Here is a 72,089-nt window from a genome sequence, read left to right as displayed (position 1 = left end):
AGGAGCCATATGTCTTTGTGAAATTTTTCATGTTAATTACATCACATCAATATCCAATGGAATACGAAAATGGAGATCAATTGCAATCTCGATTTTCTAGACTGAAATTGTGCTCCGTGACTCCTGTGCTCTCACCCTGGTGCACAGACTCGTCTTCTAACGAAAAGGGACCACATGAGTGCGAACATCAAACCCTGCTGCACCTCTCCCACCCACCGCATCCCAATCATGCTGCTGCAAGCCTTTCTTCTTCTTCTTCTTTAACCAAAATAACATTCTTAAGGAATAAAAGAGAGATGTCAATTTTACAGCTTTCTCTTTGTGGGTTTTCAGATTCCCTACCAAGTGACCCCCCCAAACAAAAGACAGCGGCGATGAAGTGTTTCATGTAGCATCAAGATGGACCCCAAAACAGGATTCGTTTTGGTCCTGAGAAAGCCGGAGCTCTGAGGACACTCTGTTCATGCATGGTAGCACCTGCTCAAGGGGCCTTCCTGTTGGAAAGTGGGATTAGCCGCTTTCAAGCTTCTTGAAGCTAGGATGCTGCAGATATAAGGTGAAACGACCCCAGGGTTCTGTCCCCAGAGGGTACTTGTTCTCTAGGTGACTCCAGGTGGGGGTTGGTGCCTGGGGGCTGCTTTGTCCCTCCAGCCCTGCTCCCCTCTCCTCTTATTCACAGGGGCCCGGTCTTCTCGCTGCCTCAGGGGGCTGGTGTCAGGTGTCGGGGATCAGAATTTTTAAATGCACACTCTTAGGATGACTAAATAGCTTTGGTTCCCCTGTGACTTGTCACCTCATGATTCTCTTAGCTTCCCATGGGGCTGAATTCCCCCAAAAGCTTCTGGGGAGCATCCCGGGCCCACCGTGTCTCCTGGGAGCAGGTCAGAGCATTTTGTTCACCTTCCATCTTGCTTAACCTCATCTCACTGATCTTCCTCAAGCAGTGGTTTTAAAAATAAAGGACCTCCTCTCACTTGGAATTCCCTTCTCCTGAGACATCTCTGCGGTGAACAGAGCCAGCCCCCAGTCCCTGCTGCTAACTGGCAATGCTCACAGGCTGATAGCAGTGAGGTTCCTCCCTCTGCTGGGAGGGAGGTCTCGGGCCCCGCTGCTCCCGAGGTGGGGGTCGGGGGGAAGGTGCTGGACAGGGCCCGGAGGGGTTCAAGCTGCCCCATTTGGACTTGCCTCTTGGATCAATCCACCCTCTGTATCCCTTCAAGAAGGGCACCTGATGGAGGCCAGAAAGGATTCTGCATCTGAGGCTGCGGAAAGCATCACTTAAACATTTCCCCGCGGCAAGGTGAACGCTCCTGCCAGCCAGACACTGCCCTTGGACTGTGTTCAGGCCCGAGCCCAGCTTGTGCTTGGCAGGAGCGCCTGTGGGTTCCTTCACTCAGAGCTCGCCCAGCCTCTGCTTTCATCCCGGCTCTGCTGGGGAGGTGGGAAGAGGCCAGCCGGCTTCCAGGTGGGCTGAGTCCCTGCATGAGGTCGACCCCCCTACTAGAAGAGCCAGGGCATGGGGAGGTGGAGGCAGGTCTTCCAGAGAACGGGGGCCTGGCCCCAGCATCCTGGGGGCCTGGACGGCTGAGTGGAGAGTGGGGGCCAAGTGTCCTCTGGCTCAGAGGGTCACACACGTTTGGGCATAGACGGGGGACTTTTCAACCACAGCCCTGTTCCTGCCAGCCCTTCGTGTTTATCCACTCACAGGATTGATTTTTCTAATGAAATCCTCCTACTGTATGATTTAGGTTCATTTATATAAATTATACAGTGATTTATTTAATGACCTACTTGGAGCACTGTAAAATTCTACAGCATCCGTGCAATTTATTATTTAAACCCCATATAAATCATGCAAGACAAGGAGACAGAATTGTGTCTCAGGATCACGGGCTTGGTTCAAAGTGTCTTATGGAAGCTCAAAGTGGGCTGTGTTTTAAGTACGGAAAACAGACAGAGGACGGACATGCCAGCTGTTTTGGGGGGGGTGGTGAGGGTATCCCAGCAAGCTTTGTTTCTTGGCTCAAACAGCACGGCTCCCTGTGGGGTTCACTGCGGCTCCATCCTCGGGCTGTGGGGTGACACTCCAGCAGGCAGAGCTGATGTTAGAGGGGGCCGTGGGCTCCGCGTGGCCAGGGACGGTGTGCCTGGCACTCTGACATTTCCAAGCTTCGAGAGGTGAACCATACTTCATGCAATAGTGACAGAATGGGCCCTGAGGCTCTTGCCTAAGCCCCAGCGAATTTGCTTAAAAAATATCCTCTCTTGTGTGAATCCGTCACCTCTTCACTTTCCTCAGTTGATCAGTTCCTGCTGCAGGTTTCCCTCCAGGCAGCAGTGGGCAAAGGAAACCTATGGCTGTTTATAAGGAGACCCAATCTTTGCCCCTCCCCAGAGCTGGGAACAGGAGGCACGTGACCTAGAAGTGCAGCGTGCAGGATGCTGTGAACTGGGCAGGTGCGTCACTCAGTCGCTCACTCCTTCATCCATTCAGCAAGCATTTACTGTGCTCTTCCTAAATTCTGAGGAATAGGAAAAAGGAGTCAAGGCCCGTCAGGACTGGAGTGGAACAGTCTTAGAATCAGACAGCGCCCCCTAGGGCAGAGCCAGGCGGCCTTAGGGAAGTTTTAAACCTCCTGCTGGACCCTTAGCTTCCTCAGCTGTAAAATGAGGCTGGTAACAGTACCTATCATCCGAAGTCATTACCAGGTGAAGAGAAATAAGTGAAGTGATGCATAAATCATCGAGAACAGGGCTCGGCAGATAATAAATGCTCCAAAATGTTAGTTATTATTTGACATGAATTCTGCCTTCTCCAACTATAAAATATAGAAGGTTTGCAAGACTCGTACATAAATAATGATGACCTAAGATGGGAAAAATATAGGTACGATTAAGAAAGGTACAGATGGAGTGCTGAGCTAAGCTCTTCTTGATCATTTGAATATTTTGGAATAAGCACATCACACACACAGTGCGAATTCAAAAGGTACAAAAAAGAAATACAATGAAGAGTAATTCTCCCTCCCATAGCTGTCCCCTCCTCCACCCAGATGCAGCCACTGTTTGTCTCTTGTGTCTCCGTCCAGAGAAATCTTTGCACATCGAACACATGTGTACATGTGTTCTTTCTGTTCACACGAATCACAGCACACAACCGCTGTCCCGGGAAGCTTTCTTTTTCCCCTTAGCGATGTGTGCTGGAGTTCCGTCCTGCTGCTCTGCCCTGTACCATTCTGTTCTGTGGGAGGCCATCGCTGAGTTAACCGGCTCTGCACTGCTCCACTGTTACGTGGCTTCCAATATTTTGCTATTACAAAAAAAATTACTGCAATAAATGTCGCTTCTTGTTAAAGGATTTGTTAAGGATAAATAACTGAGTGTGTAATTGCTGGGACAGGGTATGCATCTGCAGTTTTTTTTAGTTGTTGCCAAATTGTGCTTCACGGAGCTTTTACCAACTGCAGTCTTGCTGGCAATGGTTGTACTGATTTGTACACTCAGCCAACAAAATGAGCCACTAAATGCTTGACCTTTGAGACTGAGTATCTTTTTCATCTTTAGGAGTTTTTTGGAGTCTTTTACATGAACCGTCTATTCATATTTGTATTGAGGAATTAATTTTTTTCTCATTGATTTGGAGCAGTTCTTTTTAAAAAAAATATATGTATTTATTGAAGTCTAGTCAGTTTACAATGTTGTGTCAATTTCTAGTGTACAGTGCAATACTTCATTCATTTAGGAACATACATATATTCATTTTAATGTTCTTTTTCTCCATAAGTTACTACAAGATATTGAATATAGTTCCCTGTACTATACAGTATAAATTTATTGTTTATCTATTTTATATATAGTAGTTAGTATCTGCAAATCTTGAACTCCCAATTTATCCCTTCAAACTCCCTTCCCCTTGGTAACCATAAGTTTATTTTCTATGTCTGTGAGTCTGTTTCTGTTTTGTAAATAAGTTTTTTTTCTTTTTTTAGATTCCACATATAAGTGATATCATAGGGCATTTTTCTTTCTCTTTCTGCCTTACTTCACTTAGAATGACAATCTTCAGGTGCATCCATGTTGCCGCAAATGGCATTATTTTATTATTTTTTATGGCTGAGTACTATTCCATTGTATAAATATACTACAACTCCTTTATCCAGTCATCTGTTGATGGACATTTAGGCTGTTTCCATGTCTTCACTATTGTAAATAGTGCAGCTATGAACATTGAGGTGCATGTATCTTTTTGAATTAAGGTTCCCTCTGGATATATGCCCAGGAGGGGGATTGCTGGATCATAGGGTAAGTCTGTTTTTAGTCTTTTGAGGAATCTCCATGCTGTTTTCCATAATGGCCGCACCAAACTGCATTCCCACCAGCAGTGCAGGAGGGTTCCCTTTTCTCCACAGCTTCTCCAGCTTTTCTTGTTTGTGGACTTTTGAATGATGGCCATTCTGACTTGTGTGAGGTGATACCTCATGGTAGTTTCTGTTTGCCTTTCTCTGATAATTAGTGATGCTGAGCATTTTCTCATGTGCCTGTTAGCCATTTGCATGCCTTTTTTGGAGAATTGCCTGTTTAGTGGAGCAGTTCTTTATATATTAAGGAAATCAGCCCATTGTCGGTGCTATGTCATTTGCACCACGGCTACTGCTGCCCTTAGACCCAGCCAAGAGGAGTCCTTGCGCTGGCTCCACCCTGGCCTCCTATGGATGTGCAAGTGCAGGCTGGGTTGCTCACAGCACGAGTGCAAGGCCGCCTGCAGTATGAGGTCCCACCAGGAGAGGGCAGAAAAGCTGGGGGAGCTGAGCTAGCTCCTCCCGCTGCCACGTGTGGTGTGGAACTCTGAGAAGTTCCAGAACTCTTAAGGTCCAGCCTGGCCTTCCAGGTCATTTTGAAGACATATTTGTCAAGGTAGGAGAGCAAAACATATTTTATTTAAATGATTTTTATTACCTTGATTTACAACTTTTAAATATTATGACATATACTGTGTGAGCCCCGTTTATAATCTTGCTCTGGGCCCTGCAAATGCCAGGGCAGGCCTGACCACATCCTCTAGAGTCAGCAGGAACCACAGGGCACCCTGACATTTATTTGCATTTTCATCTGGCAAGAAATCAAGGCCTCCAATTTGTGATGGATTTCAGAGCACCAAGGAAGTACAGGAAAGTCAGCCTCACTTTGGAGAGTTTCTGTCTTACCCCCATTTTATAGGTGGGGGTAACTGAGGCCCGGTGGGGCTCAGCAAGTTACCCCAAGTCAGTCTGCTTCTTTTCTTTTTTTTCCAGGCCCTCTGATACCTTTGCTAAGTGCTTCTGTGAAAACTACTTAAACATCCAGCTTTTCATTTTGTAATCAAATCAGATAAAGTCTCCAGCAAGAGAGAATACACAGAGCTTCAAATGCAAGGATCAGCCCAGATTTCACGCCAGACTGGAACCGTCTGTCTTCAGAGGCGGGCTCTCTCGATAACTGCGTTTCATAACAGAGGAGCCCTCTCTTTGATTTTGTCCTGCGTGATCATCTGGAAGCACACGCACCAGATCGCTGGAACGATGCCATTAAAAATATTTATACTGGTGTGAGGTTGTTTGCGTCTTAGCCCGTGCGCTGCTCTAATCGCACAGTGGCAAACATGACATTTTCCCCAAGTAATTACAGAAGCCAGCAGACATTTCGAGGAAGTTGGCTGTTTATTGACAATGAAAGCGCAGCCTCGCAGATCCAGGCTTCTGGAATCATGGCAGTGTGGCTTTGTAACCTAATTTGTGCTCTTTCCTGGTAATGGGCAGAGGCCTTGCAGAAAGCCGGACAGGACCCTCGGGCCTGAAAAACACCCCCAGGTGAGAGACGCAGCCCCAGTGCCGGAGTCGAGAGCCTTTTGCTGCTCCTCTCCCCCCTGCCCTGCCCCTCCTCCCAGTGCTGAATGGCATCTCCAGGCCCATCCTGGGTTGAGGGGATGGCAGGGGGCAGGGGGCCTCAGCAGGTGTTGCCCTCCACCCCAGAGGGATCAGTCACCTGTCATAGCTATAGACGGGGCCTGTCTGCCCAGAGAGGTCCCTTCTGCCCAGAGAGGCCAAGGGGACAATGTCCATGCGGACACCGGAGGCAGGGATGGGGATAGGGGGGACAGGTTCAGGCCCAGGGCTGACCAGGTGGTTCCACATCTCAGCCTCTGTACCAGTCGCTGTGTTAAGTCTTACACCATCACTTTGAACAGAGACCCAGCTCTGTTAAGGAACTCCCCAGTGGGTTGCTAATGCAGATTTCTCTCCATGCACTCCCAGCCTTGCTCCTAAAGGGACAAACTGTGTCACCCTGGAATCCAGTCTGTTTTCAGCAGGGTGTGGTGGAAAGCAGAGTCTGGAGCCAGACACACCTGGGTTGAGCCTGGCCCCTCCCTCCATTCACCTGTCGGCATCACCAGCCAGTCACTTAACTGCTCTGAGCCTCAGTTTTTAACTCTGATAACAGGAATAATACTTCTCTCCAATGTTAGGAATTTTAAAAGGAGATGGTATAAGGATGTGCTGATCCCAGTTGGCATGGCTGCGTAATTACTGTTTTTAGAACTCTACGTGGTTAAAATGTTTTCAACTTCACAAATACTATCATTTAGCTTCTCATTAGTCAATATAAACTCAGTGAGGGGAGGAACTTTGGCTCTTTTGCTCACTGCATATCCTCAGTGCTCTGAGAGTGTTTGTTAACTGAATGGATGACATGATTCTAATGCAAGGTCATAGCAGACTTACAAAGCCTTCTGGGAATTCTAAAGCGGGGAGAGGAGTTTCGGTCAGGAAATGTCAGGCGTGCTTCAAGGAAGCGGTCGCATCTGGCCTGGGATTTGGAAGGGCAGTTGGATCTTGACAGGCTGAGACCAGAAGACGGGATAGTCCCCAAAACGGGGACAACAGAGGTAAAAGCACCGACGGGCACATGGCAGCCACTTTAAGGAACCACGGGCGATGTGGGTTGCCTGGAGATTAGGGTGTGTGATGCCCAAGTTGAGGTCGATAGTTCGGGCAACCATACACCCAGGTTTGCCAGAAAAAGCCTCAGTGTATGCCTGTTGCGGATCAATGAGCACCTAGTACTTGTTCTCAGTGCTGCTTTTTACTTTCAAAAATGTCCTGATTTGGAAGATGCATCATATGCTCACTGCATCTGCAGTGAGAGTGAAGCTACAAAGAAGGCTTAGGGCGAGAGTAAGGAAAGGAGGTCAAAGAGTTTGGACTCCAGTCTCTTGGCCACGGGGCTGTGGTGCAAGTGGAGCCGGCAGAGCGAGCGGCTGCCAGACCCAGCTCCAGCTGATGGTGTAAATAAAGACCCAGGTTATTCGTCAGGGTTTCCCAGAGGAACAAGCAGTAAGATTGATCTAGCTATCCATAAGAGAAGATTTATTGTAAGAACTGGCTCTTGTGGTTATGGGGACAAGGAAGCCCCCCGAGTTGCCGTCTACAAGCGGAAAACCACGAGAGCTGGAGCTGGTGGTGTAGTTCAGACTGAGTCTGCAGATTTGAGAACCAGGGAGGCGGGGGTAGGGGCCGGGGAGGTCCCATCCCGAGTCCATCGAACCAGGAAAGCTGATGTCCAAGGGCAGAGGAAGACGAGTGTCTCAGCTCAAGCAGAGAGAATGAATTCCCCCTTCCTCCACAGTTTTATCCATTCAGGCCCTCGATGGACTGGATGATGCCCACACACTGGGGGGAAAGATCTTCTCTACTTGGTTCACCAACTAAAATGCTAATGTCTCCTGGAAACACCCTCACAGACACATGGAGAAATAATTTTTTAACTAGCTATCTGGGTATCCCTTAGCCCAGGAAAGTGGACACATAAAATTAAACACCACATTGGGTTTGCCAGATCTCCTGGTGTCGGAGACAAGTCAGCAATTTGAATTTTTATGTGCAACTCCTGATTTTAAAGTATTGGTTCAAAAGACTTGAAAACATTGTGTAGATCAAACAAAACCTGTCTGCATACTGTGTCTGGCCGGAGGCTACCAGTCTGTCCCTCTGCTGGGCAGTGGGGAGATGGAAAGGTTTCAGAGGAGAGGGGCAGCCTGGTCAGAGCTGTGTGGACCACCGGGATCTGGCGTCGAGGAAGAGTCAGGCGAGATGAGGGCGGAGGTGAGACTTGCAGGTGGGAGCTCCTGGCCATAGCCCAGGTGAGTCCCGAGGCAGCTCTGAGTGAGGCTGGGGGTGGAGGGGGTGCAGATGGAGACAACATGCTGGACACATGGCAGAAGCCTGGAGGGTAGAAGCTGGCTGTGCCTGGGCTCAGGAGCTTGTCGGGGAGGGCGCAGTGGGGTGAGGCTGAAGCCCCAGCCGCTTTCTGGGTTTGACATCCTGGAGGTTATGGTCTCCAGGGGAGGCCAGATGGTCCTGTGAAGCTCTGCTTCTTCCTCAGTGCATCCTGCCTGGAATTAAGCATTATCTTTGATGAGAGAGGAAGTCCAGGAGGTCTGGGTGGCCGGCTCTTCCAGGCAGGAAAACCCAGCCCCTTGGGAGTCTAGTCGGTGGCTGAGCCTGTTCCCCAGGTGGAAGGTGTTAATCCCAGGAGATGCGCTGACTTCTCAGACAGGCTCTGGTGGTGCGTGAGAAATCCATTATCAGCTTGGTTAACTCCTTTGGGGGACATATGCTAACTCTGAGTCATCACTGGTAGGTTTTACGGTTTATAAAAGACTTTTTTTTTTCGAGAGCAGGTATTTCAGATAGCTGCAAACATAGCCATTTCCTCACCATGTAGCTTCTGCTCCCGAAGCGTGACTGGGTGCTTCTGGGAGCCAGGTAGAAATCTGAGCAGCTGAAGTCAGAGGGAGACGTTTTATCCCGGGTGCAGGGCAGCAAAGCCAAAGGTAAGACAGATATATAGGTGCCTGCTAATTCTTACAATGGCTGGGTGCGGTGGGTCTGATATGGTCCCATATTAAAAATTAGGACACTGCAGCTCCAAGGGGAGGGGAGAGATAAGGCAGCAAAACAGAGAATCAAGACCAAGTCAAGTAGCAATCACACGGCAGCCTAGGGTGGGCAGGGTGCACGTGACCCCTAGACAATCCTGCCTGAACACACGAAGGATACTGAGTTATGTCTTCACTCAGCCAAACGCTTTCCTGAGAGAGAAAAAAATAATTACGTGCAGCTGCTGTCTCCTTCCTCCCTGTGACAGTGTTGCTTATCACCAAGGTGGGGGTTAAAGACCGGGTATTTTGGGTCCAATCGCAGAGCCACCACGTAAGACTATGTGACATTGAACAAATCACTTAACCTTTCTGTACCTCAGTTTCCCCATCTGTAAAATGGGCATAGTAATGGCACCTACTTTCAAGGTGGTTGTGAAACTTAAATGAGTAAATACATATGGAACAGGATGTTTAAAAGTTTTCCATTATTGTCCCAACATACAGTAGAGGCTGAAATCCAAAGGGGAAGCTGCATCCCGTGCAAAACTACAGAGTAGATAAATGGCAGCTCGTTAAACACTTCTTCTTTTTTTCAATTGAAGTATAGTTGGTTTACAATGTTGTGTTAGTTTCTGGTGTACACATAGTGATATGCATATGAAGGGGCAAAACCCACAAAGGGACCAGCAAGACCTCCCAGGCAGGGCCATTGCCTTCCTGCTTTTGTGCTTCTGTAAAATGGCTTGCTTCTAGGAAAATGAAACTTACCCCTAAAATTCCATTGGTTCCCAAAAGCTCACTCCTGATTGGTCCATTTCTAACACCTCATTTGCATATGGCATGAACTTAATTGAAACCTAAAACCCTATAAAAGCCTGTGTAAACCTACAGGGGCCAGAGCTTGGAATGTTAACTCTTCTGGGCCTGCCGGTGTAATTAACCTGAGCTCTCCAACCATCCAAGTGTCACTTGGTCTCTCAATGGCATTCAGGTTTCTGTAACACATATATATAATCTTTTTCTTATTCTTTTTCATTATAGGTTATTACAAGCTATTGAATATAGTTCCCTGTGCTGTACAGCAGGACCTTGTTTATCTACTCTGTATATAGTAAATTGTATCTGCTAATCCCAAACTCCTAAGTTATCCTTCCCTACCGTTTTTCCCTTTTGGTAACCACAATTTGTTTTCTATGTCTGTGAGTCTGTTTCCATTTTGTAAGTAAGTTCATTTGTGTCTTTTTGTTGTTGTTGTTGTTGTATTCCACATATAAGTGATATCATATGATATTTGTCTTTCTCTGTCTGACTTACTTCACTTAGTGTGATGATCTCTAGGTCCATCCGTGTCGCTGCACATGGCACTATTTCATTCTTTTTTTTTTTTTTATGAGAAAAACTGTCAGCTTTTAAGACCCATCAGGTCCAGAGAGTGAGAAGCCATCTTAAGTTAGAGCCAGTCAAGTAATTACCTTCCTGCCTCCTTACTTACTCCCTCCCCTGCTTCCACTGGGGCTGGGGGTTGGGGGTGGGGGGCAAAGGAGCAGCTAAGGAAGATGGAGGACACGGAAGAGACAGGAGAAGGTGACTACACGTGCTTTCCAGGTTGCCACTGGCCCCTCTGGCTGGGGAGGAGCTGAAACTGCCAGGCAGCAAAGTCGTGTCAGTTCAGGATTCCCGAGAAGCAGGGACTGGCTGGGGAAGCAGCTACGAAGGATAAGAGGGAAGAAAGCAAGACTAGGCAGAGAGTGAGGCTGCAGAAGGGGAAAGGAAGGAGAATTGGGGTAGGAAGAACCCCAGTCCACAGTGCAATGCTGAGCAAGTGTGAGTGGGGCTAGCCAGTCCCCTGCTGGTCCTCAGCTACTTCCCCAGCAAAGGCTGCCATCAGAAAGTCCCCTGGCCGGCAGAAATGCCCTAGCTCGAGCTGTGCTCGGCCTTTAGCTGACAGCAGCCCTGGGAAGTACAGCCTTGGTGCAAGCGTTGTGGTGGGTCCCAGGGTGGCCACTGGGCTGTCAGTCTGCTCTGCCCCCCACAGCAGGCTCTCCTGAGGGAGAACTGAGCTGTCACCCCCATGGCCACCATAGGTCCCATCTCCATTCCCCACACCCTCTTGCTTGTTCCCCAACAGTCATACGCAGAGCCCACATGCAGCCCAACCCGGCTGGACGGAGGAGAACACCTTAACTCCAAGTCAGGTTTCAAGTTTTGGTTATGGCGTGGGACTCCAACCTTTGTCGTGGCTGAAATGGGACTGTTTGTATTTGAAAGCGATGGTAGAAGTGTTGGTGACCCAAGAGTGACCAGAAGGGCTGTGCAGACTATTTGAATGTTCATCTGACAAGGGCCACCCACACTGAGGAGGTAAAAATAAACCGTAGGACTCAAAATAAAAATAAAAAAACCTTTATGACACCATTTCCTGAGTCCTGCTCGTACAAACCTAGTGGTTACAGCTATAAAGTGCTTAGAATAGCGGCCGGCCTCCAGTAACCACTGAATAATAGACATTAGCTTCAGGCCACCTTGAGGTCCTAGAAAGAGGAGAGAGAGGAGACTGGGGACAGGAAATGAAGAGTGGAAGCAGAAACAGTAAATATGTCGGTGTGCATGTCCAGCCCTGTGGCTGGCATGTTGGTCCCCTACACAAGAAAGAGGTCTGCGAGGGGCCTGGGGCACGAGGAGGATGGCTCAACACCCATCTCTGAAATTAATAAGATCTGGAAGCCGCTGTATTCGGAGGAGAAAGAGGCCCATCTGTCCTGCTGGCTGGAGGCCAGCTCTCTGGAGAATGTGTTCAGTTCCCTGGAGGAGTGGGTGTGTCTTTGGCTATTTAGAGAACACCCCTCAACCTGGCTCTGAAACTCTGTCAGTCATCTCCGCTGAACCTTGCCAGCGGCTGTGAAGGGCTTGGTCCAGAGGAAAAATCCGTTCCTCTTCTTAAGATGCTGAAAATATAATGGGAGAGAAAAGCCATGTGAATAGAAAATTGGTAGTAAAGACTTAACGACAGTTCAAAGTAAAAGCTTGAGTGATAGTATGAGCCAGCATCAGGCGTTAGCTAGCAGACTTACTGCCAGGTGAAGGCTTCTGGCCAGAACTGCTGTCGGAGTTCAGGATGGGGAGATCGTTGGACCTGGAATCAGACCGATGGAGTTAGAATCACATTCCTACTCTCACTTGCTGAGTGACCTTGGACGCAGTACTTAACCACTCTGAGCTTCAGTTTCCTAACTTGGGAGGGGGGATAGGAATATGAGAGAACAGCATGACATGGTTGGGGCTGGTGAAAACATACTGTGTTTCATATCTGCTAATTTTCTTTCTTTCTTTCGAATGGCTGGAGTGGCAGGAATAGCCAAGTGCTGGTGGGGCTTGAGCCGAGAGCCTCCCTCTCAGAGGAGGATTTGGAGTGGATATTGTCATAGGTAGGTTACAGCACAGGAAACCCTCAGAGGAGGGGAAGTTCAAGGTGTTTTGGTTAATAGCAACTGCGAGAGTTTGACACGTGGGGTTGGGGACATAAAGATGCCTGGAAAGGTGAGTTGGGGGTTGAGATCGTGAGGCTCCTTGAATTCCAGGATCACAGTAAGAGCTATGATTATTTAGCTAGCATTATGGACTGAAATGTGACCCTCACCCCAAATTCATATGCTGAAATCCTAACCCCCTGTATTTCAGACGTGACCACATTTGGAGATAAGGCTTTACAGAGGTAATTAAGGTACAATTAATCCTTTAGGGTGGGCCCCCATCCAATATGATTAGTGTCCTTATAAGAAGGGGAAATTTGGACACACACAGGGAAGACAAATGTGAAGACACAGGGAGAAGACAGCCATCTGTAAGCCGAGGAGAGAGGCCTAGACAGGACCTTTCCTCGCAGCCCTCAGAAGAAACCAACACTGCCAAAACCTTGACCTCAGACTTCTAGCCTCCAGAACGGTGAGAAGGCAAATTCCTGTCGTTTAAGCCGCCCTGGTATTGTATCTTTTTATGACAGCCCCAGCAAACAAACACAGCTGGGCTCAGCACTTTACATGTTTCATCTGGTCAATAGGCAATGGGGGTGATATTTTCATGGTGGAGTGGTTACAACCTTGGGGTGGCTGCTTGGGGTCAAATCCTGGATCCACCATTTATAGCTTGGACATCAAATGCAGATGAGAATAATAACGCCATGAGAAAGTTGTAGTACATGATGGGGAGACTGATTTAGGACATTAGCAGGGTGAAGCCATACACAGCCCAAAATGCTGTCCCCTGGGCTTAGTCTCAGGAGGACGTCTGTGAGCCCCATAATTGCAGGCAAACTCTTTACCAGTTTTACTTGGATCTTGACCCAGAGGTCTCCTATAATTTGCCACAGGAATGTTTTTGTTTCCAGCTAGACCCTGCCTGTGATGGCTGCACCATAATAGACCCTTGAATTAGCCTGTATTCTCTGCTCTGCTGTTCTTAGCTCCCTTCCCTGGCCGCACTGACCAACTTCCTTGAATATAACAAGGTCTCAGTCATTGTTACGGACTGAATGATTTTGTCCCACCCAAATACATAGTTTGAAATCCTAACTCCCAATATGATGGTATTAGGAGGTGGTCCTTTGGGAGGTGAGGGCTCCACCCTCATGAATGGGATTAGTGCCCTTATAAAAGGGGCCCCAAAGAGCTCTCTTCCCCTCTTTCTGCCGTTTGAGGACACAGTGAGAAGTTGACAGTCTGACACCCAGAAGAGGGCTCTCACCAGAACCTGACCATGGGGGGCACCCTGATCTCAGAATTCTAGCCTCCAGACTGTGAGAAATAGACACTTACTGTTTAAGTCACCAGCCTATGGTAATTTTTTTATAGCAGCCCAAACTGACAAAGACAGTCATCAACTGAGTATTGAGTTGACTACAGTTTTTAAAGCAGAAGGTGCTAGTAATTAGTAAAGAGCTGACTGTAACCAAAATAGGAAGACTGGGTAACTTCACTGGCTTAAAAAAAGGTGTGTATTATATTTTTCTCCACTTTAAAGTAACACATTATAAGAATTTTTTAAAATGTCTCTCATAGAAGTAAAAGGAGCAAGGAAAAATATTACACATTCTGATCACATAAGGATGATGCAGTAATCAGTACACTGAGCAAGCAGTAATCCCTAGAACATACGTAGACAGCTTCCAAGCTGTTGTTGGAACTGTTGTCCACGCCTGTTCAAACCTGCTCTCAGGCTAGTACTTTTTTGTTCCTTTGATAACTAACTTCTAGGGCAGACCTCGTGACTCTCTCTGCCACCTCAAATAATAAAATTCTCTTGTAGCTTTTAACCACAAAACAGACCCTTTTAGTAATGTAAATGTCTATTCTGTATAATAGTGAATTTCAGGGCTTAAAATTTCTCTGTAACAGACACAACTGTCTACCAAAATATATTTATTTGTTTTCCATTTTCCATTATAATAAGAGTTCTGAAAGCCTGGTTGGCTGCCTGGACTACATTTCCCAGTCTCCCTTGCAGTTAGGAGTGATCATATGACTGAATTCTAGCCAATGGAGTGTGAGTAGAAGGGATATGTTTCACTTCTAGGCTTGTCCCTTAAAAACTTTCCAGATGTGCTCCTCCATGCTGTTTCTTCTTTCCAACTGACTGAGATGGAAGTGACCGCAGGGTGCTTTTGGAAGCTGTATGTTAAGGATGCTCAGACTGGATCCCAGAATAACCGTGCCACAGAGCCTCCTGCCGTCCTCTCTACCCCAACCTAGAACTTCCCTGTATTGTTTTATGACCAAGAAATAAACCTCTATTGGATGGAGTCACTAAATGTTTGGGTCTGTTTGTTACAGCAGCCAAGTCTACTCTAATACATTCTTCACTTAGGTCCACAACAGGCCCATCAGTGCTCTCTCTCCCCCTGCTTTGTGCTTCCTTTCCCTGACCTCCAATCTGCTGAGCTTCAATAGTCTCTGCCCCCTCTGGGGTTGGCAGGAGCACAGAGGAGAGGTCAGAGGCAGGGGAGATCTTCTCTGGCTGGAACCATTATGAACTTGCTGTTTTTGTGCCCTTGCTGCTTTGGTACATACTTGAAGTTAACTTTTTCTTTTGGAGCTTTATTGGGGTGTTCTAGATAGCTTCGGCTTGTCACTCCAGATCTCACCTCTCACCCCCTTCAACCTGCTCTCACCCTAGTAAGCTGACCTGTGTCGTTCCAGAGCACTGCACTATTCCCCAAGGTCTCCCTCCACCCTGCCCACACCTTCATAATACTCTCTTTATTAAACTCTCTAAAAATTATCTAATTTGAGTGCAAATGATTCTCCTGCGAGGCTCTGACTAATACTGTGGGCTCCTTGACGATGCCCCCGCCAGAAGCATCCACCAGCGTGCACTTCTGGCGCTTTGGGCCATGCATCTGCTACGTGGATGGCTTAGGATTTGACTCTCAGCTCCTGAGGATCCCATGGTCTGTCCCCTCCACTGGAGGTCACATTGTCTCTCCAGGTGCCCCACTGGGAAATGAAGGCTCAGAGATGTTCTGTGACTTGCCCAGGGCCTGAGAGCTAGTGAGGGGTTGAGCCCAGAGCCAACCCCTGTTAGCCAGCGCTCTTCTCTCTGGTTCTATGAGCGTTACCAGCTGCTTTCCCAGAGCCGTTCTGCAAGCTTATACTCCCACCAGTTAAAAAAATGAAATCACCCTGGAGTTTCAGCCTGACTACAATTCTGCGTGGATTAAAGTGAGTTGCCGGAGCTGGTCTTGGGAGAGCTCATTGTTCCCGCATGAAGATAGACCCGTGAGTGACGAGATGAGTCTATCAGGAAGGTAAAGGGAGGAGATATAAGAAGTAATTTAGGTCTGGATTCTGCTGTGCTTCTGGGAATAAGACAGCCAGTGATCAGTGAAAATCAGGTTGCCAGCCATGGCACCCCCGCCAGCAGATGGATGCGGATCAAGTAGCTGTGTTTGTAAATACTGCATATAGTCTGAGTGGGGGCTTCTGCTCCCTAACCACTCCCCTCCCCAGCCCCCAGCCTGCTCTCAGGCGTGAAAACTCCTTACAACCTCCTGGGCATCTCTTGGCAAAGGCCTTATTGACACAATAGCCCCTCAGCCTGCTCCTGGAAGCAGGGCAGCGATGGTCCGTTTCTTTCTTGCCCACACCCCCTACAGGGTAGCTCTTTGCCTGCCCCTCAGCCCGGGTTTCCCTCCAAAGTGGCAGTGATGCAGCCACAGGCATCAGGAGTTGCTCCCCGGAGATGCTTTCCTCGTCCCCAGGTACCCAGCCCATGGGTACCTCTCCCGGGTGCTTTCACAGCGCCCTGCTCTTACGACCTCTGTCAGTTCAACAAGTGTTTGTTCAGTACCGATTGCGTGCCTAGTCCTGGTCTCGGACCTTGCTCTAAAGTCTAGACTCTATCACAGCTCTTGCCTCACGTTTCTGTGATTGTTTGTCTACTCCGAAAGACACCAGGCGCATCACTGACTTTAAATTGGAAATATTCATATTTTTAGCTTGGCTAGAATTCTGCATGAATTCTGAGAGGCCATGTCTTATTATTATTTTAAAAATATTTTATTAAACATTATTTAAAAAAATATTTGCAGCCTGGCTTATTCTGCATTGCCAACAAATAGTAGACACTCAATATGTATTTAGTGAATGAACAGATAGAGCATTTGGATTGACTACTGGGTAAGCTGGGGCTTGGGGTTTCCTTGATGGTTTTTTTGTTTTTTTGTTTTTTGTTTTTTGTTTTATTTTTGTTTTTTGGCAGAGGAGGAAAGCAAGCCAGTGGGGTGCTGTTGAATGACACGCCCAGGGCTGAGGGCAGAGTCCACACTGGAACGCAGAATCCTGGAGTGCTTACTCCTCTCTCCTTCGCTCTCCTGACTGTTTCTGTATCCTCTTGCCCTGATGTGGCCAGACAACCAGATGAGGTGGTTGGGAAGAGAGAGTTTCTGCTTCTAAATTCCTTGGAGAGGCCCCAGGGAGCTGAGAAAACTGCCCAGATATCACCACTATCTCTGAGTGTTCCATGTTCCAGATGAGGACCCTGAGATCCAGAGGACGGTGGCTCCCAAAGGCCACCCAGGGGGACAGCTGGAGCGAGAGATTAGGTCAGTTACCTTTCAGCCACACAGCACCGTGGAAGCAGTGTTGTGGTTTAAGGCGGGGCCTGCCCTGGAAGGGTTTATGGTCTGAGCACCTCCTTATTGGTCTAAGAAGTACTGAGGTTCACGCTTTGATGACAGGCGGGTAGGTGTTTGGGGAAGGACTGTGTGTCCTTCCGCTCCAGCCTCCCCAGAGCCTGGCACCGGTTGGGATGCGTGTAGCAGAGGCCCCGTGAGGATGTGGGAGTGAATGGATGCTTTGCTGCAGGAATCTTAGAACAGTGCAGAACAGCATTCACAGTAGTTCGTATAGCACGTCACAGCTTTCACATCCTCTCATCTCGTGTACCTGTTCTCATTCGAAAATGTTGCAGGTGTAAGCATATAATTAAAATATCAATTAAGCCAGGTTCTGCAATAAATTAGTCTTTGCTAGAACAGGAATTGAAAAATTAAAAACGACACTGATCTAGGACTTGTCCCCAGGTCCGACCCACAACCCACCTCCCCTCCCCCACAATTTTGCTCCAGCTTCATAGTGTTCACCCTTCCTGCATGCTCAGTTCTCCCAGAGTTTGCTTTTGTGCCCTCTGTGGGGAATTCTCTCCTCCCCTTGTCTATCTGTGCCAAGAAAGTCTTCCGCAGCCATCAAAGCGCTGGCTCGCTATCTCCCGTTTTGTTACGGTTTTCTTAACACCTTCGTTGGCCCCCCTGCCCCTGGAGAACGAGCTGCTTTCCCCTGGATGCTCCCACACTGTGTGATAGCACTTCTTACATCACATTATACTAATTAACTCCCCTTTGCTCTCCTTCATCAGACTGAGCATCTTGAGGGCCTGGTACCCTATGGGTGCTGGAGACATGTCTGTTACAAGAAGGAGGAGATGTGCCTCCGGCATTTGGTGGCCAGATGGGGCATCGCTGGTGGGTCAGCATTTATTAACCCTGCTGCTCCCCATGTGGGCCAGCCCAGCACCAAACATAGCAAGTTCCCTGGGGCGGAGGCCAGTACTGAGGACCAAGTCATTCTTCCCACACAGCCCTCTTTCCACACGAAGCGGCTTGCCAAGGAAAGAATAAATCTCAAATTTTACAACTTGTTTGCTTTACTTTCTAACCAGACTTCTTATAATGAAGCAAAAGGGAAACCCACAAAAACCTGTTCTCTTCTGTGAATAATAAAATACCCAGGAAGGAATATGGAAGATTTGGCTTCTCTGAACACACCTGGCAATGGGCTCTGTGTTGCTTTTTCCAAAAAATAATTGCCTCTGTAGACAGTAGATAAGGCGTGTGTATCTGTGTATGTGTGTATGTGTGTGTGTGTGTGTCTGTCTGTCTGAGCGTGTATGATCATATGTGCACACACACACAGAAGACAGGGTGTGGTTGAAGAGGTGTAGACTTTGAAGGTCAGGCAGACTGAGGTTCAAGTCCAGCCTGACTGTTCAGCTGCATGACCTACGGTGTCTGTCAAATGAGGATGACAAGCCCTATGTTACGTTATGAGGTCATTGTGAGGCTCGCAAGGAAGCCAAAGAGCCAGCGCAGCTCCTGACACTCAGAAACTCTTCCCAAAGGCAAGCAGAGCGCAAGGATGCCCTGCAGTTCTTGGAAAGTTCTCTCTTCTCAGGAGCCTTATGCACACACGTTGTCTTATTTTTGTGTCATTGACAGCACTGGGCATCTATCTTCCTAACTGGGCTGCAGCCACTGGCAGGGCCAGCTCAAACACTTCCTTCTGTCTTGCAGAGGAGGCACTCCCCAGGTTGGCTGGCCAGGTGGGCCTCGGCCCCATCAGGAAGACCTCTGGGAGAGTCTGAATTTCCATGGGGTTCTTCCTGCTCTGCCTCTGGCTCTCACTTCAGACTCTGACTGCTGGGCTGTCAGAAGGCTCTGTGCTAAGTGAGACGGAAAGCCATCCTCACCTTCTGCCCTGCTGGTACCCACTCTCTCCTCCCCCACTCCGCATCAGGAGTGGAGGTGCGCCTTGAGCCCCAGCTCAGTTACAGGAATTCTCCTTCCTCTGACCCCACAGACACCCACTGCCTACTAGACCGTCAGCTGCCTGAAAACAGGACCCTATCGCTGTTATATATCTCTGTTTGCCTAACCAGGGCTTGGCTGGCAGCCAGGGCTTAGTCAACACCTACTGAGGGAGTGACTAGTGAAGCGGATCTTCATAGCCCTCTCTTATCTGTCACCAGCATTGTGATGGGTCAACACAGATGACTCAATCAAAGCCAACGTCAATTAGATGCATGGAATCAGTACGACCTGTTAACTGGAGTCAGCTAAATAGTAGCAGTTGTTTGATTAAATTTTAAAACTGCCACATGAAACTTGTGTAGTGATAGTTTCTCGGTCTCTGTGAAAACTTGGGGGCCAAGGAGTGACTAGACAGGTGTGTCCAGCCCACTGCTTTCTGGTAATGATGGAGGCCTTTTTTTCCCCCTCCCTTTTATCAGTGATGAAGGTTTTGTTGGCGATAATTGTATTTTTAGCAGCACAGTTAATGAACTAGCTAAGCATCAATAGATAGAATCATAAAACTATTAAACACCAAGAGCAATAATGGGAAACTTTGTCTGGTGGTAACGGAATTAAGTGTCTGTATGAGGTCACCCTTCTTTTTCTCCTCAGCTCTCTTGCCCTCCCAAGTCCACGGTGACTGCCGCTCCTAATTGCTGTTTCACTGAAACGCACAATGCTATCCATTTTGTGTTTTAATTCAGTGTATTTCTAGGGCCTTCAGGATCATTAAGCCCTCAGCCAAGAGAGTGCAGGAGAGGCGGAGGTTATGAAAGCTTCTGGAAGCGGCCCAGGAGTGTAGGGGGATGAGGACATCAGACAAAGTTGAAAATGAATAAGAAAAGACCAACCTGCTGGACTTAGATGAGACCCAAACTGACGAGTCCCAGTAGTCAAGGTTGAGCCCATGGGGATCTTCGTTTGGCATAACCTCTGAAGTCAGGACTGGGCCACTCATAGAAGGATGGGGTGTCCATGCTTATACTTGCCCTTGAACTTTTTAGTTGGGGAACACATTCATATACATAATTTCCTTTGAGCATTGTGACAACCCTATGTGATAAATTTTTATTCCCACTTTTTGGATGAGAAAAATGAGGCTCTCATTGTTCATCAGAAGCCAAAGCTGGTATTCTTCCCTTCAGTGCCAGGATGCTTCATGGGCGTTGAGCCAAACCACTTGCCAACAGTTTAAAACTTGTCCAGCCAAAATCACAGTACCATGACTTAATTCACTAATTCAAGAAATACTGTATGCTGGGGCCATGATGATGAGCAAAACAGATTCCTTCTCCATCCTTGAAATGTCATAGAAACCTGAATCCTGTCAAGAGACCAAGCAACACTCAGAGGGTTGGAAAACTCAGGTTTATTATGCCGGCGGGTCCAGAGGAGTCAACACTCCAAGCTCTGTACCCCGTCTGTAGGTTTACACAGGCTTCTATAGGGTTTTAGTTTCAATTAAGTTTGCACCATATGCATATGAAGTGTTAGAAATGGACCAATCAGGAGTGAGCTTTAGGGAACCAATGGAATTTTAGGGGTAAGTTTCATTTCCCTAGAAGCAAGCCCTTTTACAGAAGCACAAAAGCGGGAAGGCAATGGCCCTGCCTGGGAGGTCCTGCTGGTCCCTTTGTGGATTTTGCCTCTTCAGTAGAACTTGGCTGTAGCTGGGAGGAGTTCCATCAGCAAAAGCATGCCGTAAGTTAGGTGACAGGACAGGGGAAGCATGATGTTGGGGAAGCTGGTGGCTGGATCCCCCAGTCTGATCTATGGGACAAGAAACCTTCCTGGAGGAAGTGAGATTTAAGCTGAGACCTGTGATGTGGACGTTAAACAGACGAAGGTGGGAGATGAGTGTACAAAGGTAGGCTAAAGTGTCAGAGGGAGCCGTGGCTGAGCGACTTTATTTAGGAGTAGCATCAATTGATGGGACTAAGGAACTGATTTCATGAGGGTGCTGGAGGGGAAAGAGGAGTTAGGAATGCCTTTCCGGTTCCTGGCTTGGCCACCACGTGGGGACACGATGGTGCCATTTACTGAGACAGGGAGCCTGTGGGAGGAGCCCAAGGGTGGAGGTGGAATGGGATAAAATGGGAATTACTAGGCATGTCTCACTTTTGTAGAAATGAGCCTTAAAAGGCTGCAGCTGGCCAGACCCAATGGCGTCTCAGGGCTAAGAAGCAAACTAAATCCCTGATAGAGACGTGGTGTTAATGCCTTCATCCAGGTCACTATAAAGCCTGTGTGCACTTTGTTTCCATCCTGCTGAGGAGCTGAAAAGGCAGAATGAAACCTTGGAACGATCCCCACCAGCTGGAATGATATAGCTAAACATGATGGAATTTAAGAGGGGCAAATGCACATGGCACTCCTTGGGTTTACAAAATCAGTTGCATATAAAGGACGAAAAACCTGATTTAACAGCAGCTCATGTCCATAGAACCTAGTAGAGTCAGTTGACTGTGAACTCCACATAAGCCAACAGTATCACGAGGCTACTTTCCCCCACTTATAATGCCACCAAGATGACAGTATTTCAGAGAAACTCGACAAGGTGGTTATCTGACTAGAACAGAGTGGAACCTATAAGAAAGACACAGTAGCCAAGGAGAGAGGCCAGTTCAGAGAGATGTCTGACGTGGTCCCGGCTGCCAGGGGCTGCTTGGAGCATGGTCCACACATATCTTCAACAAAATACCTGGAAAAACCGGAGGCAAGGGGCATAATTCTTAACTGGGGGCCTCAGAGAGAGATTTGTTTGGGCTGGAAGTAGAAGGAAGTGTGGACCAAGGAAACGAGAGAGGAGGAGCCCCTGAGAGCTGATCATTGTGTTAATTTGTTTCAATCCTGGGTCTGAGTGCTAAGGATGTGCTTAGCCCCTCTGCTGTGGGAGATGCTAATAAAACACCAGCAGCAGCATATCCGGTGCTAACCGGTCTAGCTCAGACAACAGATGCTCTTCAGAGGGGTCTGGGAGGACAGGGGGATCAAAGATGTCCTGGGATAGCTGGGGGCCAGGGAAAATGTCACTGGCAAGGCAGGAGTTGGGGAAAATGAGAAAATCAGCTGGCCAGAGTCTCGAGAAATCAGGCAGGGAAGGTTAGATCAGGGCCAGAGCTTGGCATGCTCGGCGGGCCAGACAAGGAGCTGGTGGAGGAGTGATGGAAGGCATGCGGGATCACAGTGAAACTGAATTGAGGGGTGACGTTCCTCCTCGTCAGCCTCTCCCTTCACAGCGCCTGCCCTGGGGGGCTGATGAGCCTTGCCTTGTGCTGGGGATCTGCGGCAGACGTGAGTGCCCAGAAGGCAGTCAGTAGTGGGGAAACTCCGAGGCAGGTCCCCAGGGAGAGAGCCTAGCGCCCGCTGATGGGAAATCAAACTGAATGGGAGCAGCTGTGACTGCGCTTCCTAAACAGTGCTGGAAGAGCTCTCCCTTCCGTCCTCCTTTTCTTCCTTCCTCCTTTTCTTCCTTCCTTTCGCCCTCATCCCTCCCTCCCTGCCTCCAGCATTTACGCAGCAGTAGCTGCAGAGCCAGCCCTCTGTGAAGGGGCGGCGATGCAAGATGGTCAGAACATGGGTCCTGCTCCCCGCCCCCCCCCCCCCCCCAGTTCACAGTAGGGAAGGGACGTCGGGCTCATTCAAGTAACATCACTTCTTTGATTTTAAAATGCACTCTCAATGTAATAACAGCTCTTTAGGAGAAAAAAAAAAACCAAAAACAGAAACACTACCACACTCAATGTACACATTGTTGCAAAACATCCTGATTTTAGAAACATTCAAGAGTGAAAAAAAGAGTGTGTTTCAGAATTGAGCAATAAGAGCAGAGGAATCATTATTATCACAACAGGAGTGGGTACAGTGACCCAGCAGAACACAAAAATGTGAAGAATGTGCCTGAGAAGTGGTAGTTACAGCAGGGTGATCATTGTCACAACAGGGGTGGGGACAAGGCGCCACAGGAGCCCCCCGGGGGCCCCAGATTAGGCTTTCTGCAGGAGATGGTGTTGGAAGGATGCTTTCTAGGCAAACACTGGTGGGCAAGGAGGCCAGAGGAGGGGGTTCCAGGCAGAGGCAACAGTTTTTACAGAGGAAGGTGACAAAGGAGAGCGCCGTGCATTCTGGAAGCACCTCCTGGTTATCCTGGAGACAGTCATCATCAGTGAGGAGCAGAGGGGCCTTCCGTCTGGAGGGGCCTGGACGTGTCTCATCAGAGACGAGACCACAGGGAAGGAGGTGTGGGCAGTGTGCAACACAATGAGATGTCTCTGCTAAACGTGCTCATCTCTTGGAAAGAGTTTCTGTTTTCTATTTACCTAAGGCATAAGCTGATTGCCTAATGCAAAGTGATGTGCTCTCAAATAGCATGAACATACAACAGATTTCAATCAGCCGACTTGGAATTTTTCCTCCAATCTGCTTGCCTGTTTCCTTAAATCGTTTCTCCAGGGGAAGTATGCCCTTTAGGAGTGATTGATTATGTTGCCCCCATGGGCACATGGACTTCTTACTGGTTTTTCTCTCCCTGTCTGTCTGACTGTCTCTCTTTCTTCGTCCCAGTTGTTGTCAAGCAGCTGTTCAGCTGCAACATCAGGCAGGCATCCAGGAACCTATTTTTTGGTCAGGTGTATGTGTGTGCGTGTGACGCTGTTTCTGAACAGCATCCTCACAAAATACCCTTTGAGTATCAGCATGATGAGGATGCCATCAGTAGGGAATTAATCTCTGTTGGTCCCAGGACAGGGAGAGAATGACCAGTGCTGAAAGAAAGCTCAATAAATAGTCTGGAATATTTTTTTCCAGGAAGGCCCTATAAAAGAGATGAATAGTCCTGAATTAATTAGGACATTCTCCTAGTCTGTGTCTCTTTAGGCTCCTTGAGGGAATGAAGATTCTCTGGGAGCAGAGAAGCACCCGTCTGGTCCCTTCTGCATTCACTCAATAGCTAAACCCACCCTGGACCTGGAGGAGAGAAGCTCATAGCTGTTCCCTCTTCAGATACTTTCTCAGCTCTGGGAGGGCCCTGAGCTGTCAGAGCACAGAGAATCAGGATGCACGCAGGCTGTGATGGACGTGGTGCCCAGAGGGAGCCATGAGCTTGGCTTCTTCTGCTGGTTCTGTCACTGGTGCCTCTTTGGAGCACATTCGTGAAATCAGATTATTATTTGCTCTCTAAGGCCCTGTTTCAGCTCTGTGATAGCAATTCAAACAAAAATTAAGATATGCATTGATAAATGCTTATACTGGGCTAACATACGAAAAGCTAGAAGCCTTACGTACACGATCTTGTCTTAGTTCGGGCTGCAGCAACAAAATCCCATAGACTGGATGCTTCAACAACAAACATCTATTTCTCAGTTTGGAGGCTGGGGAGTCCAAGATTGAGGTGCTAACAGAATCATTATCTGGTGAGGACTCCTTTCCTGGTTTACAGATGGCCGCCTTCTTGCTGTGTCCTCGCATGACAGAGAGAGAGGGATAGTTCTAGCCTCTTCCTCCCCTTAGAAGGAGATGAACCCCATGGTGAATTCATCTACACCTAATCACTTCAACGTCATCACCTTTCAAAGGCCCCACCTCCTAATGCTGTCACATTTTGGGGTGGTGGTGGTTTAGGGCGTCAGCATATGAATTTTTGGGGAGACACAAGCATTCAGTCCATAGCACTCATATTGCCTCTTCCATGACTTGGGGAGAGTGTGGGTGGAGACTTGGGTCACCCTTGGGAGCACACAGGAGGGCACACAGCTCCCTCACCTTCAGCCCTGTGTAGAGAAGGAGAGGTCACGTGCAAAGTTGCTGTGCCTGTGAGCAGGGCTCTGGAAACTGGTGAACAGGGATGTTGTGCAGTGTTTATGAAGCCAGATACTCCGGGGGGACAAGGTGCTCCCCAGGGGTAACTGTGACCATTTGTGACGTCCATCCATTCATTCCACAAATATTGTTTGAATACTTACATTGTGTTAGGACTGGGAATCCAATGGTGACCAAGACAGGGAGCTTGCATTCTAGTAGGGAAAGAAGGCATCGATCAACTAATCACACGAATAAATATGTAATTGCAAATTGTGTTAGATGCCAGGAAGGCCTACGTAGAGGTCTGGTTCTGGCGGAAGATGGTCATCAAAGATTTCCCTGAGAAGGTGATGGCTGAGCTGGGATCAAAGGACTTGAAGGACCTAAAGGCTCTGAGTGGATCCAGGAGGGGAAGGGGAGGGGAGGGCCTGTGCGACCGAAGCTGGGAGGGCAGGGGTGAGGGAGTGAGGCTGGAGGCTGTGGAGGGCCTGGCTCTGAGGGGCTCTGTAGGTCATTTAAGTAGTTTGCGCTTTATTCTAAGTGCAATGGGAAACCAGCGCAAGGCTTGAAACAGGAAAATGATGTGCACTGATCTGCATTAAAACCAAAGCACTCCGGCTGCTGTTTGGAAGAGGCCCCAGTGGGAGCAGGAAAACCAGATGATGGGCTGCGCCCACCAGGCTCGTGCTCTGAACCGGAGCTCACAGTAGCTGGGCCAGCGTTGGCAGTGGAAATGGAAGGAATGGGAAGGATTAGGGGGATATTTAGGAGGTGAAATCAGCCGGTGCTGGGGGGATGGCTGAAGTTAGGGCTGCAGGAGACATCATCTCCATAAACAGGGACAGGTGAGCTCACTTCGTGCCCTGGTGCGGCAATTGTGTTTAGAGGTAACGGCCCTTCCTGAAGGTTCTCACAGTGTCTGGCTGCATCAGTTAGGACAACTGCACCTGGGAGTTAGTGATCCCCCAACTCAATGGCGGGGGACAATTAGGAACCATCTTATGTAGCAAAAAGTCCAGCAGTGGTGCAGCTCCCGGTGGTGGGGTCAGCCCCGAGAGGCCATCCAGGGCGGGGTTCTCTCCTTCTCTTCACTCTGCCAACTTCATCCCAGGCTGCCTTCCCTTGTGGTGGTGGAATGACCCCGGCATTTCCAGACATCAGACACCCAGTCACAACCACATTCCTTTCCGGCCCAACTGGCCAGACTGAGCCATGTTTCCACCCAGTAAATCGATCTCTGCCCAGACAACGGGCTTTCCATGACTGCTTAGACCACTCGGGATTTTTCTCCAGATGGGAATGGGGCCACCTCCTGCAAGGAGTGGAAAAACAGACTAATCTGGGGTTCTTTTGAGGGGGACTAGGTACCGGGGCTCAGTGGGTTTGTCATGATGTCCTGGACAAATGAGTTCTAGCGTTTGGATTTCATAGACCCATAAATACATTGAAAGAAGTAGGTGAGGAAACTGGCAACAAGATCGCCAGCTCCTCATTATTCACCTAGTAAAGACATTTAAACAATTACCATCTACAGTCTTTATCATTTCATCAAAAAGAACATTTTAAAAGCAAAGAAGAAAAAAAAGTTATCATAAATAAATGTAGCATTATAAAAACTTGCTTCTTTTTCCTTTTTTTTTTTTTCATTTCCCTTTTCTGAAATTTGGAAACCACTCCCCTGGACCACTACGAACCACATAAAACAGAGGCTCTTAACTGAAGCCATGGGCCCATGGGGTCTGTGGAAGAGAAGTCAGAGGGTTCATGAACTTGGGCACAGAAAAATTGCAGGTTCTTTTATACGATCCTCAGTCTGAAATGTGGCATTTCTTTCAATTATGAGTGTGGCAACAAACCACTGGTATTAGCACGACCTGTGACTTTGTCATTAGTAGAAATCACAAATATTTTCCTATCACATTACAGTTGTGGGAGACACCTGGATATGTCACTCATGCCCACCACTCTTTTGAAATTACAGAAGCTCTTAGTCGCCGCTGGAAGTGTGGGATGCATCTTCCTGACAAACTCTCCTCCGTTGTAGCCACTACTGCCTGGCCACCGTGCATGGGGTGGGCGATGTATTCTCATGGGGATGACCCAGACCTTCCAACATTCCTTAACCACGATTGTTTGTGGATAAATACACAGAAGGAGTTGAATCATTTTCAGTGTGCTAAAGCTTTGCCGATCCAAATTGCTGTCACGTGAGTTTCCCTCTGTCCTTCGGGAATGCAGCCTTTGGGGACACAGATGAGTTCAAACATGTCTGATTTGCCGAGCTAACTGCCGAAGTGTGATATTTAAAGTGACTTCTTCTGATGGCTAGCAGATTGCACGGCGACACGGGTCATGACAGTGTGGTAAGCGCTCTGAGTAGCAACAGTTCTGTCTTTGATTTGTTTTTCTTTTTCGCTGTTTGCACAGTGTCTGTGCCATGAAGTCAAGTCCTCCACGCACAGTTTATCATGCACATGTTGTTCTTGTACTTTTATTCAGTGAAAATGTCCCACATTAAACAAAAATAACTTTGTGGGAAACACCGACAATATGAGAAATGAGAACCATTATTTCTACAGTCCTGGGGAGTTGTATGAAGCAACAGCTAAATTCCAGCGAGAACAGGGCTCCTGAGCTATGGCTGTCATCCGCTGGTCCATACAAAAGTAAAGAGGTGTTATCAGTGTAAACACTGGCTGATTGTAAAAATCTGCCTCAGTTTCCTTACTTGTCATAAAATTTAATGAATATTTTATACTTAATGTGCAGATGATTCCCTTCTAAGTAGGTTTATCAAACAAATCTCTTAGGAACCACAAAGTAAGTATTATATTTCAAAAAATGATAATGGAATAAAATATTTGATTTTAGCTTTATTTATTATTTGTACAGACCCAATTTATCTTGAGCTGGCAAAGCAAAGGAAGGTGTGATGAAAACAGTGTACCTGGTTTCATTCACATTAACAAAGCGAGAGGGCATGGAAGCCACAATGATTTCTTTTCTTTTGTGGAAAAATTACTGCAAATGGAAGATTGAAGTCAGGAAGACTGAAGGATTGAATAACTCATGTCTGCCCATCTAGAAAAAAATGCATCCAAAGGAAATGAAGGGTTTAGTGTGTATATGGATGAAGAAAGCTCAGTTTGAGAAAAAAATCTGCTACTTCCTCAATGCAAATTTGCCATTTCATGAAAACCTATTCTGGAAGCATTCCTGAAGTTTCTCCCCAGGTGCCGAACTAAAGAACCCCCAGGTCACTGGGGAAACTAGCTGAAGCCACATATGCTGGGAATGGGGACTGGACTGGCAGTGGCTGTCTTGTCAAAGGAGATGCTTCCATGGAGAAGGGTCGGAGTATTTCGAAGTGAGTAATGGGGGAACTAGCCACCTCGTCTTTCCCCTCTGGTAAGTCACTCGATGTAAGTCACTACAGGCATCGTTTAATGTAGCCACCTCCTTGTTTTGTTCACCTTGACCCGCTAACATCAGCAAAGAAGAATTCTCGTTTTGTGAGTTCCTTGGAAACTGCCAAGACCACTGACGTCTTGGAGATGGTGCAGTTTGGTTGCATACCTGATATTGCTTTAGTGAAAAAGGAAGCATGTCACGTTTTCACTTGCTGCGTTTCATACCGACATATTCTGGCTTTTCCAAAATCCTGAGAGAAGTTTCGTTAACAGCCATAAAAGTCAGCAACTCGATCAAAAGCCGGTCTCTGAATCATAGTATTTTTTACAGGTTTTGTCAAGAAACCATAGCAGAAAATGAGGGACTTCTTTACCATAGAGAAGCTCATTGAATTCAAAAGGGAAGTTTCACTTTTTATAAAAGAAGACGAAAATTCACTCTGGGAACACTTGGAAAGAATTTGGTCTGTGGGTTGGTTGCCTTATCTGGTAGGTTATTTTTAACCACATGAATGAGACGACTCTTTGAATTGAAGGCCCTGATGCTTATGAAAACATTATGAGGTTTCTTGGCTGATAGGAGGCTGACATCTTCGCAGACTTTCAAATGCTGGGGAAAGTACCTTACTTTGATGGAATTGAATTATAAGCTGCTGTCAATTTATTTGAAAAGAATAATTTATAAACACCTGGAAACACTTTAGAACCCTTGCAAAAGTTATTTCTGTCTTGATGGTAACAAAACTGAATCCTAGCGGTTGCATTCTTTTTCTTTCTGATACAAACTATCAATGATGTTGACCTAGCCAAAGATGAACTCATTGATCTTGGGACCAAAAAAACACTATAACTAAAGTGTCACCAACAAGCCTTGGACGGTTTTCGTGGTCCCTAGGAGACACTGACCTTTACTTTGTGAAGGAGTTCCCAAGCTTTAATTTCATTTTCAACACTCTATCTTTCAGGATTGAATTTTCAACATTGTTACCATAAAAAAAATCAGCTGGGTTTTCAACAAGACGTGTATTATCTTGTTTAAGATCATTCTCACATTTTATGTTCTTGTGCAAGGTCAGCAGAAGTGTTCATCTGGGTATGTCTTTAAAAATTAACATTTAATTTGACTGTATTTCAAATGTAATGTTTTTTTTTTAATTAAAAATTTTTTATTGAAGTATATAGTCAGTTTGTAATGGTTTGTCAACTTCTAGTGGACAGCATAATAGTTCAGTCATGCATATACATGCATATATTCATTTTCATATTCTTTTCCATTACAGGTTACTACAAGATATTGAATACAGGTGCTATACAGAATAAAGCTGTTTATTTTATATGTGATGTTTTATTTTTAATGTCGTGCAAAGAAACAAATCTATTACTATATAATAAATATATTTTAAAACACAATTGTATTTCTGTATATTTAGTTTTCTTTGGTAATCCTGTGTATTTATTTGATGCATTGACAAACCTTAATCTAAGATAGTTCCACAGGCTTCACGAGACTGCCCAAGGGATTCAAGCTGTAAAAACAATAGAGAACTCCTGATGTAAGAGGAAGTGATCAACTGTTATTCTCTCAAGTTGCTTAAATATGGGGAAGGGGAGGTTTGATGTGTCTTCTGGTGGAGGCTGGAGACTGAGAAGCGCCCTCCACATCAGGCTAGGCCAGCCATAAGGCTCCTGTGCTTGCAGGAAAACCCACTGAAGGTGGTAACCATCCACACCCGGCACAAGGGAGGTAGGGGAAAGAGAGCCCCAAGTAAAAAAGCACCCCTTCTTTTCTTCTCATCATAATTGATGTTAGGAAACTGGCTACTTTTCAGTCAATCCCCAGGTATCGCAGTGAAATGCATTACTGAGTTCTTCCTGTGCGTACAGAGTGGCTACAGGGAAGAGGATCATGTGCTTTCTTCTCTCGAGGAGTTAATTTATTTGTGGAGACAAAACTAGTGCATAAAACATGTAAGGAGAATTAAATGCAAGGCTAGACAGTGTCTTGAGAAAAATCCCGCCTGTGGACTTTTTTTATCACAGTTTCCCTAGAGTCCAGAATATTGCTGGGCACTTAGAGTGTGCTAGAAAAATCTCTTTCGAATCAAAATATTGATGACTGAATTTTAAAAATAACATCCATTATTGTGAGAGTAATGCATATTTATTAGAGAAAACTTGAAAATACAGAGGAACATATAATAGAAAAGAAAAAAGCAGCCGACGTTTTTGATATTTTTTCTTTTTTTCCTAAATACCCATTTACAACACACACACACGCTCATCCTTTTTTTTTTTTTTTAGAGAACAGAATTGGGACCTGAGTTTTACAGCCTGAATATTTTTTCTTCTTTTAAAATTATACTGTGAACATTTTTCTGTACCATTAAATGTTCTTCAGGTCATTATTTTTAATGGCTTCGTTGTATAGTATTCGATAAATAAATCATGATGTAGCCTGACTTATTAACTACTTTCCGATTGTTGAGCATTACTGTTGGAAATATTTTATAACATCAGGGGCTGCGTTTATTTCTTGCTTGCTCTGTTCTAAGTATTGTGCTGAGGTTTTTTCTCCCTTCATACAGAATCTCATTTAATTTACTTCTGACAGCAATCCAGTGAGGGGGAATTCATTATACCCATTTGACAGAGGGATACCTGAAGTTGGGGGGAGTAAAGTCCCAAAGGTCATCCTGCTGGAAGGTGACAAAGGTGGGATTCAAACCTAGGTCTTGTTTAACGTCAAGGTGTAGGCACTCAAACATCACTCTTGACTGCTCCCCGGGATGTGTGAGGGTGAGAAACACACATCAGCAAGGTGGGAAGAGATCCAAACGGCTGGGTGTGGTGGCAACCAAAGCAGGGATGTGAAGGAGGGGGTGTTTTCCCAATCCACAGCTGTGGAGATATCATGATGGTCTAAGAGATCACGATGGACTAGATCAAAGCAAAGGTGTTTCAAGGGGTCGGTTTCAGGAAAGGCATTTCAAACGGGAGATGGGAGTAAAAGGTGTGTTCTGAGTTGATTGCTCTTGACTTTGGGCAGTGGAATCACAGAACTTCTCTTTGTTTTTAAACTGAAGTATAGTCGATTAACAATGTTGTGTTGATTTCTGGTGTGCAGCATAGTGATTCATTTATATATATAATATATGAATATATATATTCCTTTTCACATTCTTTTTCATTATAGGCCATTACAAGGTACTGAATATAGTTCCCTGTGCTACACAGTAGGGCCTTGTTGTTTATCTATTTTATATATAGTAGTGTGTATCTGCAAATCCTGAACTCCCAATTTATCCCTCCTCACCTCTTTTCCCCACCTGGTAACCACAAGTTTATTTTCTATGGCTGTGAGTCTGTCTCTATTTTAGAAATAAGTTCATTTATTTTTTTTTTTATTTTTAGATTCCACATGGAAGCAATATCATACGGTATTTTTCTTTCTCTGCCTGGCTTACTTCACTTAGAATGATAATCTCCAGGTCCATCCATGTTGCTGTAAATGCATTATCTAATTCTTTTTATGGCTGAGTAATATTCCATTGTGTATATACACCACAGCTTCTTTCTCCAGTCATCTGTCGATGGACATTTAAGCTGCTTCCATGTCTTGGCTGCTGTAAACAGTGCTGCTCTGAACATTGGGTGGTGTGTTTCCAGCTCACTGCTCCTGACTCTGGGCAGTGGAGTGACAAAGCTGCTCTTTTAGTTCTTCCTGGTATCCAGTCATCTAACAAACAGGTGACCGAAGGGAAGGTGACACAAAAAGCAGCAGAGGTGGCTGTTCTCAGGCATCCCCGCACCCCCTCGTGTGTGAGCAGTATCAGAGAGGAGCTCAGAGGCTTGAAAGGATGGAGGGCAGGGACCCCAAGTGGCCCACAGGGAAGAAGAACTGCAGAAGGCTGGAGGGGCAGGCTGGGCCTTGAGCTGAGCACAGCCCTTCAGCCGGGGCAGGTCAGGGATCAGGCTTAGGTGACCGGGTGTCCTGGTATACCTGAGAAGGAGGCGTTTCCCTGGATGCAGGACTTTCGGTGTCAAAATCAAGACAGTCCCAGGCAAAACGGGCCCGTTGGTCACCCAAGGTCTAGGCTGTTCTCCGAGCCAGGGCTTGTCCTGTGGGGCAGGTTCCAGCAAGTTTGTTTATCTATTTATATACCTATTGATTGATTAATAGAAATACAGCTGATTTACAATGTTGTATGTTAGTTTCAGGTACACAGCATAATGATTTGATATTTTAATAGGTTATACTCCATTGAAAGTTAATATAAAACATCGATTATATTCCCTGGGCTGAATACTACATCCTGTGTCTTATTTATTTCATACCTAGCAGTTTTGGCCTCAGTCCCCTTCCTTATCTTGCCCCACCCCACCCTCTCCCTACTAGTAACCACTAGTTTGTTCTCAAGTTTCCAGGTTTCTTGAAAGAGTTGTCTGTGATACAGGACACAAGGCTGTCTGCACACGCTCACCTCCGTTCTTTACTCGTGCATCCTCTACCTTTGCCCCGTCCTTGAAATTGTGTCCACAAGGGTCCTCGATGACCTAGGTACTGCCAGATCCTAGGCCACCTTCAGTCCCAGCCATGCATCTCTCCCCTGGATCCTGCGGTCTCCTTGCTCGCAGCCTTGACCCTACGGTCTATTCTCAAGCCAAACGACAAAGTGATCCTTTCCTAGTTTTTCTAAAATTGAGTAATACTGTGTATGTAATAAAATTCACCGGAATCAGTGTACAATTCTCCATGTTTTGACAAACACATCCAGTGGTTTAACCATCACGGAGTTCAAGACAGAGAGCAATCCTTTCACTCTAGGTAATTCCTCCCGTGTCCTTCTCTCCCCTTACTTCCAGCCCTGGTGCCGCCGCGGACTTGTTTCCTGTCTCCAGCCTTTGCCTTTTCAGAATGTCATATAAATAAAACCATGGAGCATGTAGCCTTTGAGTCTGGTTGCTTCCACTCGGCACATGCGTCTGAGATTCATTCACGCTGCATGTGTGTTAGTCACTCCTTCCTTTTTAAGACTGAGTAGGATTCCATCGTATAGATATTCCACAGTTGTTTATCCACTGCCCTTTTGTGCTTTCCAATTTCAGGGAAATAAGAATGAAGTTGCTGTAAAAACTCACATGCAGATTTTTTGGTACGTGTAGGTTTACTTGGGTAAACACCCAGGAGTGGGACTCGTAGGCGTGATGTGATGGAAGTATGTTTTACTTCATAAGAAATTGCTAAGCTGCTTTGCAAAGTGGCTGTGAACCAGAGCTCCAGCTGCTCTTACATGTAGTGTCCCATGGTTTTTGGGTGCTGTTATAAATGGTATTTTTATAAATTGCAGTTCCTAATTATTCATTGCTGGTCAATACAAATACAATTGCTTTTTTTTTTTGTATATTGCAAGACTTTGGGAAACACTTATATTGATTCTAGGAACTTTTTCGTAGATTCTTTGGGGTTTTCTAGGTAGACACTCATGTTGTGTATAAATAGAGACAGTTTATACTTCCTTTCCAGTCTGCATCCATCCATCCATTCATTCATTTCACTGGCTAGGACTTCCAGTGTGATGATGAGTAGAAAGAGTGAGAATGGGCATCCTTGCTCTGTTCTCTATCTTAGGGGAAAAGCATTCACTGTAAGTATGATACTAATTGAAGGTGTTCTGCAGTGATTTTTTTGTCAGGCACAGAAAACTTGCTTCTATTTCTAGTTGGCTGAGAGCTTTTATCATGAGTGGGTGTTGAATTTTTCAAATGCTTTTTCTGCATTTATTAAGCTGATTATATGTATATTTTTTGTGGGCTGAACTGTAACCTTCCAGAATATATGTTGAAAGTCCTAAACCCCAGTTCCTGCAAATGAGACCTTACTGACAAACAGGGGCATTTCAGGTGTAATCAAGTTAAGATGAGATCATATTAAATTAGGGGGAACCCTAAATCCAGTGACTGGTGTCCTTATAAGGAGAGAGAGGTTTGAAGACACAGAAGAGAATCTTCCTTTCTCTATTTAAAAAGTTTTATGCATTTATGTATTTATTTATTTTTTAGCCCTTTCCTTTTTCTTAAAAGGACACCAGTCGTTAGATTTATGACTCAGCTTAAATCCAGGATGATGTCATCTTGGGATCCTTAATTTAATTACATTTGCAAAGACCCTATTTCCACATGAAGTCACATTCATAGTACCAGGGGTTAGGACTTAGAAATGTATTTTTGAGGCTCACTATTCAACCCATTACATATACCAGATAATAGACATCTCATATACTTATTTATATGCTTAAATTTGATCTCTCTTCCCCTACGAGGGTGGGGAGTTTTATCTGTTACGTTCACTTCACTGCTCTCTCTTCGGTACCTAGATGGTGCCAGCCACACAGTAGATGCTCAATCAGTCTTTATTGAATGGATGAGGGAACCTCCCTTCTTCCTTTACCATCAGACAGGGCTGTGCACTTCTGCACTTCTTTTATTCCAAGACTCCTCTTCCTCAGTTTATAAGGGCCCCCCTCCATCTCTGCCATTCTTTGTTTCTCCTTTGCCTTCTCTGATGGTTCCTTCTCAGTCTCCATAGTCGGAGCCCCTTCCCTACTCCACCCCTTAACGAGTGCATTCCTCATCTTCTTTTCTACTATGTTTCTTCTCTCCAGAAAGCTCGCCCACCTCTGTGGCCAATCGCTTCCTAGATGCACGTGATTCACATATCTTTATCTTCACCCTAGCATTTTTCTTCCTCCTTTTTATTGAAGTATATTCGATTTATGATGTTGTGTTAATCTCTGGTGTACAGCAGAGTGAGTCAACTATACACACACACACGCACACACACACACATATATATACTTATATCCATTTTTATATTATTTTCCATTATAAGTTACTACAAAACATTGATTATAGTTCCCTGTGCTATACAGTAGAAATTTGTTAATTTATACCCTAATATTTCTTCTGAGCCATATTTCTCCTTTCCCCTTTCTTCTGATTCCTCCTTACGTTAATGCACCCAACACTCTGACACATCACCTTTGTCCTCTAAACTTGTCCTCCCTCCTTCCAGGGTTCAGTACCACCAACCTCTCAGTCACCAAAGCCAGAAGCCTGCAATCATCCTTGACTGTCCCAAGTCCTATCTCTCACCAGGTCCTATCAATTTTGCCTCGCAGATACTTCTTAGGTCTGTCCACTTCTCCCTGTCCCCACTGCCCAGCTCAGCCGTGATCATTCTCTCCCTGTCTCTCTGCTTCTTTCCAAAATGCAAAAAGGCTCTGATCTAGTGACTGCATTGCCTGCAGGCGAGACTGATCCTTGCCCTCCCAGGCCCTCTCTTGAGCACTGCTCCTTGGCTTCTGTGAACCAGCCACACTGACCTTGCAGTTTGTCAAATCGCCAATTTCCTGGGCTAGATCAGAGGGCACTTGGGAAGCCGGCCACTCCATCAGAGAGCTTCCTGATATCTCTGTCTCCTCATGCTTGTTTGCTCCCTGGTCCCCTGGACCTTGGGAAAACTGTGCTGAAAATTGTTGGGACAGAGAGCATTGCCCCTCAAAAAAGCCTTATCATTTGGAAGTGAGGAGCTGTCTACAAGAGAGATTTTGGGTTCCATCCAGTTGACCCTCAGGCTGTGGCAGTTTCTTGGAGAACTTCATTCCATCCCTGCTCTTTGGCGTTAATTGTTGGGATCGCTGCTGCTGCAATCGTATAATGTTTACCGCAGCCACCACACACCCGAGGCTTCAGTGCTGCTAAATGTCACTTTCACGCTCCCCAGTGTATGGGGTATAATTATAACTGGTTCACTACCTTCTTTGTGAGGGAGACAGATGCTTTTAGCCTGAAAAGGAGAATAGAAATGCATTTTCTCTAACCTTGCAAGAGCACTCATTTCCGGAGAGATCTTGAAGGGAGGCAGGAGCGTGAGCAGTGCTGCCTGCCGGGAGCTCTGCTGGCGTCCCCCGAGATGTGCGGGACCCCTCGACGCCCCCTCCCTGCCAGGCTGCAGGGGGCTTCTGGGAGCCTGCGAGCAAATCCAGAGGCAAAGAGAGACAGAAGAACTGGGAATCAGAGTGACAACCAGTGCAGCTATGAAACAAGTGTCCTCATGTCACAGAAGCGTGACCTGGAGGGAAGAGCAGTGAGCCGGAAGTCGTGTGACTTTGGATTTGTATCTAGCTGTGTGGCCCTGAAGAAGTCACTCTGATGCTCTGATTTCATTTGTGTCATATGTTAAATGGGAACAATACATCCTTCCTCCCACCTCAGTTCAATTCAAAGCTGTAACTATGGACTGAGTGCCTGCTGTATTCCAGGTGCCAGAGAGCTCAGCGGTGCACATGTTTGGCGTGGCTCCTGCCCTCAGTGAGCTATGATCTAGGGCAGGAGTTGGCAAACTTTGACCAGAAATCAGATCTGGCCCATGGCTTGTTTTTGCACAGCCTGTTAGCTAAGAGTGGATTTCACATTTTTAAAAGGGTTCCAAAAAAAAAAAAAAAAAGAAAAAAGGGAATATGTAACAGGGTGTGTCTGTGGCTGTAAGGTTCAGGATGTTCATCTGATCCTTTAGAGGAGAACTTTTGACAACCCCTAGTCTAGAGCTGTCCTGACAGCCACTAGCCACGTGTGGCTGTTGAGCACTTGACCCGTGGCTGGTAAGTGGATGCACTGCGATTTTCCACGTTCCGTGATGGGGCTGGTGTACGCGTGCCATTCAGCTTCTCTCTGCTTCCCTGTGCTCTCCTCCTGCTGCCCAGCCCCCAGCCTCCTTAAGGCCTTGGTCAGGAACATCTAGAGCTGCTCCTCCATCCTGGAGTACCCGCCTTTGATCCACAAAGTCTTCAAAACCATAATGAAAATGCTGTAGGAGAAAGACAACATATTAGGAACCAGGAAATTTGTGTGAATGGTAAAGAACCCCAAAGAACAGCTAAGAGCAAGGTCTCGCTCAGTGTTTCTCATGCATTATTTCATCTAATCTAATAGTCATATTTGGAGAACCCCATGTCCTGATTTTATAAATGAGAAAGTTGAAGTGCAGAGAGGTGAAGTGACTTTCCCAGGATCTCACTGATGGCAGGTGGCAGAAGGCACGTCTGCTGACTGCAGGGATCTTCCCGTGACCTCAGGGGTCATTCGGAGCCCATTGCTTATCCTTACATAAGGGGCGATGCAGGTAAACAGTGTGGTGCTGAGACAGCAAGGGGGCAGGGCACAGTCATTCAAGGAACAACACAATTAACACCAGAATGGCGAAAGATTCAGCCCCTAGGAGGCCTTGAGGCTCAAGATGGTGGGAGACTTGACTTCCTTGAGCTTTGTCATATGCTTACTGTATCATATCCATATGGTGAATAACACGCCCACAGGTGCCATGGCAGTCCCAAGGCTGGCCAGAAAAGGTCAGAGTGGGAAATGGCCAACTTCCTGGGAATCCCAGACCCTTCCCCAGGCTAGTTAGACTGGTCCTTCCACTCATTAGCATATGAAGCTAAGAAGCCCATAAAAACTGGCAACACTGCCCCTCAAGGCCCCTCTCTCTCGCTCTTCACCCTTCCCTCTTCAGAGACAGCCCGCACTCTGTCTGGAGTGTGTAACTACTTTTATTCTAATCTGAGCACCCAACCCCCACACCTCATGGCTTTTCTTTTGCCTTTTGATGTATCTCTCTGAATAACTCCACCTTTACTCAACTGTGGCTCACTCTTGACTTCTTTCCTGCACGAAGCCAAGGACCCACACTTGGCGGGGTATGTCCCAGGGGCTCAGCCGAAGCCCGGGACACGGCCCTCCTGAAGCCCCACGTCTGTTTCTCCTGCATCAGTGCTACCGGGGGAATCAGCTGGGGCTAATTAGTGGACACAGCTCTGGCCCGGGAATCAGAAGATGTAGATTCTGTCTCCAGTGCCGCCTCTTATTAACTGGGTCAAACCCTCCCCTCTCGGGGCCTGGAGGGCCCCACCTGGAGGTGAGGTGTGGCACTGTCCCCTCTTGGGGGCTCTCAGCTCTCACACTCCAGGACTCAGGATGTAAGGCCAAGTGCTGGGACTCCCAAAGACAGCCCAGGGACCAGCTGCCTCAAGATCACTTGGGAAGTGGTTTAGAAGTGCAGGGTTCTAGGCCCACCTCTAGAATGTCTCCTTCAGTGCCTGTGGAGTTATAACTGCGCAGGACCCTGGGGGACCTTCCCGGGACACACCCCTCCCCCGTACCCTCTGGGGCAGCTCCTCTCTGAAGCACCCAGGTAATAGTAGCTCATGCGTATTTCCTGAGTTTTTCAGATGCTAAAAACCCGCACCAAAGGGAAGAAATGAACTGCTTGATGATTGAGATCACGTGGCCCCCAGACCTTCCAGCGCTTAGGGGTTGACAGTGTTGATCGCCCTGTTACCTTGACATCAACCAACCAAAGGATTGTGCAAGAGCGGATCACGTACCCTGCGACCCGCTCCCTCACTTACCTGTCCCTTAAATATGCTTTGCTGAAACTCTTTGAGGAGTTCAGGGTTTTCTTGGGCCACCCTGTCCTCCTCGCTCGGCCCTGCAATAAACCCTTCTCTGCTCTGAACTCCCATGTTTCAGTTTGTTTGGTCTCGCGGTGCGTTGGGCACACAAACTTGCGTTTGGTGACAGAGTGAGGTTCTAAAATCTGCATATGTGAAAACTTCTGCTGACTCTCCAGGCTTATGCACCAGGGAGTTAGAGGTTGTGGTTGGTTCTTACGGGAACTTTGAAATCAGCCCTTCCGCAGCAATGGTCTCCAACTGTATTTTCGTCGTATTGTCTGTCTATTCAAAATGATCACCTTGTCAGCACTAGTTTCAGAACATAACTGGGATCCAGCCATTTCTCACCACCTCTATTGGCTGCCATCACCGTCCTGGTCACCATGATCCCTCGCCCAGACTACATCAGAAAGGCAGCATCACACAGCAGGTGAGAGGCCAGGGACCGGGGTTCAGAACCTGGCTCTGTCACTTACTGAACCTCTCCTTGCCTTGGTTCCCCAACTGTGACATGGAGACAATAAAGGTGTCTTTTGTTGCTGCAAGAGTTACATGAGTTAATAATACATGGTAACATATGACATGACAAGTCCTTCAGAAACGTTACGTGCACCGCAGTGGCCACTAAGTTATGTTGCTGCGTAGCCAGACTATTACCTGGCACCGAGAGACGTTTCAAAATGTGAATCAGGTTGTGTCACTGTCCTACTTAAAACCCTCTAACAGCTTCAAACTCCCCATGATGCTCAGGATGAAATCCAACCTCTTTTCTATGGCCTGGAAAGCTTCATAGGTTCATCCCTTAAACATCCTTATCACCCACTCTTTCCCATATGTGCTCTGTTCTGCCACGCTGGCTTTCTTGCTGTTTTGCAAACATACCCAGAACCTTCTGGCCTCAGGATCTTTGCACTAGCCCTCCCTCTTCATGGCCTGACATTATATTATATATTTGTTTAAGTTGTCTGTCTCCCTCGCTTGATTGGAAACTCCATGAGGGCGGAGAGTGTATGAATCCCCAGTGCCTAGAACAGCACCTGGCACATCCTACGTGTGAAAGAACCCACCTGCCTCCCACCTCGTGAGCTCTACCTTGCTTTTCTGCTTCACTTTCTCCCAGCTCAGACTGTTCTGTGGTGAGTGGTCTGGGCATTTAGCTGTAGTTTATCAAGGCGAAGGAAATTATTCTCTGGGAAAGCATAAGTCTAAATACATATTGCTTTTGCACCACATGGGTGTGCGCTAATGAATTCCGTGGAGAAATAAATATTTCTGGAGACACAAGTAGCCTGGCCAGGCCTTTTATCTTCCCTGCCAGGAGGGGTGCAGGCCATTCATTACACCCTCACTTCCCTTCTGGAATCACAGGCAGGAGGCTGCTCTAGGTGCTACTGAAACTTCCATCATTCATCTGATTTTTCATTTAATCAGTAAATCTATCTCTTGGACATGGCCATCTGTGTTCAGTGCATCCGGGGAGTGGGCTAATTAAGCATCTAGTTAGACGGACTCTTCACAGGCAGCTTATGGTCTAGAATTTTCCATGTGACCCATGGAGTTTCACCCCATAGGAAATAAATCCGAGCTCAGCTGCCAACCATTTATTTTCCTGCCTCTCCTCTTGGCTCGTGTCAGCTTCTTAGCCCTTCACCCCCACGGCCACTTCTCTTGGGCTGTTGCTTAAGCTCCCAAAGCCTGTGTTAGTAAAATCAAGCTCATACTGTCCATCTCACGGTTGTGGTCAGGATTCAATGTGCCACTTTCATAAATCCTTATCATAGTGCAAGGGCTGATGTACAAAAATATTTATCCACTACCGTGGCCCAGGCTGGCAAATCACACCAATGTTGGGGTGTTGGAGGTGTCAGTAGTGCAGTTGCTGGAGCGTGAGGGGGCTCTGGGGATCTCAGAGGCGGGGTCGGGTGGCCAAGGTGATGGGAGCCCTTGTGAGGTTCAAGGACCTGGCTGTGTATAACCACTATGACATATTTCAATATTGTAACAACACGGATGGCTGTACTGCAGGGTCCTGGCTAATAGTCAGCTGGCCCCTTCTGATAAGCTGCTTGGAGCCACCCACCTGTCCCTGGAACATACATGTCAGATACCAAAGACTAGAGCACTCCATCATACATGCTCCCACACAGCTTTGGCCTTCTTCACTTCTCCTCTTGTTCCTGGTTCTGTCTGACGTCTACTTTGCCTGCTGGTGGCCTTCAGCCTTCCTTCCCCATGTCTGTGCTCATTTCATCCTTGGATTTGACCCTGGGCACCACTCTTCTAGCCCCAGGCCTGTCTTCCCTGGACAAGTGGGTCTGCTGCTCCATCTAGCCCTTGGGGTTTCAGGTCACCTCATGCAAATGCCCCTTGTGTTTGTCCTCATCTGGAGACCTTCCAACCCCAGCTCTAAATTTTAGGCTCATCTGGTCTCAGGAACAAGAAGGGGCTCTGCCTGTTTAAACCTCATATGTCCAAGTCAAGATCCACCTCCAAATTTGCTTCCTCCAAAAAGTTTTCTCTGTTTTTCCCGATTGTCTAAGGGGGAAAATGGAATATCCAGCTGCCCCCAAGTGTTGCTCAATCCAGGGCGGCTGTGACACATGGGAGCCATAGTAAATGCTAGAGGAGTTGAGGAGAACAAATGCAGAGGGCTGGGAGGTTAGAGAGTTAAGCAGATCTTGGTTTTGCTCGCCTTTGGTTGTATCGTCTTGGGCAAGGTGGACTTTGTGAGGGCTGCAGTTTCCTGCTCTGTGAAGCAGAGTGTCCTTGTGAGGATCAGATCAGATCAAACGCATAACGATCTTCCCCCATCATTGTTTTCTCTCATCCATTCTCTGCCCTCCAGGCAGATGGGGTACAGGACTGTGCTCAACCAATTACTTTGCCTGGCAAGCCCTCCCTCTCCTGTGGGGCCTTGAGATGTTTGTGGTCTTGAAGACCTGCTGAAACTTCTCTGTGCAGCAGTCCTCATCACCCCATACACTTGGGAACTCCCCTCAAAAGAGCCTCACTCACAGCCCTTGTGACTCACTCATTACACTTAAATAGTTCCTTTGTGTTGTGTCTCCCTTGCCGGAGTGTGAACCCTCCAAAGACAAAGGGTGCATCACTCACATTGCATCCACCACTCCCAGGCCAGAGCTAAGCAGTGGTCCCTCCTAGATGTTAGTGGGATGAATCAGTGGGCTCAATGTCTCGGCCTCTTCTCTTCCAGAAGGCGGTGAATGAAGGAAAGATACTAACAGTGTGAATCAAGGAGCTGCAGAAACATTAGACAATCCTTTAACTGTCTTAGACCTTTGATCCCATAAAACGGGAAAAAGGAAGGGTCAGGTGTTTCTTGAGGATATCACTCCTCTGACATTCTAGTGTTTTGGTTCTTTAGGGGCAAAGGTGGGAATGACGATTTATGAATGAGAAATGGGCAGTGCTCTAGGAGGTGGGCCTCAGTGGGATGGGGAACTGGCCTCCCACCATCTTGGCCCCAAGCATGGGCTGGGGAGAGGGGCTGGACAGAGTGAGCATTGATTTACCTTGTGTGTGTGGTTGAGCACTGCCAATGAGATAGGAGGGGAGGGGGTAGGCACAACCATTAAAAGAATGACATAGCAATTAGCACCAAGGTGGTGGAAGATTCAACTCCTAGTAGACCTTGAGCCTCAATATATGTCCATTAAAATACAATAGCATGCTAAATGGCATTCCCATCGGTGCCAATTTTAAGGCTGACCATAAAAGGGCAAAGGTTGGGTGATGGCCCAGTTTCTGGGAATCCCAGCCGCTTCCCCAAAGTAGTTGGAATAATCCTCTCACTTGTTAGCATATGAAGCTACTGAGTGCATAAAAACCAGCAACACCCAGCCTCGGGTCTCTTGCTCTCTCGGCTTCTGAGATGTCCTGTGCTCCGTCTATGGAGTGCGTATCTACTTTTACTTTAAACAGAACAGTCAACCCCCACACCTCGTGGCCTGTCTCCTTCTGAGATGGCCTGCACTCTGTCTATGGAGTATGCACCTCTCTGAATAAATCTGCCTTTACTCAAGTGTGGCTCGCTCTTGAATTCTTTCCTGTGTGAAGCCAAGGACCCACACTTGGTGGGGCACGTCCCAGAGACTCAACCGAGACCTGGGACACAGCCATCCTCTCACCCCATATTTTCCTGTGTCACCAAGAACCTTTCCAGGTAGAAATAATGACACACGTGGCCTCAGAGAAGACCCCGAACACAACAGCCAGTCCCAGTGCAGCCCCTTCTCCCTCAGCAATCTTGGACTGCTGACTTGGAAAAGCCCCAGCAGGGACTGCTGTCCCTCATGGAGCCTGAGAGCTTTCCAGAAGACAGGTCACTGTGATTCCTAACTTCTGGTCCTCAGACTCCTGCACAGTGTCTGCCAATATACTTCTCAATAAACAGTAATGAGTAAACGAATGGCCACAACTGTTCTGCACCATGGTCTTTGGAACTCAGGTGCACAATGCCTGATAATCGTAGCACTCATTCCCCACCCCCTCAAATTATACAATTCTTCTTATTTCTTATGTCCAGGAAATTCCCTTCCCCACCCACTACATGCACCTTAACATCCACCTGCTCTTCATCCGAATATCTAATCAGTCAAGGCAGAAGCCCATGAAATCGGACTTGGGGGTAGGGAGGGTTTCTTGTACAAGAAAGGACCTAGGGTGGGGGTGGGGTGGCAGATTGGAGGGATGGGAGGGGTGGGGAATGGCTACGTGCACCCCCCAACCCATGCCCCTTGCTCTGGGGGAGGCCCAAACAGGAAAAAGGACAGATTGGCCAGGACGACTCGAAAGTAGAAACAACGGCCCTGGGATCGTGACCCTTGACCAGGTGTGAGCCTGGAGAGTCAGGTTTATTTTTCAGTGGGGAGGGGGCTGCTGGGCAGGAGCAGAGTGGAGGGGAGGAGGTGAGACTAGCAGGCCTGCCAGGAGTGCTTTGGCCTCACCCACCCGCCATGGTCTCCTGCAGCGGCGATCGAAGGAAGCAACCTGCCACCAGGGGCAAATAGAAGACCCGTATCAATGGTCTTCGGCCACGTGGACTCTGCCAAGTGCACCACCACCGGGCATCTCATCTACAAGTAATTTGTAAAATGTGTAGCCCAGGGCCTGGCATACGTCAGGTGCTCAAAAATGGTACCCGGTTGTCCATTGTCCCATGTGCCATTTTGGTTTATTCTATGAGAATTACAGTTATATCGTTTCAAAAGCAGGGGCTTTAATATCTGAACTGATCTGAGTTTAACTGTTTATTTGGATACAAACAGCTGTGAGAATTTGAGTAAGCTGTGGATCTTTCTGGGTCCCCTATCGGTGGGACACACCATTCATGCCTTCCTCAGAGAGCTTGTTGGGGTTGTAAATGAGGCATACGCGAGGAGAGTGGCTGGCATGCAGCAGTTTCGCGATGCTGGTCCATTCTCTTCACTTCTGTAGCACCGAGTGCTCTGTGACCACAGTGTCTGACAAAGAAACATGGATCCATTTACTTGATAAGGGGTAATTTTCGGTCCTGGTTTTGTTTTATAACCTGGCATAGTGGTATTACAGGAAGCAATAAATTTGGGAGTTTGAGATTTGTAAATGTTACCCACTATATGTAAAAATAGATTAAGAAACAAATTTCTTCTGTACAGCACAGGGAACTATAGTCAATATCTTGTAATAACCTTTAATGAAAAAGAATATGAAAATGAATAAATGTATATATATGCATGGCTGGGACATTGTGCTGTACACCAGGAATTGACACATTGTAACTGTACTTCAATTAAAGAAAAATGTACCATAGTAAGCAGAATTATTGGAGAACTCTCTTGTTTTCAGAAACATTAGATAAACTAGGTTACATATTTTACTGTTCTTGAATGCTGTGCAATAATAGTTTCCTCCTTTGAAGACACCTGTTCCAACCCCCCAAAGCAACCCTTTATTTTGTTCATAGTTGATGTGATCTGCTCACCTGATTTACCCGTTGTTCGAATGATCTTGCTTTAATACAATTTTAATTGTTTCTAGTTGTTTAAATTAATTATAGCCAATTCAGTGGCTCCTCTGTGTCTTTGCTGTTTCTCTGTCTCATCTCCATGGCAACCTTTCTTACAGAGAGGAGGGAGTATGTGTGTGTGTGTGTGTGTGTGTGTGTACGTGCATATATGCCTTTTCTGTTCTGGATGTTGACTTTAGTTTGCTTTTAAACTCTGTAATATCTGCTCCCGGAAGAAAGATTCTGGGGTAACAGTAAGTGAAAGCAGTTTATTGTTTTCCACTCGGAAACAATGCTTGGCCTGGAATGTCGGCTGTGAACTCTGCTCCCTGCCCTGCCTCACATTTTCTCAGCCTGCGAGCAGCTCAGAAGAAGGACCGCATGGGGTTAGTGATGAGATGACTTAGTGCAACGTTTGGAATTAACAAATTAATACTCCTGGAGCGCTTTTGTGTGCCAGACAGGGCTCTTTACAAATGCTAGCTGATTTGATCCCTGTAGCCACCTTGTGAGGCTGGGGTTATTATTCTCACTGTAGAGATGAAGGTGAGGCACAGTGAGGTTAAATAACGTGGCCAAAATTGCTCAGCTGGTGAGTGGGATGAGCGGGGTTCGATCTCAGGTTTTTGCTGATGTCAAATGACCAGTTCTCTTCAGTCTGTCACACTGTCTCTGTCCCTCCACTCATGAGGGCGGTGTAGACTCGCGCTGTCCTTTGGGGCATATCCAAATTGCCCCTCTCCTCGAAGCTTTCCTGATAAACCACCCAAGCCCGTCTGTCCCTCCCCTAACACTCTGGTTCCTCGTTTTCCAACCTCTTTGGCCCCCTTGCTTTATTGTCATTTGCATTCAGCCCTGGTCCTCTCCTAGAAGCAAGCTGAGCATAGCCTTGAGTCTTGTCACCCTTTTACGCCCTTTGGACCCAGCATGATGCTCCCCACGAGTATTTAGTAAATATTGAACCAATTTGGTGGAAACCACAGAAGGAAAAGCAGAGGCGTTTTGGACATTTATATTATAAACATGATAGTGGTTATTCTCTTAACCACCATTTCACGACTTGTGTTGATACTGGGTTCTGTGTTCAGGCGTGCTTGGGAAAGCTGGGTAAAATTCAACCAGGCATGCTGTGAAATTAGCTAATTTCCTGCACGTGGGGGCAGAGAGGCTCCTGCTCTTGAAGAACCAGAGAACACCACCTGCTATTTCCTTCAGAGCTGGCAAGCCTTGGCATCAGAACGTCATCTGACTCAGGAGATGGCAGGAGGTCCAGGTTTCTCTGGCTTGGCGGTCCACGCAGCAAAGGAGGTGAGAGATTAATGGGAAAAGCTAGCAGAGGTGGGAGCTGGAACTTGGATGCAGGTGACCCCCTCCTTCCTTCCCTCTAGAACTCAATGAGGAGGCATCACAGAGATTCTGAAAGGGAAGCAGCAGAATTTTAAAGATTTGCAGAGCCATGGGAGGAGATGGGGCTGTAAAGTGGTATTTTGAACAATTATTCCAGCACCTGCATCCCTGTGGACATGCACCCCATTTCTCCTCCTCCCAGCCTGAGGCCATGCACTGATCCCAGACGGGCTGCCTTGTTCCGAATGGTATTTAGAGCTTCTTGGTGGGAACAGCCTTCAGGGCCTGGCTGGCGTATGCGCTGTGTGTGGAAGCAGGCAGTCTCGCTGCCCTGAAGTTTGCACCTCATAAAACACCTCCACTCCCCTCAGCACGTAGGTACAAGCCGCCCTGCTGCTCACCCACGTTCAGCATGAATGCGCGCGTATCACTTGACCTCCCCCAGTCTTTGCCACTGCTGTGGGCGTGGTGGAAAAGACTCCTTTGGTTCTTAGTGATGAGGTGGGATTTAGGGGCAATATTCTCAACTAGTGTCACCAGGACCTATCTGCCCTTGGATTCAGGGCCCGAGGTGGCTCCCCACTCCCCCAGAGGACTTCCTTTTGTCACTTGTTGCTTTTCTGTCCTCTTTCTGATACAGCAGGCTGCCTTCTGAGCTTGCTCCTGGGGGAGGTGAGCCAGCAGGGCTTTTTGGGGCTGACATTTGAGGGCTGGTTTCAGTTCTGTGACCGCCCTGGCCTGGCCAGCTCCTTAGCTTCCTGTCAACAATGAGTCACATTAATTACCAGCTCACTTTCCCTGAAGGGGAGAGCTGACCAGTGCCTCTGCCCGCATTGCCTGATGTTTTCTTTTTCCCACTGGATTTGTGGCCAGTGAAGCTGCCAGTCCTGGAACCTGGGCATCTGGGCTGGGGTTTAATGTGTCGACCTCCGCAGCTTGGCAGGAAGCTGTGGTAGGTACCCATACTCATTCGTCTGCAGGAGGTAGGGGAGCGGTGGAAGCCTATCCATCCATCAACCCACCTTTCAAATACCTCCCCTGTCCACCGCCACTGGGACAATTTCCTGATCAGCTGGCTGTGGCTGGATGTTGCTCATGGGGCTGCTTGGGCCATCTTCTCACCCTTGGGGCTCTTTACACAAATATCCATTCAGCAGGAGGCAGAAGGAAGGGTTTCAGGAAGATGCTCTCTTAGGCCATGAGGAGGAGAGAAAGGAGGTGTCCTGTTGATGCTTTGCTTCTCCCTAAGTCTGCAAGCATGGAAGAGAGAAAACTCTGCTTCCACCAGGCTATGGGAAAGCACACTGAGCCATCTTAGCACAAATATAAGCAAGTACACAAACATCAGCACACACGCACCAACACACACACACACACATACGCACACACTGGTGTACACACACACACACACACACTGGTGTGCATACACACTGACATTCACACTACCCAGAACCCATTCTCCCCTAGGATGAATGACCCCTGGTATTTCAGGCCTCCATGGGATAGTGGACCAGTGGCGTCTGGTCTCCTTACTCCTATGAAGATCCAAGCTTCCTGTGGCTCAGGGTGATCAGCAAACAGAAGCTTGGAGGGAAGAAATGCTGCCCCATCCCCCAAAAGAAGACAGAGCCAGATCAGGGCAAACTGGGACGAGAGGGGGCTTGATATGGGTTTCCCTCCCACCTCCCCTCTCAGAAACACCTTCTCCACGAAACTCTTTTGTGCTGAGCGCTATGTTGGTCACAAAAGAGAATGTGCATAATAGAAACTTGTGCCTTGGTCGCTGAGCACTGGATTTCAGAGGAAAATGCCCTTCAGAATTCCCAGGAAGCACACACCACCTCTGTGTGTCCCTCATCCCTTCTCTGGACCACATGCCTTCCTGACCTGCACTTCATCCAGGCCACTCCATCCTCACCCCTCGCCCTCGGGGTGAGCTTAGGGCACGGTGAGGCTTGGAAAGAGGGTCAGGAGTGGGCTGAAATCTCATGAGTGGAATGGAAGAGTCTAAAACCAGAGACAGTAACAATTTACCCAGATCTTGGCTTAATGACTTTTTAAAACAATTGATGTGTAATTGACAAACATTATGTTAGTTTCAGGTGTAGAACACAATAACTCAGTATTTGTGTATATTGTTGGCTTAATGATTAACAGCCGTGTGTTTCATTCTCAAAAGTGTCCTAATTTAGCTAAGTTATATGATCATCCAATTGAAAGCCCACTTTGCTTGCCAGTGATTTACATAACTTGATTTCATACTATCTCAAGAAGTCCCTGTATCTAAAAGGATGGTTCAGAATGTCTCATGTCCCACTTCAGGGCCCAGCTCAGGCAGCGAAAATGGAGGCAGAAGTACATATGTTCTCAGGACAACCCCAGGGACCACACCTGACTCTCCTGTAGGAGTGCCCTGTCCATTTACACAGGAAATTCTTGAAGAACCCTACCCAGCGATCAAGGCTGCAGCTCTCATAGCTGGTGCAGAGAGAGAACCTCAGCTGCAATGAGCTATTTTGGGGCACAGCCTCCTGACCCCCTGGGCTTTCCCAGACAGCTGGAAGCTATCAGAGGGCTCCTGACCTGTCTTGGCAGCAGCCTGCAGGTGAGGATGTGTGCAGGCAGCTGGAGATCCCAGGAGCTGGGGTCTTGACCTCTGGGTGGAATGCCGGGCCCCCTGGGGACATGAGGAAGATGGTTGATTTTTCTGCTGTAACTCACAGCTTTGCTGCAGAGCGGGGCTGTCTGCTCTGCCGTCTTAATAAGACCACATTGTTTTGTTGCGTTTGATTTCGTGTTAGGCTGGAGTCTTTGAAGGCTGTTTAAAATTTAATAAGTGAGAATAGAATTAGGAGGAAAAAAATATCCCTCTGGGTCATCTGGTTGCATCAGACTTGTGAATTCTGGCTCTGCAGTTCCAGTGGCAGATAGATGACCCAACAAGGGGGCAGTGTGCCCACCCTTGTTCCTCCAGGGCTCGGCGCTGGTTCCACCCTCTGTTCTGGGAACAGACCTGCCCTTGGGAATGCCACTTGGTCATGGCTTAGGTGGGAGCTGAAGCAGCTCGGGGAAGGAGGGTTTCCAGAGAGCTCTGAACAAGTCTCATCCCCTGGAAGGCACTGAACGTCACCTCTGGTCCTTCAAATTCAATACTATTTTACTGAGCACTTACTATATGCCCAGTAGTACTAGGTGCAGGACTGGAGAGATTTAAAAAAGGTGTGAACCTGTGCTCAGGAGGGCAGAGACTAGAATCATGCAATTACAGTGCAGTGTGAGTGAGGACGGCATAGGAGCAAACAGCAGAGGTTCCTGGGAGAGCCGTCAGCAGAGACCAAGGACTTACTCCCCGAGCTGCTGGGAGGGCTGCAGCTGTCAGAACCCTGAGGAGGTTTCCACCTCTGAGGAGAGTCATCTGGCACCCTTCCCAGGGCAGCTGCCATAAGTTTGTTTTCTACATCTGTGAGTCTGTTTCTGTTTTGTAAATAAGTTCATTTGTGTCTTTTTTTTTTTCAGATTCCACATATGAGTGATATCATATGGTATTTTTCTTTCTCTTTCTGGCTTACTTCATTTAGAATGAAATTCTCCAGGAACATCCATGTTGCTGCAAATGGCATTATTGTATTCTTTTTTAAGGCTGAGTAGTATTCCATTGTATAAGTATACCACATCTTCTTTGTCCAGTCATCTGTCAATGAACATTTAGGTTGCTTCCAAGTCTTGGCTATTGTACATAGTGCTGCTATGAACATTGGGGTGCAAGTGTCTTTTCAAATTAGAGTTCCCTCTGGATATATGCCCAGGAGTGGGATTGTTGGATCATTTGGGAAATCTATTTTTAGTTTTTTGAGGAATCTCTCTCCTGTTTTCCACAGTGGCTGCACCAAACTGCATTCCCACCAACAGTGTTAAGAGGGTTCCCTTTTCTCCACAGCCTCTCTAGTATTTATTGTTTGTGGACTTTTGAATGATGACCATTCTGATTGGTGTGAAGTGATACCTCATTGTAGTTTTGATTTGCATTTCTCAGATAATTAGTGATACTGAGCATTTTTTCACGTGCCTATTGGCCATTTGTATGTCTTCATTGGAGAATTGCTTATTTAGGTCTTCTGCCCATTTTTTGGTTGGATTGTTTGTTTTTTTATTATTAAGTTGTATGAGCTGTTTATATATTCTGGAAATTGAGCCCTTGTCAATCGTATCTTTTGCAAATATTTTCTCCCATTCTGTAGGTTGTCTTTTTGTTTTGCCTATGGTTTCCTTTGCTGTGCAAAAGCTTATAAGTTGAGTTAGGGCCCGTTTATTTTTACTTTTATTTTTATTGCCTGTGTAGATTGCCCTAGAAGAACATTGCTAAGATTTATGTCAGAAAATATTTTGCCTATGTTTTCTTCTAAAAGGTTTATAGTGTCTCGTCTTATATATAAGTCTTTAAGCCATTTTGAGTTTATTTTTGTGTATGGTGTGAGGGAGTGTTGTAACTTGATTTACATGCTGCTGTCCAATTTTTCCAGCACTGCCTACTGAAGAGACTGTCTTTTCTCCATTGTATATTCTTAGAAACGGAAATGTCTTTTACTGATCTACCCTCGGAAGTCACACACCATCACTTTCACCGCATCCTAGTGGTCACACAGACTGACCTTGATCCACTGATGGAGGGATGATGTAGGATGTGAATACTGGACCTCAACGATCATTGGTACCATCTTTGAGACTGACTACTGCATTTGGAGATACAGATTTGAAAACCATTAGTATTTAGATGATATTTGAAGTCTTGGTAATGGGGAAGATCACTTAGGAGAAGTGTGTAGAAGGGAAAGAGGAGGGTTTATGGACAGAGCCCTGAGAGACACTGGCCTTTAAGGACAAGTAGAGAAAGAGAAGCCAGAAAAGGAGACTGATGATAAGTGTGATCATATGTCCTGGTTTGTTGGCAGTTTGTTCTGGTTTATGCCCGTTATGTTCACATAATAGTTTCCTCTTTCCCTTTCCACTTTGAAAAGTGCCCTGAATTAGATGCAACTTTCAAGGTCATCCTTGCTAACAGGCACCCAGAGCAGCAGAGGAAAACCAGGAGGAGTTAATATCACAATGGATGTTGGATTTCATGACAAAGAGGTCACTGAAGACGTTAGCAGCAGATGTTCGAGCTGTGGGTGTGGAAACCAGGTTTCAGTGGGTGGGGTGATGAGAAGTGAAGTAAGTGTAGAGTTTTTTTCTAGAGACCCGACCAAGAAACAAAGGGAGAGAATGGGGTTTTAAGAGTATGTGGAATAGTGGGAGAATTTTTCTCAGAAGACACTAGAAGATGTATAATTAATGAAGAAAAGGCTCAGTAGAGAAAGACTTCTTTTTTAGAAATTAAAAAAAAATTTTAATGGAGATACTGAGGATTGAATCCAGGACCTTGTGCATGCTAAGCATGCGAGAGAGAAAGGTTTTTTTTTACCATCTAGGTTCTTCAGAGCAGGGGAATAATCTGGAAGATAATTCTGGTGGCCTCAATGTCTCAAAACTTAAATCCAGAATGAAGGTACAGAAGCTGGTTAGGAAGGAATGACAGCCACTCAAGACCTCTGAAGTTCCCAGATACACACTAGGCTCTGCCTGGTGATCAACAGGGCTTTCTGGTCTGGAAATTCATGTGACCTGGCATCAGAGGTGATTCTGTGGTCTTGACAGCTACCGTTACTGCTCACCTTCCCATTCTTCTTGGAAAGGCTGCTTCTCTGGGCCCTGATCAAGAGATGCTTTGCTTCTGGGTAAGTGGCAGGAGTCTGGAAAGGCAGATTGCATGATGCAGGCATGTCAGTGGTGCCTTAGTTTGTATGTGCTGTAGAATGAACCAGAGTGGTCCCTATGCCATCCCTAATCATCATCCTAAGTGATGTCTAGAAGTATGGCCCCATTGTCCTAGACAGCTCAGGCAGGGGCCTTCGGGGGCACTTTGTAATGATGTGGCTGAGGAAGAAAAGGATTCTTTATCATAGAAAGATCAGGATAATTGATTCACAAGGAATAGAGTTCAAGTTGTACAGCAAAAATGAATATTTGGCTTCCAAAAGAAAACAAATTCTCATGGGTTTTTTTTTTTTAATGGAGGTGCTGGGGATTGGACTCAGGACCTTGTGCATACTAAGCATATGCTGTGCCCTGAGTTATTTCCCTCCCTTAAAAGAAAACAAATTATTGTGAATGAGGTATGTCTGTATGTCAGAAAATTAAGAGGAAGCTGGTTATGGATGGCTCTCAGGGAGAAAAACCCAAGTGCATTTGAAGCACCCACATCTCTCCACCCAGGAAATGATAGCTGCTCCTGTCACCCTCAACTCCCAACAAGACAGAAGCTCAGATCGGGGGTGACTTTACTGACATCCAGTCCATATCAGGGGCTCCCACAAGAGAGGATTCAGGACTGGGGCTCCCCTTCCATGTAGAAGGGGAGGAGTGCCCCCAGAGAGGAGAGGAGGTTACCAGCTGGTGAGTTCTTCCAGGAGAGAGGGCTGGGGAGTTAGGGTACAGCCTTGTCCTCACCTCCACCATGTGCTACCAGAGGTAGTCTCTTCGCCTGCCCTGTGACTCTACCAGGGTACTTTCTGGAGCCCTTCATCAGGGGAGTTTGATGCTCTGAAAGAACGGAGCCATGTTTAGTCCTCCAGGTGAGGAGCCGGCGGCCTTCCCTGGGGATGAGGAGGAGGGAAGGGCGGATTACAGGCAGGAGAGCCTGGGAGGCCAACTCCTCGGGTACCCTCCCCCATCCATCTCTTCTCCTCGTGGGTGCGTACACACAACGGGGGAACAGAAACACCTGAAAGGCTGCTGAGGTTTGAGGAGGAGGCCTGTAGCAACCTGTGAAAAGTGCTGGGAAGGGCTGGTTAGGCATTTGCAGACCCAGTGCTACCAGAGGGAGGGAGGGGCGGCTCCCAGTTTGCCCAGTCCCGTGGCCCAGCGAGGGCTGGCTGCGCGCGCAGGGGATAAATCCTCTGCGTCTGGGCAGATCGGTGGTCGCGCCACATCGCAGGGCGGCTGCCCCCAGCGCTGCGCAGCATCTTTCTGGCAGGGAGTCGGCTCTTCCCAGAAGCCTTATAATTTAAAAACAAATTGATATGCTATAATTGCAAATGTCTGGATTGTCTGGCCCTGGCAGGAATCGTCTGAAAGCAAACAGTCTGGTCCAGCCGAGGGAGGTGTTTCCTGACAAACGTGCGCTGCTGATAGAAGCATCCTCTGCTCTGTGCATCCCAAGTCCTTCCCGGTTTTACGGCAGGATGTAAATCCTGCATGGGGGATGCTTTTTATGATTCCTTTTCTTGGCGCTTGAATTCTGAATTTCATTTCTCCCTGGAGAGGTGATACAATCATCCAGCCGTCCTCCTCGGCAAAGTTATGGGCAGTTTGACCTGCCATTTAGCCATTTCCTGGAGCCGGTTGAGTGGCTCTTTGGGCAGTTTCTGCCTTGAAGACAACACAGGGCATGTTTTCACCCATGCAGATGAGGACCCGGAACCACTGGCTTGAGACTTGTTGCCCTTGAGAATGTTAATTCTGCCTCACCTGAGGGCGGAAGGTTTCACCAAGTGCTCAGACCCTAAGTGGGGGCAGGGGCCCCTTCCCCGAGTGCCCCATTTAGTTTTAAAGAGCAAGGGGCTGACTAGGCAAATCAGAGAGAGGACAAACCATGATCATCACATTACAGAGAAACCTCCAGAAGCCTGAGTAGGGTCCACGGATTTTTTCTGAGTCCATATTGACAGGGAAAATGTGAGCTGACCCTGTGTGTAGTATGCTCCTATTATATTGTGATTTATAATAAGAAATATCTTGGTCCTGTTCTTGGCCCAGAGCTCTTAAAACCACTGGAATTTCCTAAGAGATAAGAGCCATAAATATGAAAAAAAGAGTCTTTTGTTATTCTTAACAAGCCAATCTCTGGGGAGGGGGAGGAAGGAGGGGCTGGAAGTGGAGTCAATCACTGATGGCCAATGATGTAATGGATCATGCTTATGTAATGGAGCCTCCATAAAAATCCCCAAAGTATGCGATTCAGAGAGCTCCTGGGTTGATGAGCATGTGGAGATGCCGGGAGGGTGACCGCTTGGCGAGGACAAGGAGGCTGCATGCCTCTTTCCCCCTACCTTGCCCTACATGTGTCTTCCAGCTGGCTGTTTCTAAGTTACTTTGTTTTATAATAAACTGGTAATCTAGTAAGCAAGCTGTTTCCCTGAGTTCTGTGAACTGCTCTAGCAAGTTGGGGGTCATGGGAACCTTGGATTTATCACCAGTCACTTAGAGGCACAGGTGACAACCTGGACTTGCCATTGGTGCCTAAAGTGGGGTGAGGGGCAGTCTTGTAGGCACGAACCCTTAACCTGTGGTTTCTGATACTATCTCTGGGTACATAGTGCCCGAATTGAGTTCAATTGTGGCACATCCAGCTGGTGTCTGAGAATTGCCTGGTATGGGAACTTGGTGGCCAGAGATATTGTGAGTGGAGTGTGAAAGTACAGGAGAAAAACAGTTTTTCCTTTCTAGCTCCTAATTTCGCTTATGTGTCAAACGTGGTGCGCCCATGGTGTGCTCGGTGCTGGAGATGGAGAGCAGGCTTTTTTTCCGTGGAGTCATGAAACAGACCCATTTCATCCCAGTGTGGTTAAATGCTGGGGCGTCGGCTTATTTCAGTGTTTTGTGGGAGCCGGGGAGGAAGTGGGCATTTAAGCCTAACAGACGATGTTCGCTGAGCTCCTACCACGTGACAGATACTGTGCTAAATGCACTCCCTGCAGAGCTGCACGTAAAGCTCACAACAACCTGTGTGGCGGGTATTATTCAGCTCATTTTACAGAGAACCAGGCTGGAGCTTAGAGAGGCTGGACAACTGGCTAAGCCACACAGGTGGGCAGAGGCAGAGCTGGGGTTCAAAGGCTGGTCTGTCAGAGGCCGCCCTGCGCTCTTAACCACCGTGGCTGCATTTCCCATCTCCCTGGCCTGCGAGGGTCACAGAGGCCTTCAGAAGCCCTGAGGTAGGCCTCGAAGTTGGGGTAGGAGTACCCTGATGTTGGCCAGGGTGGGGGTGGTGTGAGGGACATCTGTTCTGGGGGGTTGGGGAGATGAAGTTGAACTTGACCTCTGCCCCCAGAGCTCCTGTCCTCCTGTTCCCAGCCATTCTTCTAGGCTCCAGCACGAGATAGGCCAGAAGCCACCACAGGAGACTACAAATTGGTGGCAATTTAATTGCAGAGTTTTGCTGAGATTGGAACCAGCAAGAGAGAAGGAGCAAGCCAAGGGCCTGGAGAGCTGGTCTTTGAGCTGGAGCGAAACACGGCCTTGCCCAGGGGCTCCCTTCCCCCGCCCCAACTCACCATTTCGTTCTTGACTTTGAAGGAGCTTGGCTCCCGGGAGGAAGTGTTTAAGGCTGGAGAAACAGAGTTTTCTTGAGTTTTTTTTCCTTCTGTGTAAGTAAGAGAAACAGGAAGCACAAATGTTACACTGGCTCTTATCGATTCAAGTCCTAACAATTTAAGCAGTTGCACAGCTGGCCAGCCTCGCGTCTCCTCGGGGCTGCTGTGTGGCCGGGAGGGGACTAAACGTCTGCTCCTGGTTTTCAGGACTCCAACTCTTTCTCTGTATTGTTGTTACCTTTCTGAGGCTCTCTCTGTAATCCTGTCTCATTCTTTTCATCTCTGTCTGTCTCTCTTTTAAATCTCCACTGGTCTTTCCCTCTTGCTGTGTTGGGATGCTACACTAAGTAGGGTCGACTGAAATAAACGCACAGCCTAAAAGTTGAGAACTACGTTTTATTTGGTGGGAGAACTCGAGCCTGGGATGACAGCCTCTCAGATGGCTCTGAGGGACTGCTCCGAAGAGGTAGGGGAGGAGCTAGGATATATAGGAGCTTTACAACAAAGTCCAGGTAGTTGGAACAATAAAAGATTCCTTGTTATCTAAAGAAAACCAGGCATCTCAAGTTAAAGAATTCAGTGCTTTTCTATGTATGGGGGGAAGCAAACATTTGGGCTCATTGAATTCATTCCTTTGACAAGCACCTAGCTATCTAGGGCCAGTATCCTGTCCATTTTTATTCTGAGTCCCCCCAGAGGGCACCATTGTGAGTGGCTGAGAGGCTGGCTGCAGGCTTGTCTTCGCTGGGGGGTGGCGGCAGCCGCTGATGACTTGATGGCTTCAGCCTTCTTTGTTTACTAATACGGTTTGCACTATTTTTCGTTCCCAGTAGACAGACCCAGAACTCAAGGAGTTTACTGGTCAGTCTTCCCAGATTGTTCAGTATCTGTCAGTGGCTGGGTGAGGCTGGTGGCGGTCTGGTCTGCTTTGGTCACCGTCACCCCAAGGATTTGAGAGGGAAAGGAAAACAGTGCTTCTTGTGGCCGAGGACGTCCTCAGAAACATATAATCTTGGTAACTACTTCATACTGGGCTGGGCATCTCAACTTGAGGTCTGTTTGTGAGCTCAAGGGAGTTGAAAGAGTAAGCAGCCTTCTAAATCCACGTGTCTGTGTGCTTTTGGAGGGGGACATTCCATAACTTTCACTGGGTTCTCAAGGTTGACCATGAGCCGGACCATTTAAGAACAACCACACCATGAGTGTGGTCCCCGTGGGGTGGCTCAGTCCCCTAGGAGGGAGTCAGACTTCGGCTCTGGATGTAGGCTCTTAGTGGACCTCCTGCTCTGTCAGCAGCCTTACTTACCTTTGCAGAGCAGCAGTGAAGAAAGACACCAGTAGCCACATTTGACCTTTCAATCGCTCTTTCAAGAAAAGATAGTTTCCTTTGTATTTGGTCTTGTTGAATTGGAGCAGAGCTTAAGGTCATGTAGAACACTCTGAAGCCCCAACCCTATTGCCCCATCTAGAATCTTGTCTATACGACTCCCATTAAGTGGCCATGTAGCCACTTTCAGGGACAGAGGATGTTCTGTTCACTTACTCATTCATCTATTTGTGTTTTCAAAATTTTTTTGGGTGGGGGATGGTAATTAGTTTATGTATTGATTTATTTTTAAATGGGGTACTGGGGATTGGACCCAGGACTTTGTGCATGCTAGGCACACAGTCTACCACTGAGCTGTGCCCTCCCCCCCATTCATCCATTTGACTGCACCCTCTCATATGCCGTGTACTCTGCTAGGTGTGGGGAGTTTGGTGATGAACAAGACAAATACCAGTCTTGTCTGTCTTTGAGGAGCTTACAGTCCAGCAAAATGGGAAGATAGGTATTGAATAAGTATGAGTTTTGCAGCAGGGACAGCCCCTAGGCAGGTGGGTCCAGTCTGGTTTGTGGGTGGCGGTGGTCATGGAAGGGCTCCCAGAGGAGGTAAAACCCAAGCTGAGCTGAAAGAGGAGTGGGGGCCAGGAAGATGAAGGAAGGCTGGGTGGAGGGAGTGTTGTAGGTAGAGGGAGTGGCACAGTCAAGGATCCAAGAATGAAAGAGAAGGAGCAAAGCTTAGTGGAAGAAGGGAGAGACGATGGGCATGACTGGAAAAGAGAAAGGGAATAAATGGAAAAGTGGTTTCCATGGCAACCCACTTTATTTTTGACAAGTCCAAGTAAGAAAGTCCTCCCTGACCTTTCCGCTTAGGGCCTTCTGACGCTCCTAGGTAGACAGAAATCTTTGTGGGGTTTATTAAGACAAACACACCAGTCATGAATTTCCTCTTCCATTTCCTTATATTTGGGCAGAACTTTGAAATAAGAAACAAGTTTTGGTTCTGCTGTACCCTTGCCATGCCCATCACTTGGAATGCTGTCCCTAACCCCATCAACTCGGGTCAAAGGTTTTGTATGTGTTGCCTTGGTCACCTCCCCCATCAGACTGTGGTCTGGGAAGGGCAGGGACTGTGACTAATTCTTCCTTGTGCCTGGTGTAGAGCCCAGCACGCAGCAGGTGCTCAATTAGTGCTTTGTGGTTGACTAGTGAATGGATGAATGGCTTAGATGCCAATCAGGGATGAATCTGATGAACAGAAGTCAGTATGAAGTAGAGAGAGACAAGCATGAAGGCTGGACAAGTCACGGCAGGAGCTGTCAGTGCCACCCTTGGAAACTGAGTTTTCTTCTATGCTGTGAATTTCATGGATGTTATGATTACATTTCTCACCTCCAGACTACAATAGTTCCCCCAATTATACAATACTCAACTCACATAAATCTAGTATCATGAGAAGGGTTGCATTAAACACCATAATTAGATTTTAAAGGTCTTGGAAAGTTTGCATTACCAACCAACAAAGCTGTCCAGTGTGTCAATGAATACTGCAAAACCAGAATGTGAAACTAGCAGTAGCTACCCTAAAGGGAAGGCCTTTCCTCTCTGTTCGTATGTCTGTTACTGTGTGACTTAATGTTTTGGCTCATCTTTTGCTTTTATTCGTGATTATTAAATTAGAGCATTGTGGTAGACAGCTTCCAAGATGACCACCAATGATTCCAATCTCTTGGTATTTATGCTCTTGTGTAATCCTCTCCCCTTGAGTGTGGACTGGACCTCATGTCTCATGACGAACTAGTAGAATATGGGAAAAGTGATGGCATGCCATTTCTCACTTTAGGTTCTAAAAAAGACTGTGATTCTGCCTTGGGCGTACCTCTCTCGCTCTCTCATTTGCTCTGGGGGAAGTAAGCTAACTGCTACATTGGGAGCTGCCCCTTGGAGAGGCCCATGTGACAAAGAACCAAGGGAAGCCCCAAACCAACAAAAGGCAAAAAACTCCAACAGTCCATGAAGAGCTGCTTCCTGCCCACAGCATATGAGAGAGTTTGGAAGTTGATCCTCCCCCCAGCTTGTTCCTTGATAGCTGCCTTGTAAGAGACCTTGAGGCACCCAGCTAAGCCACATCTGGATTCTAGACCTGTAGAAGTAATGAGATAGTAAGTGTTTTAAGCAGCTAAGTTTGGGATAATTTGTTACACAGCAATAACTATCCAATAGAGGTTTTGGTACAAATACCTAAAAATACGGAGTGGGTTTCTTACTGACCAATGCGTGAGCCGTGGGAAGATTTTTGACGTGTGTATCAGAGAAAACCTAAGTTGAACAGACAGTAGGAATCCGAAACTTCAACAATACTGCCAGTGAGGTCTCAAAGGGAAGTGAGAAACATATTACGGAAATTTGAGGAAAGGAGGTCTTTGCGATGGAGAGGCAGAAACTTAACGTTATTGTCTGCAGTGATGTAGAAAGTAGAAAATGTGCCCAATGAACTGAGCAATCAGTGTTTTAGCATGCCACTTTTTTAAAAAATTGAGTTATAATTGACATATAACATTATATTAGTTTCAGGTGTACAATATAATGATTCAGTATTTGTATATATTGCACCACAATACGTCTGGTTAACTATTACTGACTCAACTGAGAAAATAATTTTGGGTGATAGTGAGCTTATAAAAGTGAACTCTGTCATGTTAAAGAAGCAGCATTTTTGACTTGGGCAAAATATGGAAGACCCTCTAGAACTGTAGGTTGGGGGTGTCTGCCTATTGGCAGAATGCTTTTAAGGACGCCTGAAACATCATTTGCAAATGACTTTTCTCGGGCTCGAAACCAATTTAAGGTGCTTACCCATTAAGCACCTAATGCACATGAAACTTTTGCTAAGAGCTTCAGCATAGATCATGTTACCTATTTCACATCAACGCTGAGGGAAGGCTATCGAATCCCTAGTGTATAAGGGAAGAGTTTGAGGCTCACAGAGGTGAACTCACTAGTACCCCTGCACTAGGCTCGTAGGGTTTAAGCCTGGGTCTGCCTGAATCCAAGGCCGGGGCTGGGAGGAGGAAGCCGAGGTTCCTTCCTGTGACATCTGGGGGTACGTGCCTGGTCCTGGTCCTGTGGACTTAATGACCTCTCATCCCCAACATCATGAGAGGCCAAGGGTGTAGAAGAAGGAGCAATGGACCGGGAGGGAGAGGCCGGGGGTCTAGAGTCTGGACTCTGTCCCCAAGTTACTGCATGACCTGGGACAAGTTCCTTTACTTCTCTGTGCTTCCGAGTCTTCCTCTTTAATATCAGGAGGAAGAACCACATGATTTTTTAGTTTCCTCCATTTTGGAATATTAGGTGATTCTATAACTCACCCCTGATGCATAAGAAATGTGACAGTGGCCTCAAGCCAGTGGAAGTGGGCACTGGCTTCAGGACCTTCTTCGATGCTGCCTTCGGCCCCAGTCAGCGGAGGTGGCTGTGGGTTAGGGCAGAGCAGCAACAGGTGACTCGTTGCTTTGTCACTCTCCTCCTCACCCCCTCTGGCATCCCCTTTTCTGGTTCAGCTGTTGTCACTGGATGTGCCTGATTGTTGTGGTGGAAAGACCCCGGGTTTCACATCAGAAGACTTAAAGAGTCCCGGCTTAGCCACCTTTATTTGCTTTTTTGCATTTATCTATTCAGTGAATATTTATCAGGCATTGTCAGAGGGTATAAAGATGGATAAGATGTGATTTTTGCTCTCTGGAAGCTCCTGGTATAGCAGGGGAGGGAGGTATATCAACAAATGACTGTAATTAAATGTTCGGGGTGTCTATGAGAGAACCCTGCACAGGGCAGAGCTATGATGGAAGGAGGTGGTCAGAAAAGTCTACCAGAAGAGGAGGCATGAATTACTCTTGATAGATGGGTTAGTGCTTGGGAGGAGGATGGGGTGGGGAGTGAGGTGACCCAGAGGGGCAGACAGAGCATCTCAGGTAGAGGGAACAGCATGAACAAAGGCAAGGAGATTGGAAATAACAGTTCATGTTCAGAAAACAGTGCAGTGAACAAAGTGGACCTCTGCTTTCTAGCTGGAGAAGGTCATCTTCCTGCGAGAGAGAAATGCAGGTGCCATTACTGCTGGGAGGTAAAGGGAGTGGTTTTTATTTTTTATTTTTGTGAAGAAAGTAATTTGACTGATTGATTGATTGATTTAAATGGAGGTACTGGGAATTGAATCCAGGACCTTGTGCATGCCAAGCAGGCACTCTACCACTGAACTATACCCTCCTCACCGAGAGAGTGTTTTGAGAAAGGGTGGTGAACAGAGTGGCATATCTGTTTATGAAGGAATGAGGGTCCCACTGGGCTCAGAGGACTGAATTTGGCAGGAGGGTGGCAGTGGAAGGAAGGGTGAGGGTGGGTGAAACACAGAATAGGGTGGGGATGAGGATGAGGGACCAGGATGCATGCTTGCTGGAAGCTGAATATGGTAGGTGTGTAGAGTAGGATGGATGGGATGCAGTGGTGGTGACTTTCCAGGCAGGCAGAAGCATCACCCAGGGTGGGGTTAGAGGCTGCCAGAGCTGCCAGGCTGTGGTCCTGTTGCTAGCTGCAACCTTTGCTTGGGGTCCCACCTAGAACATATGTAACCAGACTGATAGGACTGGGCTTTGAAAAGTACCCTGCCCCTCATGGCTTGGAAGGGTCTGGCTGGCACAAAGGATGCCTTTCTCAAGTGGAAATCTTTTTTTTTTTTAATTGAAGTATAGTTGATTTACAATGTTGTTTGTTTCTGGTGTACAGCATAGTGATTCAGTTATATATACATACATATATATATATATACTTTTTCATTGTAGGCTATTATTATAAGCTACTGGGAATATAGTTTCCTGTGCTATCCAGGTTGTTGCTTATCTATTCTGTACATAGTCGTTTGTATCTGCTAATCCCAAACTGCTAGTTTATCCCCTTTTCCCTTTGGTAGCCATAAGTTTATTTTCTATGTGAGTGAGTCTGTTTCTGTTTTGTAAATAAGTTTATTTGTGTCATTTATTTTTAGATTCCACATGTAAGTGATATCATATATTTGTCTCTATCTGACTTAGTTCACTCAGTATAATAATCTCTAGGTCCATCCATGTTGCTGCAAATGGCATTAGTTCATTCTTTTTCATGACTGAGTAGTATTCCATTGTGCATATGTATACCACAACTTCTTTATCCAATCATCTGTCGATGGACATTTAGGTTGCTTCCATGTCTTGGCTAAGTCTTTTGATCTCTTGGAATCTGCTTCCTTCACTATAAAATGGAGATGAGAGAAATAATAGGATCTAATCTGGGGAGTTGTACTGAGGAGGGTCACAATAGATGTGGGTGAGACAGAATTCTGAGCTGTAAAGAACTGTGTGGACTGGAGTTATCTTCAACTTCCCTCAACTCAGATCCTCCACTACATGCCATCACTTTTCTGAAGGAGTTGGCATATTTGCCCTAACTTGGAAATTAAGTTTGAGTTGACCTTGTAGCTTCCAGTTGCCAAATTTACTTTCAGGGATCTGTGGTCTTTGAGTTGAATTGACAGTAGTACTGAGATAGATGAAATGTACTCTGTAGAGCGTTAAAACATCATTGCTTCGTTATTGTTTTTTAACAGGACATTGCTCAGAATAATTGGAAGATCTGCCATTGGATAGTTCAGTATTTTGAACTCGGATATATTCATATATAATGTTTTATTTAAAAGTAATTTGTGCCATAAGGGTGTGTGCGCACATCTGTGTAGATATTGGCCATTTATTCCTTAGGAAGCTGAAAGCACAGAGTTTTTATGATCCTAATATTATTTGGGGCTAGACTTGGTCACAATATCTTTAATTCTCTCCACTCTGTATCATTTCTTCCTTATGAGATGTGAATCTCTGCCCTCAAAGGTGGTGTGGCCAAAGTCTCCTGAGGGTGGTATCTGGTCAGACGAAGGAGTGTTGCACTCAGTGCCTTCCAAGAGAGGAACCCACTGCTGGTTTTGCTGCGTCGAGTATCTATTCACGCCAGTTACAATGATCAGCTGCTAGTGGGGATGCCTGAGAGGCAACATTTTGTGTTTTAGCCCTTTCTTCCAATGCTGAGGTACTCTGCAATGCCTAGCACTGTGGAGGGGCTCCCACAGACCAGCACGAGTTGACATAGGACAAGGTATGATATGCAGGCGATATAATCTGGTACGGCACACTGGGTGATCTGTTTTGACTAGTCTGAACACCACTCACTCTCTTGTGGACCCCCTTCCTTTCTCTATTCCCCCGTCCTCTGCAGTTCCCCTGTGTGTTTGTTAAAGTGTTTGCAAGAAAGAGACCCACTCCGGCTTTCTCAAGTGAAGGGGATTTTATTCTAAGACTACAAATTGGCATTGAACCTGGAGAGCCCCCTGGAATGGAGGCTGCGACTGGCGTTGATTCCCAATTCTCTCTCTCTACTGTCTCTTTCTCTTCTTGCCACTCCACTCACTTCTTCCTGCCCTGCTCTGTATCTTTCCTCTACCCTAAAGCTGTTGCTTACTCCTAACTTTGGCTTGCTGAGACCATTGGTGGCTTTATACTACCTTAGGGTACTCTTTCCACGTTCAGCTCCGATAGCCAACTGGCCCATTCTGTTCCCTGGCTAAGTCTTGAAGGATGGGATGTGATTGGCCCAGTTCATTACTTTATACCAGGATCAGTGGTCATACCCACCTCTGGTCCAGTCTCCAGTTGTGAGGGGATGGGGCTCTGTATAACCACACGCCACCGTCTATGTTACCATGAACGGTGGTAGACGGGTCCTGCGACTGGTGTCTCCAGTCTGGGCAAAGTCTTTCCTGGAGACAGAAGAGTGCCTAAGAACTGCACAGTGTCTTTCCATCCAGAGGACTATTATTAAACATTTTAATAAATTAAATCCAGTCCCACTGGTAGCATTGTAGGCAATGGACTTTGTATTTATTTTGCATTAAAACTTTACAGCTTTAGATTATTTTTCAGATACTGATAGTCTCCCACATAGTTAGGGAGGAGCGAAGCATCTCTGAAAATCAAGTCTGTGACTGTCTTCTCCAGATACGCCTCCTGGTTCTCAGTGACTCCTCTGCTCCAGGGCAAGCGGGCCGACTCAGATCCCAAGTGTAGACTTGAGGAGTGGAGGGTAGAGCTCAGGGATAGAGCACGTGCTTAGCACGCAAGAGGTCCTGGGTTCAATCCCCAGTACCGCCACTGAAAAATAGATAAATAAAACCCAATTCCTTCCCTCCCACCCCCCCCAAAAAAGACAAAACCAAGTGTAGACTTGGAAATGCTCATGAAATGGAAGTTTCTGCTAATTGAAGGAATTCATCAGTCAAATACCCTAAGATATGGAGGTAATTTCTAGCCAAGGTTTTTTGTGGCATTAATTTGTTTTACTCTGACAACTTGATTGATCAGTTTTATTGTGACAACTTGTTTTGCTGCAATGCTGCCTAATCACGGAGCTGTCACCAAAATACTTTATGGCTTCCGTATTTTCCATCACAAATCAAAAATTTCACCGACAGCTCACCAACGTAAGAAGCAGCGATAATTAAAATGCATTCCGACAGAATTAGGAGGCATTCATTTGGGTGATGCTATCAGGAGAGACTGCACTTGCAGAGAAAGGAACAATCAGAAGACACTCTTTCTAAGTAATTATGCAGCTACCTTGGCGAATCCCAAACACCACACCTGTGTAAAAGTTCAGGAGATGAGCTGAGAGCTTTGCACGCACCTCTGCTGGATGCCTGGGATTTTCCCGGCTGGATCTGGAAAAAGCAGAGCGTCTAATCTTGGCTGATCATCAGAAGCAGAGTCATTAATGTTTATCCTGTAGACAGCAGGACACAGAGAAAACTTGTCAGGAATGGAGAGTGTCTTAACCGGGAGAGCTCAGAAAAATCCTTCCCGCTGGTCTCCAGGACCTGTGCAGGGAGGGTGGAGGAGGAAGGGGGAGAGAAGGGTGAGAAGGTGTGCGTCTCCCAGAGAGGCACAGCCAGTGGTCACTTTAAAGAACTCAGGCGATGCATTTGCGTGCTTTTTGCTTCTCATTATACCTGCAGCAGCAGCGATCGAGTTATTCATTGACAGAGCATTTCCCTCAGCATCTGAAATCCACTCAATTGTTCACATTTATACAAAATAAAACATAATGATGCCTACTAGTCGGGCACTGATAATGTCCTGGGTACCATAGGAACAGCTCTATATACATTTTATTATTCAATCATCACAACGACTGAATAATAGGCGTCACCTGCTCCATTTTCCAGGGAAGGAAATGGAAGCTCAGAGGTGTTAAGTAACTTGTCCAAAGTCTCACAGCGAATAAGTGAAGGAGCCAAGATTCAAATGCAGGTTGTTCTGACTCCAAAGCTTAAGTATTTCCAGTGGGCTTCATCAGGGCTCCCCTCACTGTCTCCGCATCTGGAGCAGTCCCCTGGCAGCCTGACTTCCTTCTCTTGGGGAATGGCATTGGCTGCATGGTACTGCCTGCCATCTGCTGAGACACAGGTGGAGAGGCTCCCTGACTCGTGGTGAGGGGAGGTGGGTGCAGCAGGGCCGGCCGTGTGTGCAGAGGCGCAGGGGAGACCAGCTCTGTTACGTTAGGCAGCCTGTCTCCTTGCCATCCTGAGTTATGAACGAGCAACGTGTGTTCCCCTGGGGAGGGCCCGGATTTGCAAGGGCTGTGGAGATGAGTGTTATGATAAGCAGGACATTTATGGCCCCAGATGCCACAGGGCACAAAAGTCAATATGTGACATGCTCATTTAGCATGTTTGACTCTAATGGAACAGGTTGGAAATAATTGGCTTTTTAAGAAATGCTGCATTTCATTTCCTCTCAGTCGGAAGGTACATACCCGCTGGGTGGTTGTAACTCGTGTCAACACAAATTTACCTCATTCTGAGATTGGCAAGTGGGGTGTGGTGGGGGAGAGGGAGGTGCGTGTGCAGAGGACGAGATGGCAAATAAGATGTACCCTCAGGGCATGTACAAAGCTGGTATATTTTTGGTTGTGTAGGGGTCTTAAGTTCTTTGGCAGTTGGACATTCGCTGCCTTGTGGTATTTCCCCAGATGTGTGATCGATTTTATCCCTGACAGTGATTGAGGTCTGGCACCCCTGGCCTGGGATGGTTGGAAACAATTTCTCTTCCTTCATCGAATCCCAGGTGAAGTCTGTGAAATGGTGGACGGCACAATGCTTGAAGGTGGCACGTCTTAGAATCAGCAGAAGGATGTACGTTTATGTTATTCAGTCTAGATGGCAAAGCAGAAACTACAGTAGTTATTTCTACAGGGAGAATTGGATATAGGGAATTGATTAAATAGATGCTGGGGGACTGGACTGAGACAGTGACAGGGTAACAGAGGCGATAACTGCATGAAGCAGCTACCGTCCCCGGCTTTGGGGGGCAAAGGGAGGGGGCTGGGGCTATCAGAACTCAGAAGCTCTGGGGAGGATCCCACATTGTTGGGGCTCAGATCTTTGGAGGCGGGGGTGCTGCCTGGATGGAGCTGGTACCCTGAGGGGGAGTGTGGACAGAAGCTGGAAAGTGGGACCAACTTCTACTGTACATGTGGGTGCCTGGGTGAGGTACCGCTATGGGGGTAACACTGGCAGCAAGCGGACATGACCATTTTCCCTTCTCTAACTTTCCGGAGTGCATAGCGGCCAAGAGAGTGCAAGAGATGAGCCTGTGGGATCTGGAAAGACCCATGCTTAGCGTCACTGCCCATTAAGGGCTCTGGAGGGCAAAGTCAAAGACCTGCGATTTGCCGCATTTGCTCAACTGGCAGCTCTGTACGCACCCTCTTCGCACAACCCTCTGCATCCTTGGCTGCATAACCGGATGCTCTGACCTGACTGTGTTTTCTTCTTGCTGATCTGGAGTCCTCAAAAAAGTTACAGTAGGTGTCAGAAGTATGATCGGCACCGAACCCCACGAGCATTGGTAGATTTTGGAAGGAGTGTCAGGAAAGTGAAGGAGAAACGGGGCTCCGGGAATGTTTCAGTGAAAGCCGTCGCGTGAGAGCTGCAGGCCGGCTGAAGACAGGGAGGCTGACTTCAAAGAGAAAATTGAAAGGCTTAGTGCGATGTTATTACTTTAACATGTGTGAGCTAATCTTCGTTTTTACAGAAATGTCTTTTGAGAGCTGTGACCTTGGCTTTCATTGTTTTATGCAAGCCAAATGAGGTTTTCAAAATGAGTTTCAGAGGATAGCGTTCTCAGAAATAACTTCATTCTTCAGAAAGGTGACTTTTAAGTAGGATATTAAACATACCGAATTGAAACAGACTCCAGATAGTTCAACAAAAGTGTTAAGTCACTAACTTTGACCATCATTTGGTTCAGAAAGTGATGCCCATTGTGGAATGGAGCTGACCAAGAAAAACAGGAGGAGATGGCCACAAGCCTGGACAGTGACCGTCAAAAAGTTCATCTCCAGGACTAGTGGTTTTGGGACTGGTGGCTTTCTCCCACTTTATTTGGGTCACTTTAGAATCTCGGCCTGAGGCCATGGCTTCTGCAACTCCTGCACTTAGAAAGGATGACTGAGTGTCCCAGGCAGTTTCTACCTGTCCTATAGCAGAGTCACACAACATGCCCGAGCTGGGCTGAGCTGAGCCGAAGAGACAAAGAGGTAGATGGTGGAGGAATCAGACGGAGAAGTCACGCTCTCCAACTTCTGAAAGAGAGGAAGTGAGAAAAGGGACACTGTGGCTCAGGTGTCTGATCAGAAAGTTGAACCCCACCAGGGAGGCTGACTGAGTCTGCCCAAAGATAGGTCCGCTCAGGTCACCTGGCCTCCTCCCCTCTGAGAGGCTGGTGCCTCCTAGTGGAAGTGGCATATGATCGTGTCCCCTTGTTTAAATGCACAAAACGGATAACCAAGAAAATCTCTTTATCTTAGACATGCAAAATGGGAAAATCTATTATTAGCCCTTAAGGAGGTTAGTTTTTCCTAAATAATTAAGTTTCTAGTGATCAAATCAGTAAAGATTTTCCTTAAGAAGAGTGAAGGTTGTTTTTTAAAAATAAAAATAAATAAAGCTAGAAAGGGATCATTTTAAAAAGAAAACATGAATGCATATCTGTAGAGACAGAATGTAGACCAGTAGACTTGTGGTTGCCAGGGGATCAACTGTAAATGAGCATGAGAGATCTTTGGGGGGAAATATTTGAAAACTGAATTGTGAAGACAATGGTACAACTCGGTCAATTTCTTAAAAAAAATCATTGAATTGCATGTCTAAAATATGTGAATTTTATGGTATGTAAAATATGTCCCAAAAATTGTTTTTAAAAAATTAAAAATAATACTGAGCTCAGGCCAAAGGTAGTTTAATACCTGATCAACTGGGTTTGGATTTGGCAAAACAATCTCTTGCACTTGTGGATCTAATTGGGTCCTAGTCAGGAAATTACCCTGAAGAAAGTGACATTTCTTTTTTCTTGTGATTGAGCGGTTATCACAAAATACAAACTGTAGTCACAGAAGTCTTTAGTCCATGTAAGGATTCAGGTGTTTTGCTGTAAAGATGAAAAGGCTAAAACTTATTTTGATTGATTCTGGAGTCAACATCGGGTGTTACGAGAATGTAACGCGAGACTGAAATGTGTTCACCTTAAATGTCTTTTACTGTTTGAGTTTGACCTCAAGGCGCCCAGCCAATATTGGGTACATTTTAAAGACCTTACAAAAATTGTTCCACTTGAACTTCTGGGGGAAAGTATGAAAAATCACTTATAATTCTTGATTTTATTTTTGTTGCATTTTCTGATATGAATTGGATTTTGAAAGGTTGCGCTGGCACAGGGCAAAAACCATGAATATCAGTTTACCCAAAGGAAATCATAGTTCATAACTAAAGCTACCTATGATGTAAATTAAATAATGACTCTAGTGATCATGAAAATGAAGAATTTCAAGAGATTTTTATATAAAACCTGTGAACCTGTGATTTGTCTGTGTTCTAACCTTTGTTGCTTTTTTTTCCTCTTACAGAGATATTGCTCAGGGACACTTGGGCATGGCTTCAGCTTTGTTCCCCAGATAGAACTGTGTCCTCGCCAAAAGATTTCACTCCATTTTCTTCTGGCTCACATAACTTCTGATGAGAAGTCTACAAATATCCTTATTTTTCTTTCTTTCTGTATAATATCTTATTTTTTCCCTATCTGTCTGCTTTTAAAAATTTCTCCTTATACCTGGCTCTCAGAAGTTTAATTATCCCCTGCTTTGGTGTGGGTATTTGTGTCTTTATTCTTTTGGGGCTTTTTTGAGCTTCTAAGATCTGTGGATTTACCATTTTCCTCAACTGTATAAATATTTTGCCCATTATTTCTTCAAATAGTTTTTCTGTCTTGTCTGCTTCCTTCTCTTTTCCTAAGACTTAAGTACACAAGTTTTAAACTGCTTGGGGTTTTTTTTTTTTTTTTGACCACTTGTTCTTTTTCCCTTTTGTCTTCCATGCTTCATTTTGGTTGTTTTTTCCTCTAGGATCTAATCTGCTGTTAATCTGATTCAGTGAAAATTTTATGTCAGCTATTGTATTTTTTTTTGTCCCTAGAAGTTCTAGTTGGGACTTTCTTTGGATTGCTTTCCATTTGTCACCTCATCACACTCATGTTTCCCTCTGCATTCTTTCGCACGGGGAGTGTATCTATACTAACCATTCTGGTATTCTTTTCTGCCAACTCTATCAATTCTATAATTTCTGGGTCCATTTCTAATGATTAATTTTTCTCTTGGTTATAGGTTATACTTGCCTGCTTCTCTGTATGTATGGCAATTTTGGATTGGATACCAGACCTCATGAATTATATGCTGTTCACTGCTGGACTGTGTTGTATTTCTTTAGAAAATATTGGACTTTCCTCTGTCACAGAGTGAAACTACTTGGAGTTAGTTTAAAGCTTCTAAGGTTTACTTCTATGCTTCATGGGGTGGATTCAGAACAGCCTTCAGTACAGGGTTATTAGCCTCAGTACCAAGGTAATACCTTGTTGAGCACTCTTTCTGATGCCCCATGTATTGTGAGATCTCCTCACTCTTGCTGGTGATGGTATGAATTATTTCTCACCCAATGTGAGCCCCAGAATTGTTGGGTTCACTTATTTCCTTGTAGAGTTTCAGGTCAGGCCTGTGTGGCTCACTATGCAGCCCCAAAATTGAGAACCTCCCTCTATGTATTTTTGATGCTCTCTCTGCAGTTACCCTCTCTCCAGAGTCCTTTCATGGAAATTCAAGTTGCCTTGGTCCCCCTGAACTCCATTCTCAAGCCCCTCAACTCAGAGAGAATGCTGGGCTCTGTTTGCATATTCCTTCTCTGCTCTGTGTCCTGGAAACTGCCTCCAGGCACTGATCTGGGACAATTATAGGGCTCACTCAAGGATCTCAAGGATCACTGCCCGTTGCTGCTTGTTGTCCACTGTCTGGAAACCATCGTTTCATAGACTTGGTCCAGCTTTCTAGTTGTTCTACTGTGGAGGGTAAATCTGGACCCAGTTGTTACATCCTGGCTGAAAGCATATGTTTTCATCCAAACTTTTAGAACAGTATTTTATTGCTTTTTTAGGAGTAAAATATTTATACTTTCTCCTTTCAGTTAAATTCTGTATGTCTTTTAAAAATTTGAGTTTCAAAAACCCCCAGAAATATAAGAACCAATATTACAAATTCTTATATCTGCAACACTAGAACTGAATATTATTAATTTGCTTCAAATCTTCTTCCCCCTAATAATTATATTAAATATATAGTAAATATATTTGCCTTGCAGGAGGCATCATTCTAAATGTTTTTACATGTATTGAATAATTTAATTCTCACAACAATTCTACGATTTCAGTGCAATGAATGACACTTGTGTAAAATGAGGCGAATGAGTAATACAGTGGTTAAGTCTATGCTCAAGGTCATATAACTAGTTAAGTGGAGAAGGAATATGAATCCAGGGAATCTGGCTGCAGAATATGAGCTAATAACCACTATACCATGTCACCTCTCATAATTGTTGAAATGCATAAAACACACAGATCAAGTAGAAATTCTCTGCCCTCCATCTTGCAGACCTATATTTCTTTATTCTGTACTCAGACGCAAATCGGGTAATGAAATTCTTTATCTTTCCAGTCCATTTTTTAATGCTTTCGGCTTCATTTACACACATTAATAAATGATAGTATGTTTGTGTTTTAAAAACTTCCATAAAGATGATCACATCCTACGTGTAACTTCTATTGTTCTGTAGTTCGTAAGTGGGGGCACCGGGCAGACAGGTGGAGGAGAGGGAGGAGAGTCCAGAAGATGATGTTCTGCCCTCCTCCAGCATAAAGGGACTTTAATTCTTCTAAACGAGTGCCGGCAAAACAAACAAACAACAAAAACTGGTTAAAACCCAACAACCACAGCTGCATGGTGTCAGAAAGAACTTAACTGGACCTGACCAACGTTCATGTGCTATAATTAACATTGCAGTTTAAGCTCCCGACCGCCATGGGTTTTTCTGTGCACACGACAGGTAAAGACATATGCGGAAGGGGCCAAACACGACTAAGCCTTCCAGGGACAAGAGCCGTCAATCAATCAAGAGACCACGTCTAAGTGAGGGTATAAGAGAAAGTGGGGAGACAAAAACTGCAGCTTTTTCCTGCCTTGGATCAGCCCACCTCCCATTCTTGGGGGTGTACTTTTCCTTTCCTTCTATTTATTTAAAAATTTTTTTTATTGAGTTATAGTCAGTTTACAATGTTGTGTCAATTTCTGGTGTACAGCACAATTTTTCAGTCATACATGAATATACATATATTCATTTTCATATTCTTTTTCACCGTGAGCTACTACAAGATCTTGTATTTATTTCCCTGTGCTATACAGTATAAACTTGTTTATCTATTCTATATATACCAGTCAGTAACTACAAATCTTGAACTCCCAGTCTGTTCCTTCCCACCCCCTTCCTCCCGGGCAACCATAAGTTTGTATTCGATATCTGAGTCTGTTTCAGTTTCCTTTCCTTTTAAATAAATCTTTTAAAATCTTTCACTACACAATGCATTGATCGTCTCCCGACGGTATGATAAGAACCGGGGTCTTTACCTTTTGGGGTAACACTGGGACTTGCTTTTTAATATTTTATTCTTGAAAACAATTCATGTTGAGACATGTATAACTGCATTTTTGTTTACTTTGTATGATTGCATTTTTG

The sequence above is a fragment of the Vicugna pacos genome, chromosome 33 (assembly GCF_048564905.1).
Source record: "Vicugna pacos chromosome 33, VicPac4, whole genome shotgun sequence".
Classification (NCBI taxonomy): Eukaryota; Metazoa; Chordata; class Mammalia; order Artiodactyla; family Camelidae; genus Vicugna; species Vicugna pacos.
Note: the sequence above shows the minus strand (reverse complement) of the source record.